Genomic DNA, 71,601 nt, shown 5'->3' on the forward strand with positions numbered 1-71,601 from the left:
ACCTGCTGACGTAAACGTGACGAGCTTGTGCCGTTCCAAAATGCCGCAGAATGTCGAACTCAACCACGATATGCTCCTCGACGCCCTAGATGACATCGAGGAAAAACACGACCAAGCACTACTTCGCATTCAGAACTATCAGAATCAGATCGAGAGCTACTATAACAAGAAGGTTAAATCTCGGCCTCTTGAACTAGGCAACCTCGTTATGCGGAAGGTGTTCGAGAATACAAAGGAATGGAAAGCTGGCAAACTCGGAGCCAATTGGAAGGGACCTTACAAGATCACCGAGATAGTCAAACCCGGGGTCTACCATCTCGAAACCTCAACCGGCGAACCAGTGCCACGAGCTTGGAACTCGAAACACCTCCGACGTTTACACAACTAGACAAGGCACCAAAAAGCGAGTTAATGACTCACGGTCACATTCACCAGCTCACTTTTACAGCCACTTTTACTCGAAAACCAAAGAACTACGAATGGCTTGATTCCCCACCAAGGGGGTACGTAGGCAGCCTTAACGGGTCCAGCTGTAACAAAAAACAACACGAACTTCTCCCTCGAGAAGTCGCACCATACATTCGATGCCCACAATAACTCGCCCCGGCCTCTCGAACGAACGTACCGGCACTCGCACCCCACTATCGAGTACGTCCTGATCAGACACATACTCGCGGGAACCTGGTCATATCACGGCATTAGCCGATATGTCCAAAATGATAACTCCTATCCATTTCATAATTTACTAAGTAAGGTTTGGCCGACCGAATGCTTAGGAATTACTTTGAGATCAAATTAAGAACCCTCGTCATTTAAAAATTTCTCTTGGTCCTAAGTTGCCCGCCTCCGACCCGTATCTAGTCGACGTGCGGATAATGGTACTAACAAGCGAAAAAACTTAACGACTAACGACTAGGCGACATACGGTCGCAAGTCCATTAAAGTCGCAATCTATACGAGACAACGACGATGATACCATTGTCTGGGTACAGCGCAAATCACGCGCTCTACATAACCGCCTTTGGTCAATATCTACCAAGTCTCTTAAACTCAATTCAAAGCCTATATTTTCTTATGATTCTTCGAAGACTCAAACTACAATTCTACGATTGGTTGAGAACTCGGAATCTGAGGAAGTAAGATAAATGAAACAGAATTCGTAAAGTCTTCAAATAAAGAAAAGGCAGTTAGAGTCTCAAGCAAACAAAAGGCCACTATGGGCCAAGTCAAAATACAAAATGAAAGATAGAGTTTAAAGTTCGAGAGGGACAAAAACGTCACTCCTCTGCATTTTTGGCGAGCTCCTGCGCGGCACCGTCATCGCCAACAGACGGCCCTGGGGGGTCCACATTCGTCGAATGATCCGCGCCGTCATCTTCAACGAGAGAAGTCGTCTCATGAACCCCAAGCGGATCATCAGGTGGGTTGGCCTGGGAAGCATCTGCCTCTCCGCTTTGACCCTTGTCAATCTCCTCATCGTCCTCACCCCTGCTTGATTCCTCATCCTGACCGCCCTCTTGGCCAGCAGCTGAGGAATCAGAGATCTCGAAGACAGCGGTCCCAGCATGTCCCAGCGCCAAAGTCGTCCCCTCGCCATCAGTTTGAGCGACGGAAGCCAGTACATTACCTTCTGAGGCCTCATGTCCCGAGGAACGAGAATGAGTAATCGAAGCCTCAGGATGAGTAGTAGGATTCTGAAGGGCAACGGCGGTCCTCGGATCGATCAAATGTGCATTGGATCCGTGCGGGTCGAGGCCTGCGAAGGCTCGCATGTCGACAAACTGCGAGCCGAGCCTAAGTGGAGACAGAGCCAAGTCACCCTCTGGAATCTCGCCGGGGTTTAGTTTCATGACCTTCCTCTCGAACTGCTCCTCCTGGGCAGCCAACATATCAATGGTCTCTTGAGGGATGTCGCGGCCACTAGCTTTCAAAGCTTCGAGGCATTTCTTGGTTCCGAATGCCTGACTCTGCAGCAGCCGCGCTGTGTCGAAAGGCGCGCAGCGAGCCCGCAAGTTGCGGAGGTTCCCAAAGTGTTTGTTGGATTTTGAGATCATCTCGGTTTTGACCTTCACCCTTTCCCTCTTAACCTCGTAGATGCGCGAGTCCCTGAGTCGGTCTAATTCTTTCTTATGCTATGCGGCCTTGACTCCCATTTCCTCCATAAGTTCGGCTTTTCGTAGCTCGAAAGCTTCGATTGTAGAGCGAGCAATGGAAAGCTCCTCCTTAGCTGCGTCAGCTCGCTTCTTCTGAGCCTTTCTCCGAGCGACCGCTCGATCTCTTTTCTCAGCAATTTTATCATACTCTGCTTGCCATTCTGCTCTTGGCCGCCATCGTCTTCTTCAACTTATCCGACTCTGCAAGCGCATCCTTCAGCACAGCGTCGTATTTCTCGATGACGAAGTTTGAAACCCCGTCACACTGCGAAACACGTAAGCCAAAAAACTTAAACAAATAAAATAAATATGACACAAGTGGAGAAGATGAAGGAGTCGAGGGGAAACTCTTACCAGCAACTTGGTACGAGCAGAATCGACGTACTCATCCTGGAAGATCAAGTCAGCAACCGGCGGAAGAGACTTCGGGCCACATTTGATCTGACTGACCAGTTCCGCGCATCTGTTCGGAGCATAGATAAGGGGAGTCGGCCCATCGTACTCAAACGAGACACGGTCAGGGAACTCAACCCTCAGAGTTTTCCTAACGACCGGAGCACCACAATTCGACGAACCAGGAGCCGACGCCCCAGGGTTCGGCGGAGCAGCAGCCAAAGGAACCTGGCGTCTGGTCGTTCCCGGCTTGCTTGCTTGCCTTGACTTTTTCTTCCGGAGCGGAACCTCGGGCGAGACATTCCAGGGCTCATCCGTTAGGGCCAAATTGAGAGGCGGCCCGACAATCGAGCCAGCTCTAGCGGCGGAATGGGCAACTTCGGTGCCGCGGTTTGCAGCGTTCTCCTCCGAAGATCGCTGTTTCTTCTTCTTTCTTTTCTTCATGGACGGCTCGACGGACTCAGAACGATCATTTCCCTCTGATCGAGTCTCGGGATCATCTACAATGGACGGATCGGCGTGAGACCTCTTCTTGCTATTCTTCTTCGAAGCAGCGGCGGCAATGCCGGGCGAGGGGTCGCGGCGCTGGAGAGACGCGTCGGTCGCATCAGTAACTGCCATCTCGCTAGAAGTTATCAACGGCTCAGCACTCGGCAGAACAAGCTGTGCCGTTGATCTTGTTCTGCTCTTCCTTGCTTCGTTAATCTTGTTCTGCTCTTCCTTGGTGAACAGCGAAATCCGCCTTTTAGTCTTGTTAGCCGAGGGAAGGTAACTCAAATTCATGTCCTCTGAAAAGGACATATATAAAAAAAAATCAGAAGAGAGCTCATTTACGAAAGCAAAAGCAAACGTTCGCGGAAGAACGAAGGAAAAGAGTGGACTTACTCCTGGAAGTACGATCGATGGAACGGTGAACCCTCTCCCAAGAAATATTCCCCCAATGTTCTTGAGCGAGTCTCGCAACAGCACGAGCGCTCGAAAGGAATTCTTCTGAATACTCACGAGAAGTCAGGTGATCGGCTGCAAAGGAAAAAGACAATGAGAATAAAAGACGGTTAGTATACGGAGAAATGACGCGAGTTAACGAGGGTATTCTACCAAGCAGAGTGTTCCAGAACACACTGTAGTCTTCATCCGGAGGATCCTAAAAGGCAGAGTCGTCGCACTTAACGTAGAAATAGGACCTCTGCCAATCGAACGTCTTATTAGGATGTCCCCCTATCACGTTATAGCTTGCTCGCATCTTTATCGACAAAAGGCCGTCATCGAATGAGCTGATGGATGTCAGCTCCTCGAAGACGCGAACACTCATAGAAACATCGATCTCTGCAGCCATAACCATCAAGGCAACCGCGATACGCCATGAGCCATTCAGAAACTGGCTTAGCGCTCCACCTCGACGCCTCACGTATGATGTAACTAATAGAGGGATCGGAAACCAGAGCTTCGTATCATCTTGAAAATAAGATTCGTAGACGCACTGGAACCCAATCGTTGGCGACCAAGGCCTCTGGCTTCTCGAAGGAATCAGAAAGGTCACCACCAATCCGCGACGTTCCCTCAAAAGCTTCTTCACGCTATCAGGGGTCGATTGTGTCTCGATAACGTTCTCCCAGGCTTGGCCACTCACGTCCGGGGAGCGTAGGAACTCAGGACCTACTGCCGGGAGTTCCTCAAAAATTTCTCCAGGGTAATAGCACGTCGGCACGTAGTTAACGAGGGAACCGTCCCTCGCACCACCCGAACCGTCCCTCTCGCAGGCCTGTGGCTCAGCTGGATTCCCTCCTACTTCTTGTCGATATGAGCGCACTGACTCGGAGACAAAAATTCTTTGAGACAGATCTAAATTCCGAGTGTCCATCATCGCTTCATGATGGACCTGTTTGAATTCTTCGAGCGCGACCCCGCTCGCGTCCCTCGCGGGACTGGATGCAGTCGCGACCTCTTTCCCATTCTGTTTACGAGATAACCTCCCACCAGATGACATATCGCTATCTATGCTACAACAACAACAATCTAGAGAGAGAAGCAGGGAGGAACAGAGAGAAAGTACCTGGATAACGCGGAGAAAAATGGAGAGAACGAAAAGTGGAAGAATATTTATAGAGGGGAAGCGGGGCATCTCCCCGAGGCGTTATCATTGAATCTACATGGGCCTACGTGGGCCTCAAAAATGTATCAAGCCCCCAAAGAAATTGACGCGTCGTTTCGACTTCTCGCGATAACCGGCCCAAACCAAGATCGAATCAACGGTCGAAATGAAAATTGGTTCTAACCAAACAAAACCAGTTCGACCAAGATTCGATTAAACCGTCTGATAAAATGAGAAGTATGTGGCGATGTCTCGCGATGTGTCGACCAAGCAACGTGCTTTCGCGACGATCCGTCTGTTCTTCCAAACCATTAACTCTCCAAATTCATCGAGTCCGACAGACGTCACTCACCGATGAACTGGGGGGACTTACTGTAGAGGATGGATTCGACCATCCCTCAAGGCCTGGAGAACAGACGGCCCGACCCGAACAGGACGTAACGACGGTTCGACGCGGCAGCTCGGGGCGCCGGTCTCTCGGTGCAGCGCGAGGGAACTTTCGGTCGGCTGCATTTCGACTAATTGACTCCGCGAAGCAACGTGGGCTTTTCGGCCCAGCGAGTTAAAAGCCCATGAAGACGACGCAAGCTAGGTCACAGGAAAACACCAAGTCGACTATAAAAGAGAGGAGGGGATGTAACGTAGAAGGGATCCAAAAATACTCATACATACTGGGCAGCTAGATTAGGGTTTTACCTTCGCTATCTCGCCGTACTGTATCTTTCCGGCATAGCTCCTCGAGCTCCGATCACTTTTCCTTTACACATTCCCTTTCCTTGTAACCGACGAAACGCTTTTCTGACCATCAATAAGATGTCTTTGCTAAACCCACGTTTAAAACCGAACGTTCTCTCGTTCAGTACCTTTCCCGTTCGAACATCACCCATGATTATATATGTTTGTAGAGTCTTTATATGCATTTGGAATCTTTTTAGAGTCTTTACAGGTTCAAATACTCATTGGACAATTGGACCATTTGAATCATTTTGGAGCTTCTGAGAAAAGCTCTGTTGAAACATGAAGTCAGAGTCGGCTAATGAAACCAAAATCGATCGACGAAGCATGAGAAGCGTTGATAGACATCTCATTCATCCGCAAGTTAATGATGATTTATAGAAATTATAAGTTTTGCCCAGAAGTTCCAAGATTTGCATCATAAGTCCATGACCGTCTGTTTGGCTATTCATTAGGGTTTTCTATTGTTTTAGAGAGAGACTTCTTTTACGCTTTGTTTTGGAGAGGCACATTTGATACCTAGAGGAGAGAGAGTTTAGGATTGGAGAAAGAGATCTGAACACCATCTCAGAGAAGATCTTGAACTCCCTTACTTTCTTTACTCTACTATGTTTACTTTCATTTTATTCTACTGCAGTATTATTGAGACCATCATGATTTCTCTTATGAATATGTCTGAGTAGTCTCACTGCTAGATATAGGGTTCTTCAAAGGATGATATATGGTTTGCTAATATGAATTGTTGTTAGTATAACTTAATAGTTATTCATCTAGTTGTCCTTACTGCTAAGTCTAAGATTGATCACCCTGAACTTAGATCTTAGGATTGATTGGCACAAGCAGAAGCTTGGTTTGTTTCCTGAAATAAAACTAGTATGACCTAATTAACTAGGCGCACACGGAAGTTGGTCTATGCGATTAGAGAACACATCAACCCATTCGCTAAAGCTTGCTAGATTTACACATGTCTTAAGCTATTCTCTAACTAATATACTCTGTCCACACATTCTTAATCCCAAAACAATACAAACACCCGTATACAAGTCTGAAACATCATACAACCTTTTTTTTTAGCAACGTATGAGTAGATCGAGGTGTTCACACATTACAATACAATATATATGTCTATATATGATATAGTTCATGTACCAAACCAATACGTGATGCTTATAGATAACACACAAGTATGAATGGTTTAGTTAAAAAATCCTACTATGAAGCGATGAAAGAAGGAAGAAGAGATCACATCAGTCCCCACCTTGGCCTTAGAAGATCTGCGGATAGAAAAGAGAGTAGAAGCATATCTACAGTTTACGGCTTCACACGAACCAGTACTAAAAGGAATATGATAAGTGCTACACCAAAAACTCGGGATGATATATATAAGATAAAAGAGAAAAAAGAAATGGAGAAAACGAGAACTAGGGTTTCTTACCTCACCGGTGATCAGATCTAAAAAGAATACAAGACATATCTAGACAAGAAGAGAGATCGGCTAGTTGTGGATCTCCAATGGCTTAACTTCGCCTCCATCAAGACAATAAAACTCGAAGGTGACAACTACACAACAGAAAACGAGAGCTACGTGCTTTCATGGCGTCCATATTGAGAAGAGAAAGAGGAAGAGAAGAAGAAGAAGAAGAAAAAGATTTAGAAGACGAAAGAGAAGGAGACGGTTAGACCAACAATCCGACAGAGCTCTGCTACGTTTTCTCTCTTGTGTGAAAACCTAAGGGACTGCCCCCTTTTTATAGGAGAGGAGATTAGTAAACCTTATGGTTTACTATTCAGGCCAAAAAAGAAGAGAAATGAATAATGGACTTTGGGCCAAAAAAAGTTAGAAAAAAAAAACCATCCCGGTTTAAGAGAAACTGGATGTGACAACTCTTCCCCACTCAATAGGGAATTACTTTCAAGTTCCATTTGGAACCCAGAATAACTCGACAGTTAAGAAAATGAACTTATTCAGGTCATATTGGTTTGAATCGAGACTGACACTCTAGGTAAGACTGGAGAGTCTTTCATTGGCTCTAATTCCACTTGTGACACTCCGAACCAACATAGCTAAAATGGTTGGCGATATCAGTACACTTGTCTTCTGCCACAAGGACCGAAACAATATGTCTTTCAACAAAGTAGATTCTCATGACGTCTTTGACAAACTCTCACTAATATGAACCGAACATGCAAAGGGAAAGAGAAGAAGGGTGAACAAGCGTGACTTTACTAAACAAGCAAGAAAAGTCCTTTCGCACGTTCCGGGCTGACCTCAGCTACAGTCTTTCCCTTTCGACAAAAGCTTAGTGAGGAAATATTTAGGAGTGATGAAATTATCACCTGACATTCACCACACACCATAACAAAAGCTCTACCTAGAAAATCCAATAAAACAAGAGCAATCAACAAGTAACGTAAACCGCGATGGTGCCAACATGAGACCACATCACCTAAATAGGTACACACGTTCCTCATGTTGCCACCGCAGGAGATATCACCAAGTTCAATACCTTTTCGAAATCATGTTATCGACACAGGTTCACGCATGATCCGTCACAACATTTTAAAATCCACACATATGCACGCCACCGACCCGCTCCGGTGATGAATCATGCCACCTCATTCGGTCCCCGCATTGTCCAACAAGAAATGATGCAATGCTCGAGAAATTTTACATGTTTCACCGGGACGCCCATGCCTTAAGCCCTTCTCTAACTCATATACTCTACCTAAACATGTTTAATCTCCACATAATGCAAACACTCTTATAAAAGTCTCAATCATCATACAACCATATTCTTTTAGCAACCTATGAATACATCTAGTTGTTCTCACATTACAATACATTATATAGGTATATATGTATGATATAGTTCATTTATCAAACAAATACGTGTATGCTAATAGATAACACACAAGTATAGATTTAGTTAGAAACTCCTACTACGAAACGATAATGAAATAAGGAAGAAGAAATCACATCAGTCCTCATCTTGGCCTTAAATATGCCAATAGGAAATAACATAGAACCATATCTACGGTTTAGATCTTCCACAAATTAGATTTACAAATAATATGATAGGTGCTACCATCAAAATATTAGATTTTTTTTTTGTGTGATAACGTAAGGAGATGTCTCTTTTTAAAATGTAACCCATTTTAATCGGGAGAATTGCCAAGTGTGACTCAAAACTTGGAGTCAAATCCAAAACAATACCCCAACTTGGGTCAAAGGCAAAAGTAACCTAAAAGGCTATTGAAATTACAACTATCCCCTTGTGACCAAACAAAAAAACGGAATTTTTTTTACGTTTCTACCCCTCACAAGTCGTCTGTTTAGACGACTTGAAAATAAGTGTAATTAACATATGTCTTAGGAGGTATAAATTAAGATATAACAAATTTCAATTGTTTTCATCATAGATGAGTGAAAGTAGTGAGTCATGATATTCTTAAGTTTATGTTTCATCAATATATGTTGTAGTATTGTATGTGTTCTTAGGGTTAGATTTTGGAAAGCATTAAAACCGTTTTTGAAAATTTTTAAAATTACTTATGCGTGTTCATTTCTGTGTATAGTAAACACTATTTAAGTATAATTTGATTTTATAACGTGGTTAGTTAGTTAATCTAGTCATTTTAGTTTAGGGGTTCATTTTAGGGTTTAGGACGACTTAATATTTTGTCGTCTGAAAACAGACGACTAAATATTAAGTCGTCTGTTGTACATTATCAGCCAGAATAAGTCGTCTAAACCGGATCAAACCTAAAAGTTTACCAATGTACTTTTAAAGCTAATCGGATTATTTACCCAATATATAAGGTGATTTTTATTTTTTTTGTTTCATTTTTCGCGAAATTCAGAAACCCTAACAGTTCTCTCTCAAAGGCGATTTCGAATTCCCACGATTTCCGAACAAACCATCGTTCTCAATGTCGGCTATCTATCTCACCGTTGTCGCCGCAGCTTCTTCTAACCCTAGCGCCGCCGATTCCTCTAAACCCTAGCGCCGCCGATTCCTCTAAACCCTAGCGCCGCCGCTTCCACTATTTCCGAACAAACCGTCGCCCTCGCCACCGTGGTCACCAACGTTCTCACCGCCGCTTCCTCTAAACACTAGCGCCGCCGCTTCTTCTAAACCCTAGCGCCGCCGCTTCTTCTCTGTAAACCTTAGCGCCGTTTCTCTGTAAACCCTAACGCCGCTAAGTCATCAATCTCGAGGAAAAGATGAACATAAAACGTTGTCTCTATCAATTTACTCATTCTCACCGTTTCACGTTTATTTTTTCAGATCTATAACCGCAATGACGAGTACTCCAACTCCTTCTGCGACTGGAAGACTTGTAAGTAATTTAAGTCGTCTGGAAAGTCTTCCAACTGGACGACTTAGTAGATGACTTAAATATAAGTCGTCCATTTGGAAGACTTTCCAGACGACTTAATTATAAGTCGTCTACTAAGTCGCCTGGACTTATATTGTTGTCTTTGATTATTTTGCAGACAAAAAAGATGGATATTCCAGAACTCCCCCGTAGGTTATACACATCAGGGGAAGAGCCAGAAGCCCACAATAGCATTTCGTATCATACGGATAACAGCAAGTTGCATACTGCTCTTAGGAAAGCTCTTACTGATGACGAATTTGAAGAGCTCAAGGAGTCGAGTTTGGGAGTTTTCATCAAGTTCAAGGAGCAGGGATTTGGTTGGGCTTCAAGGCTGGTTCACTACATGCTCAGTTTCAAGCTGGACATTAAGAAGAAGTATGAGATGTGGTCTCTCGTTGGTCCAGAACCTTTGAGGTTTTCACTGTTAGAGTTTGAAAACCTCACTGGTCTAAACTGCGAGTACATCGAGGACCTTGAGACACCAAAATGTGACGTTACCCCAGAGATGGTTTCTTTCTGGGGGATGCTGGGAGTTCATCTGGAAGCTGGGCCAACTACTGATCAGATAATAGCAGCACTGAAGAGATGCGGGGATTGGTCCAGGGAAGATCGCAAGCGGCTCGCGTACCTCTCCATCTTCACTGGATTCATTGAAGGGAGAAAGTTTTCAACCGCTACACGATCTACTCTGGCAAGGCTAGTGATGGATTTAGAACGGTTTGAGAATTATCCATGGGGGAGAGTCACGTTTAAGGTGCTGATGGACTCTTTGTGGAACAAAGAAATTGCTGGCTGTTACACCGTGGATGGGTTTATACAAGTTCTTCAGGTCTGGACGTACACAGCTATGCCGGAATTGGGTGCTAGTATTGGTGGTCCCAGAGCAGACAGTCCGTCTCCACCGATACTGGCTTACGAGGGCAGCAGAGGCCGCAGATCAATGAAAGCTGCTATCTTGAGTCATGTATTTACTTCAATCCAAAAGACTGCGCAGACGACTTATTATAAGTCGTCTGGAAGGTCGTCCAGCTGGATGACTTATCGGACGACTTATAATAAGTCGTCTGGAAAGTCTTCCCAGCTGGACGACTTATCGGACGACTTAATTAAGTCGTCTGGAAAGTCTTCCATCTGGACGACTTATTAGACGACGACGACTTATTAGACGACTTATTATAAGTCGTCTGGAAGGTCTTCCAGCTGGACGACTTAGTAGACGACTTATAATTAAGTCGTTTATTTAGTATTTTTTTTCAAATATCTAACTCGATTCTTCTATTTACTGCAGACCCGCGTGATCAACTTTGTTGAGAAGGACATTAGTGAAATGTGGCCAAAATGGGACTCTGAGGTTGAGGACCTGCCCGCGGAGAACATCATTAAAGTCATGTATGAGCGGAGACCGTGGAAGTGGACCATGGATTGCTGGGAAGTCACTGGTACTAAGGTCAATACAAAACCTAAGGTTGTGACTCCATCGAAGAAGGCCAAAGAGATGGTTGTGTTAGAGGAGGAGGAGGAGGAGGAGGAAGACAATCCAAGACCTCGGAAGAAAGCTCGTAAAGAGGCTCCTAAAGTGGCTAGTGAAGAGGCTAGAAAAGAGGCTAGAGAAGAGGCTAGAGGGGTGACCAGAGAGGAGTTGGAAATTATGTTCAAGGGCGTAGCTGACTGCATGAAAAAAGGGTTTAATAAGTGCATGAGGGAGTTTAGGAAGTTGTCCGATAGATTGGAAGCTGTGGAGAAGAAGGTTGGTGTCACCAATCAGGCTACCCCTCCACCTCTAACCAATCAGGCTACCCCTCAAGATAAACAGCCTACCCCTCTTGCCAAAGAAACTGGGGGTAGAAACAAACAGGCTACCCCTCATGCCAATGAAACCGTGGTTAGTAACCAGCCTCCTCCTCATCAAACCAAACAGCAGCCTCCTCCTCCTCAAAAGAAACAGCAGCAGCCTCCTCCTCCTCAAAAGAAACAGCCTCCTCCTCAAAAGAAACAGCCTCCTCCTCAAAAGAAACAGCCTCCTCAAATCAAAGAGGTTAGTATCAAATCCAGGGTAAACTAGTTGTCCAGACGGCTGTAAAAGTTGTCTGGACGACTAGTTGACCCTGGACGACTTAAACGTAAGTTGTCTGGACGACTAGTTGACCACGGAAGACTTAATTTTAAGTCGTCCAGGGTCAACTAGTCGTCCAGATAACTTTTATTTAAGTCGTCCAGAGTTAACTTGTGTGCAACTTTTATTGCAGAGATGGTTGCCGGAGGATACAACAACCGAGGCGAACTCGGTAAATAAGATCTTGCCGGAGGATAAAGCTTCCACCGAGCCAAGCGATCCAGTTTCAGAACCGAGCCTGGTTGTATTGGACAAGCGTGCAAAGAGTAAACGAGCGAAGAAACCTGCTCCCACTGTGAGATCTCCTTATACGGCAGAGAAAAAAAAAGATAAAGTGGCAGCCTATAATCCATTTCCGCCAGTAAACAAAGATAAGTTGAAGGAACTCGCTGATTGGTTGAAAACTGATCCGTAAGTGATTGCTTTACCCATAATAGCTTGATTTAGTCGTCCAAAACTGATTGCTTTTTTGTTTGCAGTCATTATTTAACTAAGACCGAGGACAAACCACGTACATCACCAACAAGGTGGTACCACTTCCTCCGGACAGCCAGAGGATGGCTGGAAGACTGCGTAAGTCTTCTGCACACTATTTAAGTCGTCTACAAAGTCGTCCAAGTAGACTACTTTCCAGACGACTTAAAGATAAATCGTCTGGAAAGTCGTCTACTTGGACGACCACGTAGACGACTTATATTTAAGTCGTCTGGTAACTTCTAACTTGTTATATTTAATATGCAGCATATAGATGCTTGGATTAATGTGCTAAGGCAGAGGTATCAGGAGAACCCACAAGCTTTCAGGAGCGAGCGAATGTGCTTCCTGGATCACAACTTTTCCCAGTCTTGGAGAGAGCAGTATCAGCTCTTCAAAACATCGGAACCTGATCACAAAGGTTTAGGAAGAGTTCTACCTGGTGGGGCGTCGAATTTTTATGACGGATCAATACCTTCATTTTGCCAATCAAACAAGAAGTGGGGGGAGGACATTGATGATATCTATGCGCCAGTGAACTTGGACGACAAGCATTGGGTTGCTATTTGGATATCGATCCCTAAGAGGCACATAGTCGTCTGGGACAGCATACCTTCATCTAGTGTACCAGACGCATGGGATGCGATAATGGAGCCTTTTCTCCAGATGGTCCCTTATCTGCTTGTTGAGTGCGCAGCCACCGACGAAATACGGGTCAAATACGGGTTGGAGCCATACACATATGAGAGACCGCTGAAAGGTGTACCCACGGCCAACAATGGTGATTGTGGCGTGTACGCTGTAAAGTACATTGAATGTCATGCTCTTGGCGTCTCCTTTGACCCTAAAGACTTTGCTAGGTGCAACGCGAAGAAAATGAGGGATAATATGGCGGTGGATATATGGAAGGAGCTTGTTGATCAGCATCTGAAAGAAAATGTGGATGGTGATAAGTTCGTGGGCATGTATGATTAGCATTTGAACATGATTTTTTAACAAGCGAAGTATTTGTATTTCAGCTTGTCTTTGTATAGATTTGTAAATATATAAGTTGTCTGGAAGAAATAAGTCGTCTTGAAGGTTTTCCAACTGGACGACTTACAAATAAGTCGTCTAGAAGGTTTGGACGACTTATTATAAGTTGTCTGGAAGGTTTTCCAACTAGACGACTTACAAATAAGTCGTCTAGAAGGTTTGGACGACTTGAAGGGATAGTAGAAGGTAGTCTAAAAATAAAATACACTTGAAGGGATAGTAGAAGGTCGTCTAAAAATAAAATACACTGGACGACTTAGTAGAAGGTCGTCTAAAAATAAAATACACTGGACGACTAAAAATTTAGTCGTCTGGACGGGTAATCAAGACTGGACGACTTAAATTTAGGTCGTCTGGACAACTAGTCAACTGGTTGTGTACATTGTGGTTTCGTATGGCCAGTTTCCTTGCAGTTTGAGCATCTCCGTGCCCTGTGTTTCTTCCTGGGTTTGTGTCCTCTCATCCTAGATAGCTCCAACCAAGATTGCCATCTTGATTTCTTCGGTCTCCCCCGACCACGCTTTAGTTCTGGAGGAAAGCATTCTCGTTCCTCAATATGTTGTGACACGATAGGATATATATTCTCTGAGTATCCTGCATACAAATAATTCTTTGAGTACAATGGACATACAAATGTGGAGATATGTAAACCAACATGTATTCCAGCAGCTATAGCATGAGAGCAAGGTATTTTCTCCACTCCATATACACCACAATCACACTTTGCATGTTCCAAATCAACCACACAGTCCATTTTGCCACCTTTGACAAAGAAATGCCATCCATCAATTGGTTCGACCGTCATCGTACCCGCTATCTCTTCTCGAACAGCAAGCAAGTATTCAACACCCCCGCTATGTTCAGTTGTGAGACTCAAAGCATCTTGTCTCCTTTTCCAATACCATTTTCCTAACTTCTGCCTTATGAACTCCAGCAGGAACGTAATCGGAAATCCTCTTGCTCGCTTCAGTGCGGAATTAATAGATTCAGCAATGTTGCTTGTTTTTATGTTGAACCTGTTGCCCTTACAATAAACCCTTGACCATAGCCTGACGTCGGCTTTCTCCAAATACGTTGCAAGTTCCGGGTTTGCACTCCGTATCTCAGCCATGTACCGGTCAAAATCGTAAACCGTGTGAGCATAAGCAGCCCCTTTCACCAAGTACATGAGATGTTTCCCTTTAAACTTTTTGACAATGTTATCTTGAAGGTGATAATAACATATTCCTCGGGTTGCCCAAGGAAACACCTTATCACACGCACTTTTAATGGCCTTGTGCCGGTCGGAGACTATCACCAGAGGCTTGTCATGAGATATACAACTAGCCAATTTTGTGAAAAACCATTCCCAAGAAGGTATATCTTCCTCATCCACGATCCCAAAAGCCAATGGGAATATCTGAAAATTGCCATCTTGTGCGGCTGCAACTAACATAGTTCCTCCATACTTTCCACTTAGGTGAGTTCCATCCACCACAATGACCCTTCTCTGATACTTAAAACCTTTGATAGAAGCTCCAAAAGAGAGAAATAGATACTTAAATCTTTTCATAGAATCAAGTTCTATCGCCGTGATAGAATCAGGATTTGCAATGGAGATTTGCTCGAGATATGATGCCAGACGCGAATACCCTTCTTCTGCTGATCCTCTCACCAATCTTTGTGCATATAACAGTGCTCTGTATGAAGTGGTGTAATCAAGCGCCATGCCAAACATGTTCCTCATTGCATCAGTGATATGCTGCGGAGTTATCCCATCAATGATTCCAACACGATCAATGAAAAGACTACCTACATACTTCGGAGTACAGTGTCTCCGCTGAGCGATTCGGTCTCCCGCTGAGCATAAATGTTTTTCCACATACTTTGTTACCCAAAACGTGTTTGTCCCATGTTTGACACTCACTCTGACCTTCCATCCACAATAGCTAACCGGACATGTTGCCACAACGAGAGTTTTCGTTGATTTGTATAATCTGAAAGAAAACTTACCCCTCACTGCTGCCAACCGCAGCTCTGAAAGCAGTGCACCCTTGCTAACAAAACTCTGGTTGACATAGATACTGGTACCATTCGATTTTCCTCCTTCAATAGCATTTGTCTTAGCATATGTCTTTTGGATTTCTTCAAAACAAATATTATCATCATCTTCCTCGTCCTCATCTGGAACCTTTCCATAAAGACTGTAATCCCCACCATTATGATCCGTTTCACCAACAATAGAATTATCAGCATCCTCCTCCCCATTTTCCTCCTCCCCATCTTGATTTTCATCTTCAACAAACTCATTATCACCAACATCTTCAAAACATTCATCAGCTTCATCATCATCACCAACATCTTCTTCCCATTCACCAGCTTCATCATTATCACCAACATCTTTTTCCCATTCACCAGCTTCCTCAATATCCCTTTTCTCTGAAACCGTTTCGACCTTGCTGCGGCTTGATACACAAAGACATACTCTATGGGTTTTGAGTATCTCCAGCAAGTTTCGAACTTGTCTATCACTTGTAACATTAATGGGAAGACTGCCTGGAGCCATCATCATTTCTGCTGGTAATGAGTAGCTAATCTCCACACTCACTGTTCTCATGTCCAGGTTATAATCTTCTTGAGCCATTGCAACAAGTTCAGCATGTGTTGAATCTTCATTCAATAAAAACAATCTTGCTCCTTTGAGATCATCAACCACAAAATCCCAACGGAAATCTCTCAACAACCATTCTCCATACACTGCATGTAACTGAAAAATCATCTGCAAATATTCAAAATAAAACACATTAGTAAACATAGAGAAAATGAAGAAGTTCAATAAACATTGCCGCACACGACTTAGCATTAAGTCGTCCAGAAGACTTAAAGGTAAGTCGTCTAAAGAGGTCACTTTTGCAATTGAAAATTAAAAGGGACGACTTAATTCTAAGTCGTCCGGCTTTGTTTGTTAAAAAAAAAACTTCAGACGACTTATATATAAGTCGTCTACGAGAAACGGGCTAGTTTTGCATTTGACCGAATCGTGTCAGATCTTTGACTATTTCTGGACGACTTATAATTCAGTCGTCTCTGGGAAAGTTAAAATTTCAATATTTTATGAAAACTTGACGACTTACGTGTAAGTCGTCCTAGGTTAGTTTTGTAATTGAAAAATAAAACTTGAAATTTAACTTTCTCCAGACGACTTAGATGAAAGTCGTCCAGCTAAACGACTTAATTTAAAGTCGTCCGGGATAAGCAAGGTTTGACCAGAAAATTGGGAAAAATTCTGGACGACTTTGCTTTCCCCGGACGACTTTAAATTAAGTCTTCTGGAGGGACGACTTTATATTAAGTCGTCTGGTTAAAGTTAAATTATGAAGTTTTATTTTTCAATTACAAAACTAACCTAGGACGACTTACACGTAAGTCGTCAAGTTTTCATAAAATATTGAAATTTTAACTTTCCCAGAGACGACTGAATTATAAGTCGTCCAGAAATAGTCAAAGATCTGACACGATTCGGTCAAATGCAAAACTAGCCCGTTTCTCGTAGACGACGTATATATAAGTCGTCTGGAGTGTTTTTTTTTTAACAAACAAAGCTGGACGACTTAATTTTTTTTAACACCCACTCTTTCGTTTGACACCTGATCACCAATGATTCCCCAGTACTTTTGAAAGAAGGCTCCGGTCATTCCATCCGGGCCAGGTGCACTGTCTCCGTTGATCGAGAAGATCACATTTCTCACTTCCTCTTTGGAGACCTTTCTTATCAGATGAGAGTTCATTGCAGCAGTGACTCTTGGAGTAAAACTCTCAAAGGCTGGATCATAGGGTCTTGGGTTAGACGATTTAAACAGCTCAGTGAAGTAGTCTATCGCAACCTCAGCCTTTGCTCCATCAGACCATTGATCTTGATTGGATTTATCCTTAAGTTTTGATATGTGATTCATGGATCTGTTGGTCTTGACTGACCCGTGAAAGAATTTTGAGCTATTGTCCCCAAAGACCAACCATTTGTAACGGCTTTTTTGTCTCCAAAAATAGTCTTCTTCTTTATACGCATGGAGAAGATTTTTTTTGATCATGTTGATCATGAAGCGGCAAGGATAGTCTCGCGACTGGAACCATTCTAACCTCTGTTGAAGTAATGTGATTTTATCTTTAGCATTGAAGTTCTTTTTCTTTTTCCATCGACTTAGAACCGCTCTGCATTTACCAATATTTGTCACCACTTTGTCATTTCCCTCTCGATGCCTTCCACTCCAAGCTTTGTCGATTTCTTTTAAGACCTCCGGCTGACGAAATAATCTCTTGTCAAAACGAAACTGGCCTTTAAAAGACTCACTCGAAGCATAAAATCTGAGTAAGACCGGCCTATGATCAGACCCTCTTTTCTCAAGGAACAATTGATTAGAACCCGAAAACATGACAGACCAAGCTTTATTGCCAAAGCTTCTATCCAAGCAACACTGAATCCACTTCTTCCAACGCCATCGCCCCCCATGTAAATCTGTCGCCTTTACTACTAAATTCCTCCATTTCGCAACACTGAAGCATCTCAGAGAACGGTTTGAATGATGCTTTAGATCTTCTAGGGCCTCCTGTCTTCTTTTTAAGTAACATTTTAAGCGAAAATCTTTTTTTTTTTACCGTTTAGTAAAGCTGAACGGTTGGTGGAGTCAATTAGTGCGGTACCAGACTGGCGAGGGGCCACTTTCCATAAGGCAAATTCGTCGTTTTGCTACACAAAAAAAGGATTTGAATAAGAGTTTCTAGTTACAAGAAAAAGGATTTGAAGACTGATTTTTCTTTTTACTGTTGTAACAATCACTACAAAAAACATAAGTTTAACGATTGCGGTTTTCCTCGTGAGTTTGTCGTAAAAGAGGTTTTACGAAGAATTAGCGAGGAAACACGTTTTCTCCTTAATCGTTCGTCGTAACACATATTTCCTCGCCAATTCGTCGTAACTTAGCGAGAAAAATATTTCATCGTAAAGACGAAGTACATTATTTCTTCGTAAAGACCACGTAAATATTCCACGTAAGGAGGTCGCTATATTTCCTCGTAAATAACTCGAATTGTGTTCCTCGTAAAGTAAACATAACTACCACGAAAGTATTTCCTCGTAAAATACTCGTTTATCTTTCCTCGTCATTTCCTCGTAAACATTTCCTAGTGAAATACTCGTTTATGTTTTCTCGTCATTTTCTTGTAAAGTTTCCACGTAAATAAGTCGTAAATTAGCTACGAATTTACTTCATTTTTTTATTTTATAGAATTTAAAAATATAATTAAAAAAATAATTAAAATTATTTAATTTATTAATAAAATTATAATTTAAAATAAAAATCAAATCAATACAAAAATATTTTATATATAAATAAGTTTTGAATTTATAATACAACAACCGGATAAAAAGAACTAAGGGTCGTTCATCGCCTGGTAGAATTCCTCACTCCTCCTCGCAACATCCGCCTCGTTATGTGTGTCGGATGACTCGCCTAGAATGGGATGTTGTTGTCGCATGTTCCTCAACATGGACTCCCATTCCGGATTTGTGGCCGCTATAACGTCCAAGAAACCCTCGACTCCACCCATACGAGCTTTTGTTGAGGCCAACTCGTTACGCAGCTCAGTGACTTCATCATCCCGTCACTGACCATAAGACGATGTCGCTCTCGGAACATCGTTGACGAAACCAATCCCCAACGTCCGTCCCTTTTTTTAGGGACAACCTTAAAAACAAAAAATAAATATTGTTAGTAAAAATTTAAAGTTAAATTAAATGAATAATAAAAAAATTAAAATTTTAGAAAATTTACCTCCTCGTAAATCTTATCCACTTCAAGTGTGGATAAGGTGACGGGTAATCCGTCGGTAGACTACTGGGTCAGCTGTGTCTGGCGGTCTTCAACCCGAGCAACCACGTCGTTGTAGATTTGTTCGGACTTGCCATCTACAAATACGTCCGCCTTGTTCTTGTGGGTCCTCTCGTAAAGTTCCATAAGAGACGGGAGATGTCCCGTCTCTTTGGCCTAAAAAACATTTAAGAAAGTTAGAATAAAAATATATATATTAAAAATTTTATTTAATAAAATATTTAATTACCATTTCCATACGGACACCGGCGTGGGGTTTTTGGCCCGTAGTGTGAAGCATCGGCCCTTTCCCGTGCTCATCGACCGTGTTATGGGAGTTAGAGCAAGACTGGGCAATTCTAATGGAATCAGGAAGACACCAATAACGGATGAGGCCATCCCACACATCCGTGGTGAGCTCAGCGGGTTTGCCACGCTAATATCCCTTCACGATCCAGTCACCCTTCCAGTTGGAGACCGTGTCTAACAAGCGAACTTTCGCTTTCGCGTAAAACGCTTTCCTCACCCTCTCCGTGACCCCCAAGGCCCAATGATATTTTTGTTGTGGAAAAAATTAAATAAATAATTAGTTTTTTAAAGAAATATATATAAATCATGAAAAAAATTAAAGTATATATAATTAATTAATAGAAACTTACAGCGTAAATTTTGAACCACCTCTTTCTGACGTAGTGAGGCGTCTTACTCCAGTTCGGATGTGGCATGGAGAAGTAACCTTTAATCGTGTCGGTTACGTCCGATGCAAGACATCCGTCAACCCCCCACCTGAAAAAAACAAATTTAAAATATTAAATTATTTTTTAATGTTATAAAAGAATTTTAAACGAATTAAAAAAAAATTAATGTAATATACCACAAAGTTCCGTCCGGTCTGTCGGGGTCGATGACTAGAGAATGTCCTTGACAGTGTACTGCGAGTAAGGAGCACTCGGAGGCACCATCAAATCGGGATGAACATCTGCGGGCATCGGAGGAGCCATCGAAGGAGGCACAGGAGGAGGCATCGTCGGAGGAGCCATCAGAGGAGGCACAGGAGGAACCGATGGTGCACTAGAAGAAGGCGACCGAGAGACTCTCTGAGAAGGCTGAGTCTCGGAGACAGTCTGCGGACTCGAAGAACCGGGAGCTGAAGAAGAACCGGGAGCTGAAGAAGACGACGGGTCTAAACGACTACCAGGCTGACCGAACATCTGTCTGTAATGGGGAGTAAGTCTGTTCCTTCGAATCGTCTGAAAAAAAAATTTAATTTTTAAAATTAACATCAACAGAATAATTCCCTACATTATCCGCCTAATCAACACTAATTAACATAAAGCCCATAAACCTATCTAAATTCCCTATACTAACAACCTAATCTATCCTAAACTAATCAAATTAGAGAAAAATTAGAGAGACTTACCATTGCTACGAAATAGAAAGGAAGTGGAGAGGAAGTAGAGAGGAAAGAAAGAGTGAGCGCTCGAGAGTATATATAAGATTACTTATCCTCGTTATTTCCTCGTAAAGTTACGAGGAATTACAAAGACCCGTGTTTAGCTTTACGAGGAATTACAAAGGCCCGTGTTTTATTGTACGAGGAAGTAGCGAGGAATTACAAAGGCCCGTGTTTAGGTTTACGAGTTTTTTACGACGATTAAGCTTACGTGGAATTTACGAGTCAACATTTTACGAGGAATTAGCGAGCCCCGCTTTTCTATAAATACCCTTAACTTTCCTTCTCAAACCACACACAAACTCACAAATCACACACAAACTCACAAATCACACCCTATCTCAAATCACACAACTCAGCAAAATTCTTTTCAAATTAGAAATATTTGAAAAATAAGGAAGAGAAGAAAGATATTGGAACACATGTCGGCTAGAATTACGTAAGTCTCGCCACATGTGATTCCAGTTTCTTTCTTCTCTTCTCTTCTTTTTTCTAATTTTTATTCTACGAGGAATTAGCAAGGCAACTTTTTTTTTTTTTGGTTACGAGGTATTTACGACGATTTGCGCTTACGTGGAATTAACGAGCCCCGCGTTCTTTATTTTATATTTCGTCATTATTTCCTCGTTGTCTTACGAGTGCTTTACGACGATTTCTTCTAACGTAGAATTAACGAGCCCCACGTTCTTTATTTTTATATTTCGTCGTAATATCCACGTTTATTTACGAGGAATTAATGAGTATTATGTTTAAATCCCTAAAATCCGAAACCCCAAACCCCATCTTCCTTATCTTCTACTTCATATATTTCAAACCCTAAACTTATCTACCCTTTAAACTCAATATATTCTTTCACCTCAATCTATTCTTTCCATTCCAAACCCCATTCCTTAACTTATTATCTCAATATCTTATTTATAAAACAAACTCCCACATTACCTTACACAAAATCAAATACATCAATCCGATACATCGACATTCTCGTCATCACTAGAAACATCATCATTTTCATTAAACTCGTCTTCAACAGCTTCCTGTGTGGCATCGTTGGTAAGATCTTCGTACTCATGATTATGCGAATCAATGAGAAGGATGTCATCAATTTCTTGTTCAGGTTCCTCGACTTCATTTATCTGTTCTTCTTGCAAAGGTGGTTCTTCTCCACTGATGATTCGTCCTCGAGGTGTAACTTTGATCACGGTTAACCTATTTATACCCGAATCTCTCATCCGAGGGTATGGAAGGAAGCTAACTTGGTCTGCTTTTGAAGCTAAGATGAAAGGCTCGAATTTGTTGTACCTTCGTCCACCGTTGACTGCAACTACACCGAATTTGTTAAACCGAACACCTCTGTTGACGACGGGGTCGAACCATTCACATTTGAAGATGACGCATTTCAGCTTCAATATCCCTGGGAATTTGACTTCAATAATCTGTGTCAAGATCCATAGAAATCTGTTTCCCCTTTCACACATATTCCATAGTTACTGGTCGCCCGCTGTCTATCATACTCATATGTGTGAAAAGTATAGCCTCATGTGAAATACATATGTGATGTGGTGACCTTTACAAGTGGAGATTGAATTACTTCGTGTAACCACTTAGGAAAATCTGCATCGTCGTCATAATAAACCTGCAAAAATAAAGAGAACGTTGAAATACATATCATGTATGAAAAAGAGTTTGAGTTAATTAATACCTGATTCCTCAACCACTTAATAAAGTGTTGATCTTTCCTTTTATCTACGTCACTTGTGGATATACCAGGAAATGTTTCTTCGATTTGAGAAACAAATAGGCTGTAAAATCACATTTTATATGAATGAATCTCTCGCAATTATATAATTTATTCTTATATGTGTTTAGAAGTGTCCATATATGTTACATTTCAAAATAAGGCATCAATGGATCCTCGCAATTGAGTAGAATATAGGTGTGTGCATTATGATCGTCTTGTTCACTCGACCACCAAACCTCGTTTGACTTCCCTCCGAGTCGCCCAATCTAGCTAAAGAGATCTGGAACACCAGCAACTGCATATGTTGGCGCAACACCACCATCATCATATTTTCTTGGAGCTCTTCTCCGGGTACGTACTTTTGACGCAAAGTAGTACGATGTGAAGTGAGAAATTTCTTCCGTTAAACTTCCAGCAATTATAGAACCTTCAACTTTGGCGAGGTTCCTTGTTTTTCCCTTCAAATATTTCATGGCTCGCTCATACTGATACATCCATCTGTAATGTACAGGTCCACGAAGCAACGCCTCATATGGGAGGTGGAAAGCTAGATGCTCCATGACGTCAAAAAATCCGGGAGGAAATATCTTCTTCAAGTTGCACAATAAGATGAGAATGTTCTCCTAAAGCTGTTCCACAACTTCTTCTTTAAGAGTGTGTGTGCTCAGATCCTTGAAAAATGCTCCAATGCCTTTTATATTCCAAAAAAATTAAACACATTGTTAATCATATATTATTTTGCAAACTAAACCATTATAAAATTATTGCGCTATAAAACGCTACACGCAAGTGCTTCGTGTACGTTTGTTGGAAGTAGCTCCGCAAATGCAAAAGGCAGTAGTCGTTGCATAAAGACATGACAATCATGACTCTTCATCCCAGAGAAATTTTGATCCTTTTCAACACATCTAGAGAGATTTGAAACATACCCATCGGGGAACTTCACTTCTGATGCCACTCAGTTGAACAACACCGACTTTTTTCCCGAAGACAATCTGAATATCGGAACTGGAACTTGTCCATTGCTTTTTATATGTAACTCGCTTCTTGAGCAAATATCCGGCAAGTCCAACCTTGATTTTATGTTGTCTTTTGTCTTCCCTGGGACATTCAATATTGTATTCATGATGTTCTCAAAGAAATTCTTCTCTATATGCATCACATCGAGGTTGTGGCGCAGAAGAAGATCCTTCCAATATGGCAACTCCCAAAATATACTCTTCTTGTGCCAGTTGTGATGAACACCGTAAGAATCATGCATATTACGAGGGACATGCCAATTACCACCCTAACGAACTGTTTCGTTAGCTCCGTAGTAGTCGATTTGCGCTTCAATTTGTTTTCCAGTTAGATATGGAGGAGGAGTGTCTCTCACAACCCTTTTGTGCTTAAACAAATTCTTGTTTCTTCGGTACGGATGGCCAATGGGAAGAAATCGACGGTGACAATCAAACCAACTTGTCTTCCTACCATTCTTCAGGTTAAACGCATTTGTCGTTCCATTACAATATGGACAAGCTAATCTCCGATGTGTAGTCCATCCAGACAACATCCCATAGGCAGGAAAGTCACTTATGGTCCACAAAAGCATCGCTCGCATCGTAAAATTTGTCTTCGTTGAACAATCATTTGTCCTCACCCCTGTTGACCACATATCCTTCAACTCTTTTATCAGTGGTGGTAGGAAAACATCCAAGGACCTTTTTGGACGGTTCGGACCAGGTATTAATATGGTCAAGAATAGCAACTCTCGTTGCATGCACATCTCCGGTGGTAGGTTGTATGGCGTAAGAAAGACTGGCCACAATGAATATTGTCTCCCTGACATTCCGAACGGACTAAATCCATCTGTGCATAATCCGAGATACACATTTCGGCTATTGCTAGCTAAATCCGGATGTACTTAGTTTAAATATTTTCAGGCTCTTGCATCTGATGGATGAGTCATCTCACCATCCGTCTGAGTATGCTCGGCATGCCATCACATCTTTCCAGCTGTCTGCTCTGATTGGTACAATGTTTTCAACCTGTCTGTAATTTGTAGGTACCACATCCTTTGGTACGGTACTCTATTACGTCCCCGTCCTTGCGGCTTGAATCGTGGCTTCTTGCAGAATCGACATTCTTCTAACTTCTCATTATCTCCCTAGTAGATCATGTAGTTGTCGATGCAAACATCTATCATCTCCGAAGGCAACCCAAGACTATAAACCAATTTATGAATCTCATAATAAGAATCAGCACACACATTGTCTTCCGGCAAATACTCTTTATAAAAGTCTGCCCATTCGTTCATGCAACTTTCAGATAGATTGTGATCAGTTTTAATATTCATCATTCTACCAGCCAACGACAAATTAGAGATACCTTCTCTACAACCACTGTAAAGTGGTTGATTTGCCGCGTTTAACATTTCGTAAAACTTTTTTGCATCTATATTAGGTTCTTCGTCTTCATCATGAGCTACGAATGCATCAGCTACCATATCATGAACCCTATCATAATCTACCATCTCCTCCTGATGGTAACTATGTTCATTATGCAAATGATGATCAATCGGTTCTTCATGAAAATTGCTATTACTACTATTAGCTTCATTCTGATCATAATTATAACCTTCTCCATGTTGAAACCAGATATAGTAATTTGTCATGAAACTTCTATTTATTAAATGCTTCCAAACATTTTCACGGTTTGCCAATTTCGAATTGTTGCATTTCCGACAAGGACATAACATCTTACCGCTTTCTTGGGCGAGCGGTGTTGAATCTGCTTGATGCATAAATGTCTCCAGCCCCGCAAGGTATTCTTTCGCCACTCTCCCGTTAGCATCTCTATGCATATACATCCACTTCCGCAACTCGAAAATATTCCCGGAGCCAGCCATTTTTTTTTCTTTCACGTTTTTTTTTGTTGGTGTGTTTAAAATGATGTTCAAACGTCCCTATTTATAGAAAGTTTTCGAATCTAGTAGTTGTAATTTTCCTACGAATTTATGACGAAAATTAGTTAGGTGGCCGAAAAAAAAACGTGTGACAAACAAAGTTGGTGGATTCAAAATTTAGTCGCTAAGTAGACATAAATTATTTCCTCGTAAAGACCACGCTAAGTTTACGTAGAATGTACGAGGACATACGATTTCCTCGTAAACGCCACGTCACTTTACATCGACTTTACGACGAAACTGTTTCGTCGTTACTTTACGAGGAAATAAAGCTGATTTTATTTTTCCGCGTAATTTCCTTGTAAAGTCGACGTAAATTAACGAAGAAAAATATTCCTTGTTAATTTTCCTCGTTAAGCTTTTGTTTTCTTGTAGTGAATATCATTTTTATAACGATATCATATTTACATATGTGATCGTAAATATACCATCTTTAGGCGGCTATCAGCAAACTCCATTAACAGCTTTGTAAGAGCATCGCTAACCCAAAAACCTACTTTGGATTTTTTAATGATTTTTAAATATTAAATGTTAGATTTTTTTTTTAACACTTTGTTTTGTTGAACTGATTTGAAGCATATTACATCATAGAAGAATAAGCCAAAACGATAATGAAAAACTAATGAATCTTCTGCAACAGAAGCTGGTGAGGATAATCATCATTGATGACACATTAGCCATATCAAACTAGCTTTTTATAGAATAAGGTAGATTAGGTGTTCTCGTTCCAGCAGTAGCAGACGGACTTCTAATACCTTATCAAAATAATGACAATCTCATAGTCTAGATAGGTCTTCATCTTCAATTGCCTTTATCAATTTTGTTTCGAATTCGCTTCAGATAAGCTACCATCAAAACATTTTGAATGCAAATACAAATCAAATAAATGTTACTTAAGGGACCTAGTTAAGAGACACCAACATTTTCGTGCTCCAATGAGAATATCTTATTTAGAAGTTCTTAAAAACAAAAAAATTATGGAGCGTAGCAGAAATAATGTTACCTCTAGGCTTGAATCCATTATCAATCTTCTGAGAGGTTTTTCCATACGAAGGAGCAGGAACTGGGACGGAGGAGCCATTGAAATAAGAACCATCATCGAGGTTTCTAGTAAACAAGAGGCTTTCAAAAATTATGTTTTCTGATAACAACTTTGATTCATGAAGAGGAATTCATTAGAACCTTTGTGAAGTAAACAAGAGGCTTTCAAAAATTATGTTTTCTGATAAGAACTTATCTAGTTCTTTGGAATCTGAGCCATGTATCGTCTTAATGGTATCGTCTTAATGGTATCAATGCAGCAGCTGAAACGTTAAAAATGACAATAATCAGTTTCTTCTCACATTTATCTTAGCAAGTTTATACAGCTGAACCTAAAAGATTCTTATAATATTCGGATATAAAGTTGAGTAAGCTTCAGCACTGTCAGTGTAGGAGCTTGTGAAAGAGAATAATAAGTTCTTGCAAGGGAAAATGATAAGACCAACCAAAGAGAAACATTGATGTCTGGTTACCTGCAAGCTTCCTTGTTGAATTTCTTTTCTTCGATCCCGTAGAAAGTCTTGAAAACCTCTGGCTCAACTCGGCAGAAATATGGTCGATCTGTACTCGGGAAGCGTTACAAATAATGAGGATTGTTTCACTCTCCAAATCAGAGAGAATAAGACAAATGATTTGCTAACAAAATTGCCAGGATAAATAGAGCACTTGCGTGTAACTTTGTCGTAGTTTATACACCAGCCATCATCACCAATCATGCTTCGAAACAGCTACAGATTAAAAGCATAACATCTCAACTTTCAAAAGCAATGAACAGAGGACTTTCGTCGAACAAGTGGTGTGTGTAAGCAAACAGACCTCAACGTCATCGGGATCGTCAAAGATTTCGTCAGGTGTGGCGAAAGCGAAGCCCTTTGCGAGCTTACAGCAAGCTCCACAGCTTTCTATGCATTGCCACGTCTGCTCGTTCGCAGTTCTTCCGTAGAAACCGCTCGTCGACGTCGCCATCGTTGCCCGCTTCTTTTCCGGTTTGGTTTTCTTTGCGTTAAGTTGCGTGACTTGGGACCGTCTTGTGGCAGAGATAATCGTCAAGGGCATTGGTGCAGTCGCTAAAGCAAGCGAAGGAAACATTTTATTGCCGCAAAATTAAACCGAACGTTGATAAGAACCTTTGTGAATATGTAAGAACTTGGGAGGAATTCCTGAAGAGGAGAATGGAGGAAGCAAGCTTGGGAGGAATTCATGAAGAGGAGAATGGAGGAAGCAACATGTTGGCTCAGCTTTGTTGTTGTTGCAGAGAGAAGAGGAGAAGGAGAAGGTCTAAGGGACGTCTCCTATTTAGGAGATAGAAGAACGTCTCTTTTTTTAATGGCTAATTTTTTTTAGTTCTAATTATGCTAAGAGACTCAACTAAAAAACTGGGTTAATGATGTTCTAAGGATATTCTATGTGATAATTTGTGGGATTATGAGAGCTTCTAAGTGTTTTAACCGTGATGAAGCACACGAACAAAGTAAAAAGGAGTGAAGTAACCGTAAGTATTTGAGAGAGAAGAGAAATTTGAGAATTTAAGAGAATGAGAGGATTTGTGAGATTGAGAGAATGAAAGAAATGTTTGTATTGAATTGTGTGTTTAATTGTGTAACATACATGGTGTATTTAAAGGAAACAAAAGCAATAAGCACTCAATGGTGGAAGAATAAATAACTAGTAGTGGACTAGCCACTCCTCCCCATTTGGTAAGTGATATGGCCACTCCTCCCACTTCCTCCACTAACTAGTAGTGGACTAGCCATTCCTCCCCATTTGGTAAGTGATATGGCCACTTCTCCCACTTCCTCCACTACTTCCCTTTGTTTAATTCTTCATGTCAACACTCCCCCTCAAGCTTGACAGTAGTGAGTGTCAAGCTTGGAAAGCCATGAAGTATTCCCTCATTAAAACCTTTTCTTGGAAAAACCACTTGGGATAAAAACCAAGCAAAGGAAAAAGAGTAGAATACTCCACGGTGAGGAGATCATTGACATGGAAGGTTTATGAGTCCAAGTCTTGGAAGAATGGACTCACAAACTTTGCTACTGGCCGCCTTGGTGAAGATGTCAGCCAGCTGATCCGCACTTCTTGTATAACATGGGAGAATCACTTGCTGCTCCACTGCTTGTCTGACCTTGTGGCAGTCTACTTCTATGTGCTTTGTCCTTTCATGAAAGACTGAGTTGGATGCAATGTGTATTGCGGCTTGGTTGTCACAGTGCATGGTCATGGGAGAGGTGATCTCAATTCCCAAGTCGCCTAAAAGCCCCTTTATCCAGATAAGCTCACTGGTTAGCTTCCTCATTGATCTGTACTCTGCTTCTGCGCTTGAACAAGATACTACTTTCTGTTTCTTGCTCTTCCAAGTGACAAGATTCCCTCCAATGAATGTACAATAACCGGTGGTTGACCTTCTGTCTACTCTATCTCCAGCCCAATCTGCATCACAGTATCCTATCACCTCAGTGTTCTTGTTGCAAGCCATCCATACACCTTGTCCTGGCGCTTCTCTTAAGTATCTTAGAATCCTCTCCACCATGTTCCAGTGATGAACCTTGGGAGTTTGCATGTGCTGGCTCACTTGATTAACTGCGAAACACACATCTGGCCGAGTGATGGTTAGATAGATCAGCTTCCCAACCATCCGTCTATACTGCTTGACATCTTCAAATGGAGTGTCTTCATACTCCCCCTCTCGCAATACCTTGTAACCTTCTTCAAGTGGTGTCTTGGCATGTCTTCCTCCAAGATCTCCTGCCTCCTTTAATATGTCCAGGGTATACTTTCTTTGGGACATGAATAATCCTTCCTTTGATCTGCACATCTCAATGCCAAGGAAGTACTTCAGTTCTCCCAGGTCTTTGATGTCAAATGCGGCCTTGAGAAATGTCTTGGTTAAACTGATCCCCTCCTTGTCACTACCCGTGATGATGATGTCATCCACATAGACTAGAATTACCGTAATTCCTTGCTTGCTGGTGAGAGTGAAGAGTGTGTGATCCGCTTGAGACTTCACAAATCCCCTTCCATTCAATGTAGTGCTTAGCTTGTGGTACCAAGCTCTTGGTGATTGCTTCAAGCCATAGATTGCCTTTCTGAGTCTAAGGACATTCCCTGGTTTCACCATTTCTTCCATCCCCGGAGGTGGTTTCATATACACTTCATCTTCTAGTTCTCCTTGCAGGAAAGCATTCTTCACATCCATTTGCCAAAGGTCCCATTCTAGGTTCACTGCTAATGAGAGTAGAATCCGGATTGTATGAAGCTTGGCCACTGGTGCAAAGGTGTCTAGATAGTCCTCTCCATACACTTGTGTGTATCCTCTTGCCACCAGTCTGGTCTTCTTTCTTTCTGGCTTCCCATTTGCAAGATACTTAATGGTATGTATGAGTCTGCTGGTCACGGCTTTCTTCCCTTTTGGAAGTTCTGTCTCATACCAGGTGTTGTTCTTCTCCATGGCCCTCATTTCATCATCCACCGATATCCTCCATTCATCATCTTCCATAGCTTCTGCATATGTTCTTGGTATCCATTCCAGGTCCAATGAACTCATAAAGACTTGATGTTCTTCTGGATAGTGAGCTAGGGAGCATAATCCACTTTCTGGATGTGCCACAGCTTGAGCATTGTAGTAAACAAAATCATTTTTAACCCAATCTGAGGCTGGTCTTCTGATCCTTGTACTTCTCCTTAGGACTTGTGTCTGCTCAGGTTCATTACTGCTGCTTGGTTCTCCTTCTTGAGCTTCAGTGTCTGGTTGTCCCATCTCATCTTGATCATGAGATAATACTGGGTTTTCTTCAGGTTGAGCTTGCGCCGGTTGATCTTCATTCCCCCCTTCATGGTCAGGATGAGAGTCTTCAGTGTTATGAACCATGGTCTCTTTATAAGGAGTAGTGTCCCGGCCTTTCTCTGGTTCCTTTTCTAGGTTAATGCCGAGTCTTTCCATAAGAATCTTCAGGTTGTTAGCTCTGTCCGAGGCAGAATGAGATAGATCTTTGAGTTCCTCCCAACTCTTCTCATCATAATAGGCCTTGGATTCCATGAACTTAACATCTCTGGATACTAGGACTCTCCTTGTCTCTGGTACATAGCATTTGTACCCCTTTTGGTGCGTAGAGTATCCAATGAACATTGCCTTTGTGCTCTTTGCCTCCAGTTTGTTTCTTAGTTCTCCTGGAATCAAAACAAAGCACACACACCCAAACACACGCAAATGATCAATTGATGGTCTAGATTTGTTTAGTACCTCATATGGGGTGGCATCAAAGAGGACTCTTGTAGGTGTGCGGTTGATTAGGTAGGTGGCTGTGACTACTGCATCCCCCCAAAACCGCTTGGGTACATTTGTATGGAACATCATACTCCTTGCCACTTCCATCAAGTGTCTATTCTTTCTTTCAGCCACACCATTTTGTTGGGGTGTGTAAGGACAGCTGGTTTGTTGAATGATTCCATGTGAGGCTAGATGTTGTTTGAAGGCTGTGCTAGTATATTCACCACCATTATCTGATCTAAGAATTTTAATCTTAACATTGAAATGGTTAGTAATATAGTTCTGAAAATTTTTAAATGCTTCTAGCACCCTATCCTTAGATTGCAACAAAGTGATCCATGTGTATTTAGATTTTTCATCAATGAATGTCACAAAATATTTATGTTGTTCTCTAGATACACATGGAGCAGTCCACACATCAGAGTGAATCAAATCAAAGCAGTTTTCATATTGGGTTTTTGATTTAGGAAACACAGTTCTGCAATGTTTTCCTAATATACACGCTTCACACTCATTTTTAAAAGAAATACTAGGCAACAGGATGTTCAAGGCACGAGAATGGGGATGTCCTAGTCTAGCATGCCAGATTTCATCTTTAGGGAATTCAGAAACAGAATGAAACACACACGATAATTGAGATACAGGTCTTGTGTCCTCAAGTAAGTACAAGTCTCCCTTGGTAACACCTTTGCCAAGCAACTTACTAGAATCAATATCCTGAAAGTATACACTGTTAGGCGTGAAAGTAACTTGACAATTGAGATCATTAGTTACTTTTTTAACAGACAGTAGGTTTGAGGCAAATGTAGGCATATAGAAAGCTTTAGATTCTTTATCAAACAATCTAAGTTCACCTACACCTTTTATTGGAATTTTATCTCCATTTGCTATCATCACATTTCCTAAAGCCGGTTCTATGTTCTTAATCAGTTCTAAATCACTTATCATGTGATGAGAAGCACCAGAGTCTATAACTAAGGGCTTAGCCGATTTAAAATTATTCATAGAACCATTTGCATTGTGAGAAGTATTAAGGGAGATACCAAGAGTTTTAGATATACCAGATTCCTTGAGAGCCTTGATGAGAGCGGTTAAGTCAGACTTCTTGATGGTCTCATCTAGATTGGCTCTTGGCGTGGCATAGCCTGATGTGGAGGCAGTAGCTCTTCCCACACCTAGGTTGCTTATACCCATGGTGATTGGTGTTGTTGGCTCAGCACCATCAGTTGAGAAATTGGCTCTTGCATCTTGGTATTGAGGGCGGTTGTCCCTAAATTTGTTGGGCTTGAGGTGCGGATGTAGTATCCAGCATTTGTCCTTCATGTGGCCCTTCTTCTTGCAGTGATCGCAGGTCAAGTTTTTCTTCTCATCTAGCTTGTAAGCTGCCTTGTTTGACACGGCTCGTTCAGCTTGATGTGCCATGTTTAAGTCTCCCTTGCCTCCAAATAAGCCCACAGAGCCTTCTTCCTTCTGAATTTGAGCGCATACTTCATCCAGGTCAGGTAACTTGTCAGCTCTCAGGATGTGCTTGATTAAGCTCCCATAAGATGGATTAAGCGTGAGCAGTAGTCCAAACACTCTGTCCTCTTCACGCCTGGTTAAGAGAGTGGCGGGGTCGGTAGTATGTGGTCTGAGTAGTTCCATCTCTGCCCAAAGAGACCGGAACTTGCCAAAGTGAGGCTGGAACTCCATATCTCCTTGGTTGAGGGTATTGATAGCTCTTTTTACTTCAAAGACCCTTGTAAGGTTGGAGGTATTTCCATACACTTTGTAGAGTGTATCCCACAGCTGCTTGGTAGTTTCACAGTAGGAGTAAGACTCCATGATGGCGGGTTCTAGGGAGCTAAGGAGCACTGTGAGAACCATGAGATCTTCCTGAGCCCATTTGTCTTCATCAGTAGCTACCACAATCTCCTGTCCATCTTCTCCTTGGGTGGTTTGTTTTGGAGCTGCTTCTGCTGAGACATGACTCCACAAACCCTTTCCTCCAAGGGCAATCTTCACCATCCTGGCCCACAAGAGGTAGTTAATCCCCTTCAGGGTCACAGGTATGCTGATGCGGTTGTTGTTATTGTTGTTGTTGTTCTCCATCTTGGGGATTTACTTGGTCAGAGGTAGAGTTTAAGAACTAGAAACAGAGTTTTGATTTTGCGGAATTTAGAAAGGTTTCAAGATTGTTGCTGCTCTGATACCATGATAATTTGTGGGATTATGAGAGCTTCTAAGTGTTTTAACCGTGATGAAGCACACGAACAAAGTAAAAAGGAGTGAAGTAACCGTAAGTATTTGAGAGAGAAGAGAAATTTGAGAATTTAAGAGAATGAGAGGATTTGTGAGATTGAGAGAATGAAAGAAATGTTTGTATTGAATTGTGTGTTTAATTGTGTAACATACATGGTGTATTTAAAGGAAACAAAAGCAATAAGCACTCAATTGTGGAAGAATAAATAACTAGTAGTGGACTAGCCACTCCTCCCCATTTGGTAAGTGATATGGCCACTCCTCCCACTTCCTCCACTAACTAGTAGTGGACTAGCCATTCCTCCCCATTTGGTAAGTGATATGGCCACTTCTCCCATTTCCTCCACTACTTCCCTTTGTTTAATTCTTCATGTCAACTATATGTCTGTATCAAGACCACAATTGTTAAATGTTAACTACCAACTCATCTGCATTTACATTAGTCACTTCAAGATTTGACTAATTGTAACGAAGACAATAATGATTGCGGCGGAGGGAAATTCGAGGTTAAATGTCAGTTACAAAGAAAGAAAAAAAAAACTACGAACTCATCGTCTCAACTTTCCCTCCTCCACAATCATTATCGTTTTTGTTACAATTTGTGACGAAATGACTAATGAAAATGCAGATGAAAAGTGCATAAATAGTAGGGAAATTACTTAGAATAACACACATTTTATGAGTAATGACTAGAATAACATACCAAAACAAAGAAAGAAGAAAAAAGTGAGTTAATGTCCAAAATACCCAATCAAGAAATATATTTAAACATAATATAACTTTTTAATACAGAAAATGAAAGACTCTAGATAAAGTAGAAGCTTTGGTTGAACAAAAAAGGTAAAAAAAAAAAACATTTTCTCCCCCACGACACTTTCTCTTTCCCGTGACCCTCCTCCCCAAGAACCCTAAATCCCCAAATTGTGTAATCCTCAAAATTTCGATTCACTTTCTTATTAAGATGATTCCTCATCGATTGGGTCATGTCGACACTCTACTCTACCACTAAAAGCCTTCGATTCCTCATCCACTCGGCCGACGAACCCTAAATCCCCTTTCTAAAGTTCAAAGTTTCGTCGAAGGTCGTAGCTTTATTTACGTTTTCTCAGTTGTTTCTTTAGATACAACCTCATCTCCTCTTGAAGCTATTCAATTGACCAAGAAATCGTGGCATCAAGGTTTAGTCTCTTTCTTAGTTTTTTGGGTTTTTTATAATTGGATTTCTTGAAATATAAAACTTGTGTGTCCCTTACTTCATTGTTCATTATTTACAGAGATATGACTACATCAAGCACCCACAAAAAATATCCAGAAAGACTTTATGAAGAGGGAAAATGTCCACTGCAATATCGATCAATGAATCATAACTGTCACTTGGCTGGTTTGCAGATGGTGGAGGAATCTGTTGGTTTGGATGCGTGGGAATCCATTAAGGCATCTTCTGTTGGAGTTATTATAAGGTTGAAAGAGATGGATTATACATGGTCAGCCCAAGTCGTTCACCATTTGCTGGCAAACCAACTGGTCGTGGATAATCTTCATGAGCTATGGTCTGCAATAGAAGGACAGCCAATCAGGTTTTCGCTATATGAGTTTGGTGAAATAACAGGTTTGAATTGCGACCCTTTCGACATTAATGATAAGGTGGAGGTTGATCATAAGGCGTTTTGGGAAGAGATGGGTGTGTCTCCTTCACATGGTCCAATGTTATCTGAGTTGCGCGAATTGTTTCCTCGCATTAGGAATTGGTCATTTGAGAAGAGAAGAATGATTGGCTGGCTTTGTGTCTTATCGATTGGCATATTAGGCATCTCTCCTGGTAGCAGAATTCCTTTAGAAGAAGCGAAGAGAGTCCTAGACGCAGAAGCTTTTGAAAGATATCCTTGGGGGCGTGTCGGATTTTCCAGCCTCGTTAATTCAGTTAAGCTTGTTTCATATGAAGGAAAGAAGAAATATACACTTCGTGGATGTGTTCATGCTCTTCTCATCTGGGTGTATGAATCAATACCTGGCATTGGGCATGAATATGGGAACCATATTGAGGGTAACCAAGTTCCTCTTCTCTCTTGGTCTGCATCCCGTCCCCGTATACAGTGGGATTTGTTTTATAAAAAAGAGAAAAAAGCTCACCAGAAGGTAGTTTCTTACATTATTGTTAACTCTTATTAAAAGATATCACTTGTAAATGTATTCATACTAATGTTTTTTACATGACTTGATTGGTAGGTGCGTGTCAGACATCTCATTGTTAAGGCAGAATCGGACATATATCCTCAATGGGATGATGACAAGGTTGATGATGATCTTCATAACTTGATTTTAGACATTCTACATGACCAGCTTGATGATAAGTACTGGAGCTTGAAGGCAACTAATGAACCAGTAGCAATCAAAAAGCAAAGGAATTTAGTGACTGAAGAAGATCATTGCATGAAGAAAAAAAATTCAGCGAAGAGGAAAATCACAGTGAGTATGCTTGATTGTTTACTTGTAAGATTGTTTACTTGTATGTATTGATTAGTCTAGTTTGTGAAGCCGTGCTGAAAGTACTTTGTTTTTTACTTGAGTTTATTGTTGAGTTCGTTTACTGTTTTATGGCAGGACTGTGGATCCAGCCTTAACTCAGGTGGAGATGATGGATTCAGGCATGATCTAATGGAAGCAGTGAAGACATTGACTGCAACGGTTCAAAATGTGGACACAGTTGTTGCTGAGAAGGTGTTGACTACATTAGACACAAAGATTGAAGCAAAAGTAAATGCAAGAGTTGCTCAAGCCGAGCAGGTACTTGGCAGTCAAATCTTAGCATTACAAGAACAAGTTGCTAAAATTACAGAGCAGATGCAAGAAACTGCCCCCAAAAATGATGGACACATTGTAAACCAAGAAGATGAAGTCAACAGCAATGATCCGGTTAGTCTTTTGCTTCACTTATGAGTATGTCTATTTTAGGTTAAAGTAACTTTAGATTCGAAATTAACTTGAAATTGGTTTTGACATACTCAAATAGTCATGGATGGTCCAAGACAAGACACCATTTGATGTAGATGCGGCAGTGCAGTGTGTGGTTAGAAAGAAAGCCAAGAAATCCGAGGTCAAGCTAACGTCTCCTATTCTACTTGACACTGTTGGAGGGAAGGTTACTAGAAAAAATCAAGTAAAAGAACCTGCTGGAGGTTTGATAAACGTTAAGAAGGAGAAGAATGCAGTTCCACAACTTAGAGATTCTGCTGAAACATGGTCTGATTTAGAAGATAAGCAAAAATATGACATCCTAGGTACCACGTTAGACCAGTTAGCGGCATCACTTTTAGAAGGACCTTTGCATAAACGCAAGCCACAACTGACTAAGACTCAAGTGTATCCATATGTTGGTAACTCAACTGTGAAGAGGATCATAACAGGCGATTCTGAGAGTATAGCCGACTGTGATCCCTTAACTAAAGTTGAGGAGGCAAAATTTCAGAAGCTAATGGATTATCTACGAAGTATTGCGTAAGTGTAATAAGTAACATGTCTTATTTTTTTTTTCATAATTCAAACTGTTAGACTAACTTGAGCTTGTTTTTCATTCATTTCAGTGGTGATAACGATGTAGACACTCACTTCTACATGAAGCTAATAACGCCAAGAAAACTCTGGAAAACAGATGAGTGTGGGTGGCTAACAGATTCTGTAAGTTTTTCATTTTTTTCTTGTATCAACATGATTCCGAGTAGCTAACATACACTCTATTTTTTTGGTTGACAGCATATGGCATCTGCAATGCTTATGTTTCATAAAAGATCTATGAGGAACCCTTCACCATACTCATCAAGGATAGCTTTTCTTGACCACTGGTTTGTCAATACGTGGGTCAGAGACTACAAGAAATACGATCCTAAGACATGGAAGTTCTCAGATACGTACAAGAAGGTCTTCAATGGCAATTATCCTGAAGAGTTTTCCAACAACAGAAAGTGGCTGAAGGATGTTGATCGGTTGTTTCTTTGCCACTTGATCAATGGTAACCACTGGGTCGCTTTAGAAGTGGATCTTGACAAGAAAATAATTCATGTCTACGACAGCATACAGACAGTTGTCCCGAGCATCACAGATCTTCTAGAAGAGTGTCGTCCTTTCACGAAGATGATTCCGTTATTGCTGAATGAAATGGTTCCAGAAAGAAAGAAGAGTTCACAACAGTTCAGGATTTCAAGACCTAAAAGTGTGCCTAAGAATGAAGCCCCTGGGGATTGTGGTGTTTACGCTCTGAAGTATATAGAGTGTAAGGCAGTTGGCTGTGGTTTTGAAGGACTTTCTGACCAGTGCATTCCGGCAATGCGTATTAAGTTAGCTGCTGAGATCTATGATGAGGTCTCGGGTCTGTAGTATTTTCATGTTTTCGGATTAGTTATCTACTTACAACCGGCAAGTTTCCCTGTGAAAGTATGTTTGCAACATTAGTTTCGTGTTCATAAAATATTCATGTGTTATAGGAACTCAAGTGTACCTCTAAAAGCTTCTCAACTCCACGAGTTAGAATTGTTTTCATCAAATATGCATCATTCTTCCGTGCCGAAAACCATCGTGTCATCATTAGCCTTATTGCTTCTAAAAGTCTTACAACCGGCAAGTTTCTTGCTTCTGAAAGCACTTTGTTTATAGATTCAGCTATGTTGGTTGTAGTCAAGTTGTACCTATCACCAGGGAAATGAGCTCGTGCCCACTTCCTTACATCTGCTTTCTGCAAATAGCGATGCAGAGCCGGGTGCATTGCTTTGATCTCATCAAATATGGTCTCAAAATCTGAAAGCCTGAATGAATTAGCTGCCTTTTTAACCAAACCAAACAACTCGCGACCTCTAAACTTTAACAAGACATTCTTATACAAGTGGTAAGTACAAACTCCACGGCTAGCAGATGGATAGACCTCGGATATTGCATTGCCAATTGATTTGTGTCTATCAGAAATAATAGCAAGTCTTTCGTCATCTGGTATCACACAGCTGAGTTGCTTGAAAAACCATTTCCATGATTCATCGTTTTCAGTATCGACTATCGCAAATGCAATTGGAAATATCTGGAAGTTGCCATCTTGTGATGACGCAATTAGTAGAGTTCCTTTGTACTTGCCTTGCAAGAATGTGCCATCGACCACAACAACCTTCCTCATGAATGGAAAGCCCTTGATGCTAGCACCAAATGCAATGAAAAGGTACTTAAATCTGTCACTAGAATCTACTACAAGGCGAGTGAATGTCCCAGGATTGGCTTCTCTAATCATGTGCAGATACACAGGTAACTCATGGTAGCCACTCTCAGGTGTTGCTTGTCTGCAACGAGCTGATCGTTCTGTAACTGAACAAGTATGTTCAGAAACATAGATGCGTACGGTAAAGCGAGGACTATCACTTGTTGGTGATGCTCTTAACTTCCAACTACAGCCTTCAATCCAACACTTTACGATTAGAAGAGTCGGCGTTGAGTACTCAACATCATAATCAAATTTTTGCACTATCGTCAAGATCTTAAGTCGTGTTGTTAATGAAGACTTGGAGTCAAAACTTTGGCCAACAACTATATCTATAGAATCCAGTTGTTGCCTAACATGAGTGACTACCTTAGCCTTTTTCGATTTTGTTGCTGACCCAATCTTTGGCTTATACTCCTTCTTCATCTCTATATCTAATTTTGGAGTTAATCCGTACCCTATAAAGTCCTCGTCATCTGATGTAGCACCATCTGAATCATCGCAATAGTCAAATCGTTCTCCGTCAGTGTCTGTGTCTTCATCATGATTATAATCAGATTGGTTTTCCATCAGTGTCTGTGTCTTTTTCGTTTTCTTGTTGCTTCTTAGAGAGACTTCCACACATAGACGGACTTGGTCAGACTTTCGGAGACGGATGAAACCTTGAAATTGTCGAAAATTCCCAATTTTAACTGGAGGTGTGTCATGAGTTAGCTTCATCAAGCTTTTCCTGCTAAGCATGTAACTCAATTCGAGATTAACATGGCCTCTGTCTAAGTCGTAGTCCTCATAAACCATGTTAATCATATCTTCCAAGTTTGTGTCGTCATTCACTGGAATTACTTTGCTTCCTCTTCTGCTATCAACGTGAAACATCCATTTATCATTCTCGAATAACCACTGGCCACAAACAACTATAACATCCATCATTGAATTTCTTGGGATTAACATGAAAGAATCTATTGTCAAAAACAAGACATCGTTACTTGGAGAAGAAAGAACTGACTACGGCTAAACCTAGGTTTTCATAACTGTTCCGGTTAGTGGTCGAATTTTTTGGTTTAATTAGTAACCCAGAATTGATCTAAATCTAATTAGTAAACCGATTTTCGCGAATAAGTCTGCTATAACATATAACTCCTTCAAAGTCTGCCATAACGTATGTTAAAGTCTGCCATCACATAAAAGTTACTTTTGTTAGTTTATAAGTCTGCAGCTTAGCATACATAAAATATAAGTCTGCGATCTCATGAACACAAAAATCTGCCAAATTATAAAAAGTATGTGAGAAAAATATGTGTGCGATTATGAAAGTCTTCGAAATATTATAAAGCTGCCATCAAAAGACAAAAATCTGCTATAAAAACCTGGCATTTAAAAACAAATTTGCTATTGAAATTAAATCTACCATAATGTGTGGTAGACTTTTTCAGAAAGTCTTTAACGATATAAAATCTGCCACAATAAGTTTGTTGAAAAATATTAATCTGTCACGTACTAATAAAACTGCCATTACATGTCACAGAGTTTTAATAGTAGACTTATTTATATATTTCGAAAATATTTTTTTTCTGTAAATTTTTTTTTTGTAAATTTTCTTTTTTGTTAACAAAGAAAACAAGGACATTCTGGGCATAAAAAATAGTCTAGTAATTAAAAAAAAAAGTATGTTATTCTAGTCATTACTCATAAAATGTGTGTTATTTTAGTAATCTTCCCTAAATAGTAAGACATAATTTTTTTTTTAATTCATTAGAATGAAAGGAACAGAAACAACTTTCCTGTAATACGCTATTTTCTATTGTTAGACGTTTTTAGAATTAACTAATTCCTATGCTAAAATTCCAATTAGAGCCTAGACTTCAATCTTTCCAAACACGAAGGTATTTCAACAAATACTTTAACACTCATATCACAACACTAATTCCAAATGATTGATCACACAAGCACGAACACAATACCCTCAGTTTTCTTATTTTTTTAGAGCTTATGTTCGTCATGATGGATGCCATGCTTTCGTAGCAAGCACGAACTTACACGCCAATTTTTTTCTAGGCAAGTTTTTTTTTCTCTCCAAATATAACTCCTTTTCTTTTTCTGCTCAAATAATATTATTGACAATTAATGTAAACTTTTCAATGAAAATATTACTATTTTTTTTAAGCTTAACAAATTCACAGACATCACAAAACACGAACTCCAACACATCAATCTTCCTGATACACACATGCACTAACTCATGTAATACTTTGTGTACTAATACATAATATACATCTTCAATTTCTTCTTCTTTGGCTATGCATGTGAAATCATCACGTCAAGATGGAAAACAACATATCTTCCTTATGAGTCATATCATGGTGAAAAACTAATGAGAAGATCGCCACTCTCCAAAATGAGGATGAAATCACATTGCATCATCTCCATAATTGTTGAATTCCCCTTTCCAAACATGAGAATGTATTACGGAAGCGATGACCCAAATAATCATGTGGCTCAATATAAACAATGAATTCTTACTATATCTATCGAGAAATCACTTCGAGAAGCTACCATGTGCAAGGGTTTTGGCTCAACTTTGACCAAACATGCCCTACAATGGTACATCTACATGCCTAGCAGATCAATACACTCCTTTGCAATTCTAACCACCAGTTTGTAGAGCAGTTTGCGAGAAATGGGAACCTAGAAAAAATGTTTTACGATCTATAAGATATCTGACATCATCGAGCTGAACCACTGGGAAGCTACACAGTGCGCTTCAACCAGGAAAATGTATCCATCCCTATATGTACCACCTCGACTGCTATCTCCACCATCAAGAGAGGCATGCTTCCTGATGGGGGCATGTACAAGGAACTGGCCAAATACAAGTGTAGAACCATGAAAGACGTATTGTCCCCGGCGTGGGACAGGTAAAATGGGAAGAAGATTCGAGGTATCGATCCAGACGCTCCCATAAAAAGAAGACCCGAGTAGATACAACAACCGACCTATAGATCATGAGAAATAATCACGAGGTATGAATCGTGCAAGATTCCACAACTGACCAATAGGAAAAGCTGATGGAATGACAATGTCAACCTGACAGACACCTCCAATCCCTCCTTATCGAAACCGGAATTTTTCAACGTTATAAGGCAAATGGGCTCGCATGTCAAGTGGCCTCAGAAGATAAAATCACCAGAAACACTCTGAAATTCGAATCTATGGTATGAATTCCGCAATGACCAAGGTCAAAAAACACAAGACTGAATCTGACTGAAGATGAAAGTCAACAAGCTACTAAATAAAAGATCAATTTTGGAATTTGTTTCCAACATAGCCAATAATCTCCTCAACAACATGGAGGAGAACGACCAACTGGCCAGTTGCCCTCCTGCTCACCACCTCGACAAGATAAGGTAATCTACATAATACATCATGCATGCAGCTGCAAAGAAAAGCACCAGAGACGCCAAGAATGGCAAGGAACCGGGAATGTGAAACACATGCTCGTGGGAACCAACGAAATAAGCTTCATAGCAAAGGAGCAGGAGAAATTCAGGGCTCCTCACCATGACGCCATGGTCGTGTCTCTTACGATGGTAAATTGTTGGTGAAGAGAATTGATGTTAGGAGTTTTCAAGGTTCCTAAGACAAATGTTGTAGTATAAGTGAATGTCGAACCAATTCTAAGGGATTCAAAGCACTGAGAATGCAAGTACGTGCTTAATCTAAGTGCAACCGATAATTTGGATGGTTTTAAACTACTACTAATAATAGAATGCAATAACAGAACAATAAAACAATAAAAGAAGTGAATTTCTTTGGTTATGATAAAAGAGAACTCATGGGTATAGGAATTAGACCTTGGGTGATCAAGTTTCGAATTAAGTATGGCAACTGATCAATCAAACTATCAACCTTAAGCTTAGACACAATCTTAAACAAACTCTATGTCTAGATGAATGTTCATTTACTAACATATTTCAAACATCAAATGTCTTTGGTTGAATAATATGAAAGCAATCATTACTAACAAGTCTATTGGCTATCTTAACACCTTTAACAACAAATGTCTTTGGTAAAGTATGTTAAAAGCTTAGGAGAGTTGTCTCAGGCATTTCATCAAACACCTTGTGGGTGGAAAATGCCTAAAGATCAACTTTTGAGAGGCCAACTCAGAAGATGCATTATGAATACTCTACTAGCAAGGAATAAGAAGGATCTACACTATAACATCCTAGATCTAGCCTAATCACCCTTAATCTCCCTAACCCATGAATTCAAGAGTGGATTACTCACTACTCTTCATGATTCCTCTTAAACTCATATTGGATTTCAGATTCATCATGTAGAGTAATATAGATAATAGATTAGAAATCAGCAGGATAATATACGATCAAATGAATCAAAGAGATGAACTTTTTCCAGAGGTTTTTGGTGGTTTTGTTTCCAAGATAAATGATAATCTGCCTCCTTCGCTTACAAAAGGTACTTAAACTTAGGTTTAGAAAGTAAAAACGTGCATAATGAAATGACCAAAAGGCCCTTGAGTAAACATGAATTCGAGCAAACAAGAGGCGCGCAGCGACCTCCAGTAGTCGCTCCGAGAGGTCGCTCCAGGCTTCGGGAGCGACCTGGAGGGGTCGCTGCGAGACGTCGCTCCGGGCCCGTTTTCGTGTCTCCGAGCGATGAAAACACGAGCGACTTCTCCGCGTCGCTCTGGTAGGGTCGCTTTAATAAGGCATGTGAGAGCGACTTGACGGTGTCGCTCCGGGAGGTCGCTCCGGGCCCGTTTTCGTGTCTTCGAGGGATGAAAACGCGAGCGACTTCTCCGTGTCGCTCTGGTAAGGTCGCTCTGATAAGGCAGGTCAGAGCGACTTGACGGTGTCGCTCCGGGAGGGTCTCTCCCAACGCTCTGCTCGTCCAATGATCACCTTTACACCTTTGTTGAGCTCCAAATACACCCAAATATCTCCGAGAACTCCATGCGGTACTCCAATACCTAATAAAAACTTATGTATGCAAAATGCAACCTAAACATGGCTAATTCCTAGTCTATATGATTAAAATGCACATGGGTGAGTGAATAACACAATGAAAATATGCAAGATATCAACTCCCCCAAACTTGTTCTTTTATTTGTCCACAAGTGAACTTTCTAGAACTTATAGGGAGAGAGGTTTGAAGGTGGGAGCTCATGGCCAAAAGAAACACATCTAGCACTCAATTCAACATTTAAATCCAACATGAGCATACTCTCTTATTATACTCTAGCTTCTCTAGGCCTATCTCAACTCTTTTTGCCCTTACAATCATCATCAAGCATCCACACATTCAAATCAACCAACTCTCACATTCATTAAGCATAAAACATCAAGTGAATTCTTGCAAATGGTCAATTGGTCCAAATCATTTGGTTGGGTAAAGGGAAGACTTTTATTCAAGTGAGTCAAGAGGTTCAAGATACATGATCTTTTAAGGTGGTTTACTCTCAAGACAAGTAGCCTTGACATTGCACATAATATATCTAAGAAAGGGACCAACTAATGCATACAATGCTCAATCTCCATTGTTCTACCCTTTTCCCAAACATCCAAGTTACACAATCACTTCCCAATGTCAAACCCAACTCACATCTCTCACCAAAAGAACCCAAGAACACTTTGCACATAAAACTCTTTTTCTTTGAAATCTATAAAGGATTTTCCTCAACTTCAAAACAATCTTAGCTCCTAACAACTTTGCTAGCCCCTTTTTTTTTTTTTTTCGGGGGCCAAGACTTTTCATAAACTCGAGCTAGATGTTTATCTACTAATTCCAATAAGATTATCCATTTAAACACAAAGATTCTATTCTTTTCCTTCGAACTTTTCATGCTTCCAAATTATAATCACAATGCCCACCCCCACCTATAGCTAGACACTAGAGTGTCTAATCTAGCAGGAATGAAGATCAAGCATTGTCGTTCCCGATACTCTCAACATTATGCACATGTAAGACTTTCCGAAAAAGATCTCACTCATCAAACAATGAAAGCTTAAAAGGAGGAAAGGGTTCTGGGAGTGGTGTACCACTCGAGTTTGTCAAAAAGATTGGCATAAAGGATGTGACAACTCAAGTGTGTATATCCATGACTCAGTACACAAGGGACCATGAGCAAGAAGCATTAAGTTCGTTCAGTTCAAATAAGGTTGTAGTTGGCTTCAAAGATTGAGTTTCAGCAACTAATGAGATTCAGGAAGAGTTTTCAAGGCTCGAAACATACAAGGCTTTTTGAGAGATGCAATAGCTACTCGAGTGTGAGATAGTGTTCTTTACAAGGCATCTTAAATCATTGCTCCCAATGCAAGTGAATGCAACATATATGCTCTAGACTCTCCTAAAAATGCAAGTGATGCAATCTATATGTTTTTTTTATGCAAAAAGGTATGTGTGCAAGACTCAATGCAAATTCATGAAAGCAAACATGATCAAATACTTGGTACCTCCCCCAAACTTAGTTCACACAGTCTCTGTGTTAGTAAGTTGAAAGAGATACCTAAAAGAGAGATAAATGCAAAGAAAAAACTGGTATATACAATGGAAAGGTGGTGGAGTGGTACCTCAAGTGGAAAGTGGAGAAGGAGGATCCTTCCCACCTTCAAGAGTGATGGTGAGAACCTGAGAGAGAGGCTCTTGAAGCTTGATTGGATCATCTTGGAGTTGATGAGTCCATGTGGCCTTCTTTTCATGAGCAGCCTTTGTGGCTCGACTCACCTCCTCCTTTTTAGCACTTTTCAAGTGCACATCACATATCTCTTTAGAGGACTTTCCATCAAGACTTTCTTTCTTACTAACAACCACTGCATCCTTGATCTTCTCAATGGAGGGGTCTCCATAAGTGATGGTTCCACAATACTCAACATCCAGTGGAGACTGAATTGGGTAAGAGACAGCTTTGTTCACATTGAGGAGTGTGACCTTCTTGTTGGCAAAATCGATGCAAGCACCCACAGTAGTAAGGAATGGTGTGCCCAGGATCAATGGAATTCTGTTTTCAGTTGCCATCTTCAAGACAGTGAGGTCTATAGGGATGGTGCAAGATCCAATCTTCAAAGGGAAGTCCTTGATGAGACCAATAGGGGTAGTAGAAGAAGAATCCCCAAACGTGAGAGAGGAAGTATCTGGCTCCATGTGTTCAATCTCAAGACTCTGCACCATCTCCATTGAGATCACATTCACACTTACACCAGGATCAACAAGAGCATCATCAAAGGTGAGCTTACCAAGGGAGCAAGACAAGGTGAACTTCCCTTGGGATTCTAGTTTAGGGAGAAACTTTGGTGTGACTGGTGGATCAAGTTTCAAAGTTGAGATGTTGAGAAGCTCTGCTACTTCTGCTTGGTGGTCTACAATGTCCTTAATGAGCATCATTTGGACATGAGCCTCACGCATACCCGAAATCGCTGGAAACTTAAGTCCAATATCACTTAGGTCTTTTCTGAACTTGGAAATCACCTTCTTTTGAGCTTTGGTGATGACCCTTTGTGGAAATGGGGGCTTGTCATAGGGTGACTGCTCAACCTCAGTGGTGTCCTCTAGCTTGACCTCTTTCATCTTCTGGTCAGCTCTCTTCGCAACTGGTTTCTCAGCCCTGGGTTCATCTCCCTTAAAAATCTTTGCTTCAACAATTTTGCCGGCTTCCTCCACAATATTTGCCTCAGTTGTTGCTACAATTAGATGCTCAACCTGTTCAATCTCTGTTCCAAACACCAATCGAACAATTTCATCTACCTCTTTCTTGTGGTTACTCAATTCAATCCCTAAATAAGTAGTAGAGAGGGCAACATTGCAATACTCCTTGGAATTTTGCTCAGATTTTCCAGGTAGAGACCCTTGCTGGCGATTATGGTGAGTGGTCATGGAAGCAAACTTGTTTTCCAAAGCCTTGAACTTGTTGTTGAGCTCATTGTAACTTCCATCAATCTTGGAGTGAAGGTTCTTCAACTCATATCCAACCTGCTTCTCACTTCTAGTCTGAGATTCCAAGATCTGTTTCAGTAGAACATCAGTGCTGCTTTCCTGAGGAGTAGAGGTAGAAGGATTAGCTTGTTGTTGAGAAGACTGGTTCCCTTTGTTGGAGAAACCAAGAGGAGGGTTTTGCTGAGGCTGATAGTTGCCTTGCTGGTTGTTCCTAGGCTGATAACCACAATGTTGGTTGTTAGGATAGGATTTCTGTTGGTAGTTGTTGTACTGAAAGTTGGGCTCTTTCTTGTGCCAACTGCCATTGTTGTTGATGAAACACAGCTCTCCTTGACCTTCCAAACCCTCAACCTCATTGACAACAGGTGGTGTCTCTTGGTTTGGGTTACCAACAAAGTTCAGCTGCTCTTGGGTGGATTTATCAGCAATGAGTATGTCTATCTTATCCTGTAGAGCCTTTAACTCCTTCCTCGTTTGCTTGTCATCTGTTCTACTGCCTCTGTCGTGGTCTCCACTGTAGACTGCGTCACTCTTTACCATGTTGTCTGCCAGCTCCTCTGCATCTTCCTCAGTTCTTCCTTAGAAGAACCCATTGCTAGTTGTATCTAATCTGGCTCTGTACTTAGGAAGAACACCCCTGTAGAATGTGCTCAGCAAGCTTTCCTTAGAGAAACCATGGTGTGGGCATTGAGCTTGGTAGCCCTTGAATCTCTCCCAGGCTTCACTGAATCCTTCCAAGTTCTTCTGTTGAAAGCTGGAAATCTCATTTCTCAGCTTAGCAGTTCTTGAAGTAGAGAAGAACTTCTCCAAAAATGCTTTCTTGCAGTCATCCCAGGTGGTGATAGAGTCGCTGGGTAGAGACTTCTCCCACTAATGTGCCTTATCCCCCAAAGAGAAAGAGAATAACTTGAGCTTTAAGGCGTCCTCTGACACACCATTGGTTTTTGACAACCTACAGTAGCTGTCGAACCTGTCCAAGTGATCAAATGGGTCCTTTAAAGCCAAGCCATGATACCTGTTGTTCTCGATCACGTTGAGGAGTCCTGATTTGATCTCAAAGTTGTTAGCTGCCACGGCCGGTGCTCGGATTCCCAGTCTATGACCATGAATGTTGGGGCGGTCATAAGTGTCAATGGGTCGAGCTGCTCGTTGTGGGTGTTCTAGCCCTTGCGGTTGATCTGCCATATCAATATCCAATCTCTGCAAGTGAGCCTGTTTGTCTTCTTCTATTCTCGCTCTAGCACACTCTCTCTCTAAAGTTCTGATGTCTGCAACTCTTGGAACTAGGTTTGATGGACCCATGCTCCTCAAGTTCATACACCTGAAAGTTAAAGGAAGGTGAAGAAGGAGAATCAGTAACAAAATAAAATAAAAATGACTTAGTCTTAAGCAAGTGACTAAATCTCAATGTTGAAATCTACTCAGAATTTGGCAACGGCGCCAATTTGATGTTAAGAGTTTTCAAGGCTCCTAAGACAAATGTTGTAGTATAAGTGAATGTCGAACCAATTCTAAGGGATTCAAAGCACCGAGAATGCAAGTACGTGCTTAATCTAAGTGCAACAGATAATTTGGATGGTTTTAAACTACTACTAATAATAGAATGCAATAACAGAACAATAAAACAATAAAAGAAGTGACTTTCTTTGGTTATGATAAAAGAGAACTCATGGGTATAGGAATTAGACCTTGGGTGATCAAGTTTCGAATTAAGGATGGCAAATGATCAATCAAACTATCAACCTTAAGCCTAGACACAATCTTAAATAAACTCTATGTCTAGATGAATGTTCATCTACTAACATATTTCAAACATCAAATGTCTTTGTTTGAATAATATGAAAGCAATCACTACTAACAAGTCTATTGGCTATCTTAACACTTTTAACAATAAATGTCTTTGGTAAAGTATGTTAAAAGCTTAGGAGAGTTGTCTCAGGCATTTCATCAAACACCTTGTGGGTGGGAAATGCCTAAAGATCAACTTTTGAGAGGCCAACTCAGAAGATACATTATGAATACTCTACTAGCAAGGAATAAGAAGGATCTACACTATAACATCCTAGATGTAGCCTAATCACCCTTAATCTCCCTAACCCATGAATTCAAGAGTGGATTACTCACTACTCTTCATGATTCCTCTTAAACCCATATTGGATTTCAGATTCATCATGTAGAGAAATATAGATAATAGATTAGAAATCAACAGGATAACATATGATCAAATGAATCAAAGAGATGAACTATTTCCAGAGGTTTTTGGTGGTTTTTTTCCAAGATAAAAGATAATCTGCCTCCTTCGCTTACAAAAGGTACTTAAACTTAGGTTTAGAAAGTAAAAACGTGCATAATGAAATGACTAAAAGGCCCTTGAGTAAACATGAATTCGAACAAACAAGAGGGGCGCAGCGACCTCCAGTAGTCGCTCCGAGAGGTCGCTCCAGGCTTCAGGAGCGACCTGGAGGGGTCGCTGCGAGACGTCGCTCCGGGCCCGTTTTCGTGTCTCCGAGCGATGAAAACGCGAGCGACTTCTCTGCGTCGCTCTGGTAAGGTCGCTCTGATTAGGCAGGTCAGAGCGACTTGACGGTGTCGCTCCGGGCCCGTTTTCGTGTCTCCGAGCGATGAAAACGCGAGCGACTTCTCCGCGTCGCTCTGGTAAGGTCGCTCTGATAAGGCAGGTCAGAGAGCGACCTGACGGTGTCGCTCCGGGAGGGTCGCTCCGGGAGGGTCGCTCCCAACGCTCTGCTCGTCCAATGATCACCTTTACACCTCTTTTGAGCTCCAAATTCACTCAAATGTCTCCGAGAACTCCATGCGGTGCTCCAATACCTAATAAAGACTTATGTATGCAAAATGAAACCTAAACATGGCTAATTCCTAGTCTATATGATCAAAATGCACATGGGCGAGTGAATAACACAATGAAAATATGAAAGATATCAAGGATACTAGTGGATAACGGAAGCTCCACTAACATCATTTTCATGCAGCATACAAACGACTTAGAACTCGAAAAGGAAGCTCTGACCCGGAATGGCACTCCATTTATAGGGTTCAACAAAAAGGTTAAACAAATATTAGGAGGAGTTGTACTCCTTGTTTACGAAGAAGGAGAGAACATGCCTACAAAATTCATGGTAATCCACTACACCTCCTCATGCAACATGATAATGGGATGCTCCTGAATCCACGACATGGGAGTCTTGCCTTCTACTCTCCACCAGGTAGTAAAAGTTCTTACTCCCTAGAGCATCAAAGAAATCAAAGGAGATGAGGAAAACTCTTGCTCGTGCTACCAGACAACCCTCAAAGGCACAACCAATGTCTTATAAAAATTACAACAAAAACCTCTAGCTATACTCACAGAAGAGCCAAAGGTTGAGGAACTCGACGAGAAACCTTCAATCAAGGGAGATTCCAGAAGGAATCACAAAATAGGTTTCAAACTACCAACGAGCATTAGGCATAGGCATAGATTGATAGATTTTATTCGGCCTAACTCCGACTGCTTAGCTTGACCCAAAAGTAATTATGCACAAGCTGGAAGTTGACTCTCTATACCAACCAATGAGGAAAAAAAGGAAATTCACTCTTGAACGGAATGCCATCATCAACAATGAAGTCAAATATTTATTTGCTGTCAGGTTCAAACGATAGTTGCAATACCCGTATTGGCTGGCCAACATTTTAGTGGTCAGCAAGCATAATAGAAAATGTTGAGTCTGTATAGACTTTACCGACCTCAACAATTCTTGCCAAAAAGATTTTTTCCCTTTACCTCATATTGATAAGCTAGTTGACGAGCTTCATGGATACTTTCTCCGGGTAAAACCATATTCTCATGCATCCAGACGACCAAGAGAAAAATTCATTCATGACGTCTAGGGACATATACCAAGGTTATGCTTTTGGCCTGAAAAATAAATGCTTTACCTACAAAAGGCTGATAAATATGATGTTTGCTGAATATTTAGGCCCAAACATGAAGATTTACATAAACGATATCCTCATCAAATAACTAGAGGCAGAAGATCAAATATGACATTTACGGTAGGCATTCTCCACACTAAGGAAATACATCATGAAGCTCAACCCTTCCAAGTGCTCATTCGAGGTAAATTCCAGGAAATTCATGGGGTACATAGTCACGCACCGTGATATCGAGGCTAATCCGAAGCAAATATAAACAACCCATGCGGTTCCTTCACCAAGAGGCCATAAGAAAATACAGAAATTGACAGGAAGAATGGCAGCCCTGAGAAGGTTTATTTCACGACTAATACTCGGAATCACATCTCCAACTTCTCTTTGGACCCTCACCATTGATAATCATCACATATTTTCATGTTTAACAAAATCGTTTAGTTCATTACATGCATCTATTACCCTATCTTTTCTTAATTCTTCTAACAACCTAACTCATACAAATTACAATCACAACAACCAATACGTCAATAAAATCAAAAATCTCTTGTATCAAGAAAAGGAAATCCATTAAGTCTTCTAACAGTTCAAGCATTCTTATGCAACAGTTAACATGTATCTAACAACCTATCAGCCATTACAATCAATCAACCTTCCAGAAAACAAGCTAACCAATCATAATTCAGCATCAGGTCATATAGAAGATGAAGATAAGAAACTGGTTTCAAAACCACCTCACCTGGATTCGACGATATGCTCATCAAATCATTAGATACGTAAGATCAGATAGGACATTTACGGTAGGCAATCTCTATATTGAGGAAATACAACATAAAGCTCAACCCTTCCAAGTTCTCATTCGAGGTAAGTTCCAAGAAATTCATAGGGTACATAGTCACGCACTGTGGGAACCGAAATTCACACTGTAGATTTCCGTGAAAATAAGAAAAGTTAAGAAACCCTAACTTTCCCAGAGGTCTCGGATTTCTGCTAAACCAACGTTAAGCAATCAGATAATGAAAACAGACGAAATTGTGAATTGATAAAAATGAAAAGAGAGCAAGAAGATCTTATTCTGAATTTGCGTATAAGGGATTACAATAGGTAAAGCCTCGGCTGCAAGAGCTATTGGCGGGTTCCCTAGTTCTAAGTACCTAAGACTTCTAAACCTAATTGAGTGTAGTCCGATAATAAAAACGGAAAATGCCTAAATTGCTCTAAGTGCTGAATTTTCTGTGTGTATCCAGAAGTTCTCTTTTGCGGCACTCACCTCAGCACCCTTTATATACTCTTCCTTAGGTCGGTTCTTCCTTTTCTTTTCTCCCCCAAGTCGAGTTTATCATCTTGTGGAAATATTCCATTTCCTTCGATCTTCATGATTATCTTCGGAAACTTAACATTTATCTTCAAACTTGACATTTATTTTCTCCTGCGAGTAATAGTTAAACCGTCATAGTACTTTTTGATTAGTTTCATTAAAAAATCGTAACTGGGCTCTAAGTCGCGTTTTAGACCCCTTGGGCCATTTTTTGATTTCAGACGTTTTGCGATCTTATCGGTAGACAACCTTCGATGCAAAGTAAAATTTTTTTTTAAAATAACTCAAATTGATCGTAACAAGGATATGACCTAGGTGTTTAGTTAACTGTCGTCGTTTGATACGATCAATTTGATCTTTTACGAGAAAACATGTCTTTGCGGTTTTTGTCGTAAGTTTCCAACGGTAACTCCAATTGAGACGAAACAGGAGACAATTCAGTCTAGGCTCGAAGGAGGAAGCTACGAGGGTTTAAAGATGAGGCGGATTTGATCAATCCAATTCGCCCAATGGCGAGTTGGTTTCGGATTCTCCAACTGGCCCAATGGCGAATTGGTTTGTTGACCCAACTCGCCATTGGGCGAGTTTGATGAGGGTCGCCCAACTCGCCCAATGGGCAGTTGGATTGTATGATCCAAATCACCATTGGGCGAGTTGGACGGGGCTTCTCCAACTCGCCCAATGGTGAGTTGGATTAATCAGTTCAACTTGCCATTGGGGGAGCTGGATGAACCTTCTCCAACTCGCCAGATGGCGAGTCGGCTGGCTTCCCGGTGGGTATGACAATGCTCGCTTAGTTGCTTCGATGCTCGAGAATCGTTTGTTCTAAAGATTGAGTAATCTTTCTCGAGAACTCTTCGTATAATTCTTTTTTTGAATTTTTAACAAGTTCTTATTTTGATTTTTCCGCCAATTGTTTCTTCGATACTTTCAGATGTTAATTCCGTCGCAACTGATTTTGATCCCAACAGTTATAGCCCCCCCCCCCCCCCCCCACCAGCTTGTTAGTGTCGTGTTTTGACCTTGCGAGCGGTTAGGCAAGTTAGGCAAGCTAGGTAAGTTTGGCAGGATTGATGGCTGAAAGTCCGAAGGTGAATAGTAAAAATTTTCTTTCCTATAAGTATGAAAAAGAAAGTTTCCAAGATGTTCACTTCCTTACTTCCACAAGAACTTCTAAAGTATAAGAAATTTCTCTCTTCCTTCTTTTTCTCTTGTTGTTTTTATTTTGATCATGTCTTTAGAGAAAAAAGCTTTAAATAGAGTTTTGCCTTCCAACTTTGATCCTGATATTCTCCAAACTCAACAAGGTGAAATTGTCCCGAAGGTTGAGTTTGTAGCACATTCTGTGGATCCTGATGAGGCCGACACATACTGGTCGCCTACGTGTGATATGAAGGATCCACCTACGGAGTTGTGGTACCATCCCAAAGGTCGTTATCATCAAGTTGAAGGCTGTCCGAGCAAGAGCTGTCCTGTGTACCTTGATATCATTAGACGTTTTTACCATGTTCCCAACACGGTAAGAGTTTCGACTTCCAAAGTCTGGGGATCATTACGACAAACCTCCGAGTGGCTACTTCACATGCTACGATGCCTAATTGTTGCGATGCCATTTATGGTTCCCTATTCCGGAGGTCATCGTTCAGACGTTGGATCGATTCGGGGTGTCGATAAGCAAATTCACCCTCTGCGGCTTGCACACCTCATTGGGATTCTAGTACTGGGCTACGAGCGGGGCATGACTCTCGATGCTAATTACCTTGAGGACTTGTTGAAACCGATGGGGTCTTCAACATCGCTCATGTGCCGCTTGATTCCTCATAATGAGATGGCGATAATCAAGGGATTTGCTTCTAATGCACACAATTTCAAGAAGAGCTACTTCTTCTTGCGTCTAGATAGTGCGTCTGTTGTGGAGAGCTGCATTCCTATCTTTAGGCGTAGATGGAATCAAAAGGGTATCTTGATCGGATATCTGTCAAAAGATTTTTTGAAAACGTCTAACCCTGTATTTATTTCCTTTGTTTTGCAGTGACTAACCCTCTTCCTCAGTCTACTGAGTATTTGCTCGTCGTTAGGAATCTCCTACGGGGCGGACCATATTTTTGGGGTTATTTTCCCTAAAAAGAGTTCGTCTTGCGGTAGCATATCATCGTTCTTTACTTCAACCCGATTTGGTAGCAGAGGAGGAATTGGAGCCGAGCATGAATGACTTTTTTCCTAATGCCGAGAGAGAGAGGTCAATATCTCCGAATGACAAGCACGTTGCCATAGATGTTGGGCAATGGTGTTGCTGACGGGTTGCAGTATCGAACAGATGAGTTGTTCCGCAACTTTCTCGACAGCCAGGGTAGCGGGAGTAGCCCCGATCAGGTTAACTTGCCGGGGTTTGACACTTTGGATCCCAACATGGATGATTTCTTTGACTTCGGGCTGCCCTCGGCTGCGGGCAAATCTACTGAGTTGTCATAGTTTCGAAAAGCGTCAAGGATGTGCAACGGGGCTAGTCTTTATTTCTGGATTTTTTTTTGGGAAAGTTAATAAATTTTTTACTAACTCTGAAAGTTTCGCAGGGTCTCCTCATCATGAATGATGTTCTCAACGCGAGTCGTTCAGAGGCGCGTATAGCTCAGTTTATGGCTGAGAAGGCCGAGAGATTGATTTCTCGTTTGAAGGATGAGACTGCGATGAACTCTTGTCGCAAGAAGGAATTGTCTGCGAAGGAGGTTCGCCGAGCATTTAGGAAGGGAAAGAAGGAGGTTGCAGAGATTGTGAAAAATCGCTTTGCATAGTTTACAAACGAGTTTGGAGAGCTGAAGAGATCCTATCAGTCTATGGGCGAATATCGCTCATGTCGCGGCACTGTTGGCGGGTTATACCTCATGATGGGCTCTAAAATACTCTTTCGAGTCGGAGATGGCCAAGCAGTCGAGGCACATGAAAAACTACGCGAACATGGGTCAATGATCCCACAGATTGAAGAAAGGATTTGGGAACAATGGGCTCAGATTCCCGTGTCGCTCGATTCGGAGGAAGTCGGAGCGGGGCCTCCTTGTGATTTTGGCGAAGTGAACCAGCATGTTGCTCCTCCGGAGGCTGACAGCCATTTGCTTTGAAGGTCGTTATTTGGGAATTATGTGTCTGATCCATGAGCGGCTGTTGCCTAATGGCGTTGATGTTTGAAGGTATCCTCAAATTTATATCTAATGTTTAGATTCGTATCTGTTTAGGCCGAGTGTTGCTGTTTTATCTATGGTTTGACTGAGTGTGGCCTTGTTTTTATGTTTATTGGGACTGGCCGTGTGTGGCTTTGAATCCCCGTTGCTTTGCGGCTTTATCTAAATGAACTATGCTTTTATTTTCATCTCGTACCTAACTCTTTGTGAATCGTTCTATTCGTTACTTGCAAGTGTTCAATTTTTTATATTTGCGAAGTGTTTGCGAGAGTTTAGATATGAACGAAGAGACATGTTTTAGGATCTCGTATCGGTTAGATATCATGACTTGAGATGTTTAAGACCAGTGTGCTGGGTTTAGTGCAAGACCTAGGCTTACTTTCGGTTTAAGGTTATGCGATGACTAATCGGCTTTTGGGTACAATTTTAACCTGATTCGTACCAATTTAAAGCCCACGATAGGTTCTCGGCTTAAATGACTTGTGTGGTAAGAATCGAGCATCTTTCCAAGGACAATTTCTAAGTCTCCTGAAAGTGCTGACCAAAATTTTGGATTTATTTTATAGTGCGCTATTTATCCTAGTCGGATGTATGAGGACCAATCGAAGGAGAGGTCACGATGCGTTTGTTTAAGACGGCTAATGTATTCATCGGGCCAATCGACGAATGTTTTTTCTAAGAGTAATTGGATGTTTATGAATGAGTTGTTTTTAGTCGCGGACAAACTGTTTGTCGAGAATATATTTTCGAAGATTTTGCGACGTCTCCCAATTTTCCGAGAATATGTTTCTTTTATCGAAAGATGTTTACGCGTTTTGGTGACATGGTTGTTTTTACGTTTTTTGTTGAGAGTCGGATTTGACTTCTCGGTTAAAATGTCGTACCAGTTTTTCGGATGATAGATTTGCGGATCTTGGGTTTTGGACAATGCCGAAAATAACTTCTAAAGTACTTAGGATTTTAATGGGTTAGTTTTACATAAGATTTCCGTTATCCGGGTTATACGATAATGGTTGGTTTGTTCTTGGGCGTTTTTGAGCGATCGTGAGTTGCTGATGTAACCATCTTATTGCCTTTTCTTATAATCTCCACGATACGTATACTCGTATACTCCCACATTTTGTTTAGTTCATTACATGCATCTATTACCCTATCTTGTTAAATTCTTCTAACAACCTAACTCATACAAATTACAATCACAACAACCAATGCGTCAATAAAATTAATCAATCTCTCGCACAAGAAAAGGAAATCCATTAAGTCTTCTAACAGTTCAAGCATTCCTATGCAACAGTTAGCATGTATCTAACAACCTATCAGCCATTACAATCAGTCAACCTAACAGAAAACAAGTTAACCAACACTACAGGAAATGTGGTTAGTAATAGCGGACGAAAAGCGCTATCATTTTGGTTTAATAGCGTTTCCTTGGACGCTCTGACATCACCCGTTATAAAAAGTCCGACCCATTTAATCGCGATTTTCCTCTGTGCTATTACTAAGTGTATAACAATAGCGCTTTTGTGTTCGCAATTGTTAGTATTTATAATAACGTTTAATAAATGTTATTAGAACCAAATAATTTGATTTTTCCTAGTAGCAAAGATAGCAAATGTTTCGTGTTATTAATTAGTTTTATAATTATCCCAAAATTAATTAATAATAATTATTGAATTGATTTTTAAATAATTAATTCAAAAATATGAAATAAAAACAATATAAATTATTAAAATTCCAAAAATCAATATAATTATTCAAATCCCATAACACAATATTATCACATTCATACAAACCATCACACAAGCATACAACATATCATCAATCTACCACTAATAAACCTTCACAATCATCCCTAACATATACACTATCATCATCTATATCATCACCCATATCATCAACTTCTTGGACAGGTAATTAACCTAAACCTAATCTAAGCCTCTACCTGTCGACAAAAACGCTATGAGTCATATATAATAGCGCTTCCTTATCTGTCCAAACGCTAAACCTAATCTAAGCCTCTACCTGTCGACAAAAAAAAATCTAAGCCTCTGCCTACAACCCTAATTCCTCCGCCTCTAGCCTCCAGCCTCCAGCCTCTAGCCTCCAGAGCATCCGCCTTCAGCCTCCAGAGTGCTGTCGTCGCATCACCACAGAAAAAACAGAGCACGAGTTATGTTCTGTTCTTGAATCACCAGCCCTTTGTCATCTTGTCTCGAGCCATGCTTCTTCTGATATGGAGTCGGTGGCGAGACCACCACCACCAAGCTTCTTCAGCCTCCTCCACTTTATTTAACTAAGAACACAAACGCAAAACCAGAATCAGAACACTAGGATAGAGAGAGAGAGAGAGAGAGACAGAGAGTGCAAGAGAAGTTACCGGTAGAAGATAAAAACTTTGTCACAAATAAATAAAACACGTACACCCGCAGAGCTGTGGTTGCAACGACGATGAACCGGGGTGGAGACGAAGACGAGGTTTGGTGGTGACATGGCTTAGTGGTGATGAAGATAGAGATTACAGAGACAAGATCTGTGAGATTAGGAACTGTGGTTGTAACAACGAACTGTGGTGGAGACGAAGATGAGGTTTGAATCTTGTTGTTCTTTGTTTCAGAGAGAGAGAGAGAGAGAGAAGAAGAAAAAAGGTTAAGAAGCGTGAGAGAGAGAGAAACAAACACAAAAACATTTAATCTGAACCCTTCAAAATATCTAATCTATGGTTAAGATTATCAATCCACACACAAATTTTTTTAACCAATAGGAAAAAATGGTGAGGATAGATACAAGAGTGATTTTGGGCCTTTGATTCAAATCAATCAATGGTTTAAAAAAAAAATACAAATTGTCTTCTTATCTATTTATAGCTATTATAAAAATTATTCAAGTTTAAAATAATTTGGTATAATAATTAAAATTTCGAAATCTAAATTTTTTATTTGGAATTTTAATTTATTTACAGAAATATAATTCATTTAAAAATTAAGATTTAATGTTTTAAGATATATGTTAAAATGAGATATGTGGTTTAGGGGTTAGGGTTAAGATTTAGGATTAAGTATGTGATTTGAGTTTTAGAATATACTTGGAGTTTAAATTTAAAGTTTCTATTATAAGTTTGTAAATATTGGATTTATGATTTTCTATGTAGAGATTAAGGTTGGGGTTTAAGGTATTAAATATAGAGTGTAGATTTTAAGATTTAGTGTTTGAAGTTTAGGATTTAAATTTAAGATTAGATTTTTAAAATGAATAAATTTTGGACCTTTGAAACTGTGTTAGAGTTTTAATGAAGATTAGAGTTTCAAATTTATTAGTTAGAGTTTATGATATATGATTAATTTAGGGTATGATATATATATGTATGTCTATAGATTAGGTTTGGGGGCTTAGATTTAATTTTTGAAATAATTTTTTAAGAGTGAATTGTGAAAAAATAAAATTTTGAGTTTAGAGTTTAAAGTTTAAAGTACGATATAAGTTTTGGAGTTTAGGGTTTTAAGTACACCAAACTCCATAAAGTAATATTACACTAAATATATAAACCCATAAACTATTATATAAATATATTATAACGAAACTTTAATTATCATTTTTATCCTTTAGTTTTACATTTATATATCTTGAGGTTATAAATATTAGGGTTGGGGTTTAAGGCATGTTTAGGGTTTAGATCTTGAGGTAAAAAATATTATTTTTGTTTTTTTTCTAATTTGTTTTTAGTATTAGATTTTTCTTTTTTTATCATATTAGTTGTTGTGTTATCTTGTGATTTTGTGATGAAATATTTAAACTGCAAATTGATTTATAACCAAAATATACATTGCATTAAATTCATAAAACATACATTTTACATAGAATCTACACTAACAACATTAAATTCTTATACTAACAACATAAGTCTTATACTCATCAGCTTCTCCATCTTCATTTTCCTCACCACGACCAGCGACCATCATCTCTTCCAATTTTCTCTGCAAAGCTAGCTAAGTTAACAATATCACAAATCAGAACTAAAGGAACACGTGCTATAGAGGTAAGAGCTTACAGGTTCTTAACTATGGTAAAGATTAATCGCCATTCTGTTTTTAGAATGTTTATGTATTCTTCCTCTTCTCCTTCTGCGCTTATAACAGGCTTAGTTATGCATCAGTACACATGATAAAACATAGTAAGGAGAAAAGGGTTTAAACTGAGTTAATAGACATTGTTTAATCTATAGAGCTGCCTGGCTTTCTTGTTCCATACTCTGAACATAAAGCAAAAAAACTTCTCAGTTTCTGGAATTTACCTTAAGGCGCTGAAAAATATCTTTGAAACTTTGCACAAGCTCAGGCCACAGGCGCTCTCTTTCTGTTGAACCTATGCCTTCAAGTTTGCTCATGCCCTCTGCAAACATTATCTACCACAAAAAAAAATATACTTTAGAGAGAAATCAATTAGAAACAAAGAAACTGGTTAATAACCTTTAATTAAACAAAAGAAAACTGCACATGAGAAATCTAATCTGAATCTGGACTTTCTTCATAGCATAAAGACAGAAATTTACCAAGGAGAGAGCAGCTAGGTTGATTGAATAATGATGAAACATGGATCTCCACCCGCACCAATTCCAATTGCTCCTTGTTCTGGATCTGGACTTTCTTCATAGCATAAGGTCCCATCAGCTAAGAAAGAAATCACAATTCAGTAATTGAATTCCAATTGCCACCGTCTCCAGCATCACAGCAGTTTAGAACAGTTGTAAAAACAGTCTAGAACAAACCTGCTGCTTAGACAGATTCTTCAAAGTTTTCTCCTTGATATAAGCACTAGACAATACTTCATCGTTTGCAGAAACCTATAACCATGGAAACACAAAGTGAGTAAAGCATTCATCTTTTTATCTAATCACTCGTCAAATCACAAATCAAGCACCATTCAAAAATCTGTAATCGGAGTTGCTTTCGCAAAGTCAGAGTCTTTTCCAGTTAAATCATTTCAGAGTTCTTGTTTTAAGCAAATATCGGATCTTTACTTGATAACGCCTATAAATATACAAACCCAACCTCGTACGAGATACCAAATCAAAACTGAGACAAGCAGCTCTTTAATACTGGTTCAAGATCAAACAAATCATATCGAAAAAACTTGTTAAAGCTATGAATACAGCATCAAAATCAGACCCAAAATCAGTAAGAAACAACCTGTCTGACGATTGATCTACAAGTACTCACCGGAATTGAGTCACTAACACCGGCAGGAGCTGAGGAGATGTTAGAGGCTGCGACAATTGTTAACAAAATCGTAACCCTGTACCCAGAAACAGATAATCAAGACAAATCAAAACCCAAACCTAAAAACCCCCAAATCGAAACCCTAAGAAAGAATTAAGAAGAGAAAGTGAACGACCAATATTGGAGGTTTGTCCGATGGAAGCCATGAAGAAACTGACCGGCAAACACGACGCAGTAGAGACGGAGACGATGAGTTCGAGAGAGAGGTGAAGAAAGAGACTCCAATTTAGGATTCTGACAAACAATACAAAGCCATCTCAGTGAATGTGATAAGTGTTTTGGGGGTAAATTTTTTTTTTTCTAATTGTTGGAACCTACATTCAGCAAATTAAGGCGGTTAAAATTTATTATTTTCCAGCGATAATAAATATAGCTTTTTAAATTGACAAACGCTACTAAAAAATCAAGTTTTAGTATACGATAGCAGAATTGTCAAAAACGCTATAATATGATGCTATCAATACTCACATTTCCTGCAGTGCAATCATAATTCAGCATCATGTCATATAGAATATCAAGATAAGAAAGTGGTTTCAAAACCACCTCACATGGATTGGACGATTCGTCATCAAATCATTAGAGGTAGAGGATCTGATAGGACATTTACGGTACGCATTCTCTATACTGAGGAAATACAACATGAAGCTCAACCCTTCCAAGTGCTCATTCGAGGAAAGTTCCAGAAAATTCATGGGGTACATAGCAATGCACTGTGGTATCGAGCCTAATCCAAAGCAAATAAAAGCTATCCATGCGATTCCTTCACCAAGAAGCCCAAAAAAAATACGACTATCAGATTCTCAGCATCACATCTCCAACTTCTCTTTGGCCCTTCACCATTCACAATCACCTAACATAAAATAAGCTAACCATTCATCATTCATATAGAAGATCAAGATAAGAAACTGGTTTCAAAACCACCTCACCTTGATTGGATGATATGCTCATCAAATCATTTGAGGCAGAAGATTACTTAGGACATTTACTGTAGAAACCCATAAAAAAAAAGAAGAGAATGGTCGAGTATCTTTTGGGTGGTCGAGTCGCGGATGATCATATTGTTCTTGTCTGAACCATGAATCAAGTATGTCACTAGACAATGGTTAGACAATGTGGTAGATTTATTCAAAGGACGTTTGAAGCATGACACTTTTGGAAGCACAACAGGAAGACCGGAAATTGGGCGAAAAACCCTAAATTTCGGTATTATGGAATTTTTCGAAGAAGCCGGAAACTCGGGAAATATTTTTCCTCAGGTCAGGATTCATTTGGAGTTTATTAAAAATACTCAGACCATCAGAACGGGCGTAGAAAAATATTTGAGATTGATCGCGGGACGAAAATTCACTGGGAGGCCGATATCGGACAATTGATCGAGAAGCTCGAGGTGGCTAGATGTGTGTGTGTTCAGGACGTGGTGGCAAGCTCCTGGGAGTATGTGTGTCAAGGAAAGCATGAGGTGTTTCAGTACATGAAACTTGTACATGCAAGTAGACATGTGGAGCACGAGGTGGATCGGCCGTTAACCCGTCATGTAGCGCTCCCGATCCTTGGTAGACGGTCGGCCCGTCGGTCATGTTCTTGTTTGATTGTTGGCCGGTGGTTTGACCTATGCCTAGAATGGTTCAGGGGTGTTACATTTACGGTAGGCATTCTCTACAATGAGGAAATACAACATGAAGCTCAACCCTTACAAGTACTCATTCGAGGTAAGTTCCAAGAAATTCATAGGGTACATAGTAACGCACCGTGTTATAGAGACTAATCCAGAGCGAATAAAAACTATCCATGCGATTCCTTCACCAAGAAGCCCGAAGAAAATACAGAAATTGACAGGAAGAATGGCAGCTCTGAGAAGATTCATTTCACGACTATTAGATATTCGGCATCACATCTCCAACTTCTCTCTGGCCCATCACCATTCATAATCATCACATATTTTCATGCTTAACAACATCGGTTAGTTCATTACATGCATCTATTACCCTATCTTGTTAAATTCTTCATACAAATTACAATCACAACAACTAATGCGTCAATTAAATCAATCAATCTCTCGCATCAAGAAAAAGGTAAATTCATTATGTCTTTAGACAGTTCAAGCGTTCTTATGCAACAATTAACTTGTATCTAACAACCTATCAACCATTACAATCAATCAACCTACCAGAAAACAAGCTAACCAATCATAATTCACCATCATGTCATATATAAAATCAAGAAAAGAAACTGGTGTCAAAACCACCTCTCTTGGATTAGATGATATGCTCATCAAATCATTAGAGGTAGAAGATCAGATATGATATTTACGGTAGGCATTCTCTATACTCAGAAAATACATCATGAAGCTCAACCCTTCCAAGTGCTCATTCGAGGTAAGTTCCAGGAAATTCATGGGGTAAATAGTCACGCATCGTGGTATCGAGACTAATCCGGAGCAAATAAAAGCTATCTATGCGATTCCTTCACCAAGAAGCCCGAAGAAAATACAAAAAATGACAGTAAGAATGGCTGCCCTGAGCGACTATCAGATACTCAGCACTATATCTCCAACTTGTCTCTGGCCCCTCACCACTCACAATCACCTAACAGAAAACAAGCTAACCAATATAGAAGATCAAGATAAGAAACTGGTTTCAAAACCACCTCACCTGGATTGGACGATATGCTGATCAAATCATTAGAGGGAAAATATTAGATATGACATTTACGGTAGGCATTCTCTAAGCTGAGGAAATACAGCATGAACCCCAACCCTTCCAAGTGCTCATTCGAGGTAAGTTCCAGGATATTCATGGGGTACATAGTAACGCACCATGGTATCAAGACTAATCCAGAGCAAATAAAAGATATCCATGTGATTCCTTCACCAAGAAGCCTGAAAAAATAAAGAAATTGACAAGAAGAATGACAACCCTAAGAAGATTCATTTCACGACTATCAGATACTCAACATCACATCTCCAACTTCTCTCTGGCCCCTCACCATTCAAAATCATCACATATTTTCATGCTTAACAACATCTTTTAGTTCATTACATGCATCTATTACTTTGTCTTGTTACATTCTTCTAACAACCTAACTCATACAAATTACAATCACAACAACCAATGTGTCAATAAAATCAGTCAATCTCTCGCATCAAGAAAAGGAAATTCATTGAGTCTTTTAACAGTTCAAGTGTATCTAACAACTTATCAGCCATTACAATTTATCAACCTAACAGAAAACAAGCTAACAAATCATAATTCAGCATCAAGTCGTATAAAAGATAAAGATACGAAACTAGTTTCAAAACCATCGCACCTGGATTGGATGATATGCTCATCAAATCATTAGAGGCAGAAGATCAGATAGGACATTTACGGTAGGCATTCTCTATACTGAGGAAATACAACATGGAGCTCTGATATCACTCAAATTACCCTAAGGTGTGATTTACTGTCTCAAATAAGAGATCGAGTTGTAGTACTTAGGGATCAAATTCACAGGGAGGTAAGACACACAATAGATCTATCTAGTTATGTAGTTAAGCTAGGCAAATAGGTTTAAAGAAGTAAAAAGCAGGGGTGAACAATTTAATTGTTTGATTGATTGATTGGGGTTTTATAAAAGATATGGAAAGCGTTATACTTAGGGTTTCTATTCAAACAATCATGATTATAGAGATATAGATACTAAGTATATAATGGATATTCTAGAACTGAAACAATAAGAATAGTCAATCAATTTTCGTATTTTTAGACTATCTATCGCCGGATCTAGGACCTCAGCTGTCGCTTGTTGGTCCTAAGAAAGTGTTCATCGATTTCAACAATGGGGTGTCGATCGATACATCTTTCATCCCGTCGATCGATTAACCTTCCAGGGAGCGTTATCGCATGGGTTTGACGTGTTCACTAGGTTTAAATAAATCAGCTTCCGCTTGTTTATAACAATCCTAGCACAATGTAAAATTCATACAGAGAACCAAGCTTCCGCTTGCGCCCTAATTGATAGACCATGGATTTGACCCATTTTCATCCATGATTTATAGGTGTTTTTACTAATAGTTATTATATTATAGTCTATTTATTATATTTATAAGATCAGGAGTGATTTGGAGATAAGTGATGATTTTGGAGCATTTTGGAGATATTTGGAGCAAGCACCCGAGATGATCATCGAGCTCGACTATCGGTTGATATTGGAGAGGGATAATCGATCGATGTTCATATCATGACATCGATCGACAGCGAAGCGCGCAGAAAGCCCGTTTGGTCACAGCCGACTTGAAACCCAAGTTTTCACCAATTTACAAGATTGCCCCTGACGAGTTTTAACCTAATTATATAAGCTTTGCCACCATGTTAGAGGCAAAGTGTGCTTTTCTAGTTTTATTATTTTCACAGCAAGGTTTTCTAGGATTTTGATAGATTGGAGAGAAGATCCAAAGTTATAATTTGTGATTGGAACTCCATTAATATCTATTTACGATTCTAATGAAGTTTTCTTACCTAATTGATGTTATGAATTGCTTAGCCATGTCTGAGTAGTTTCATTGTTCGATTTTAGGGTTTAAATAGGTTAGGAGGGATTAGCCCCAACTATAGATTGCTGAGTTGTGGTAATTGTCATTAATGCATATCTCTAGATTAGCTACGTAGAACCTGCCATAGGATTGATAGATAAAAGCGAGAGCTTCATTCTCATCCTGAAAACATTCTAACTGAGCTAAGTTCCTTGATATGAGTAAGGCGAGAGCTGATCTAGTGAGCTTAGTAAGCATTCATTCAACCCGCGCATAAAGCTTAACTAGAAGTGCGTCGATCGATATCATTATTGAATAATCGATCGACAGAGCGAAAGGTGTATCGATCGATATCCCTATAGGATCATCGATCGACACTTTCTATTGATCGACATACGATAGTTGAGATCATTAGATCTAGTTAACAAACAAGTCCAAACATTGTGAACGCTGATGGACTTGTTGACTAAGTAGTTGAGCTTTACATTATCATGTATGCAACTCATTAGGCATCTGTAGGATTATAATCTCAAGTTTCCTGAATAAAAACCCTAAGTCTAACTATTTCCTTTTTAAGCACCGAAACCTTAATCAATCTATTGAACAAACACTTGTTCAATATAAAACTGTAATTTACATTTAAATCTTTGAAACCATCTAGCTTAACAAATCATATTAGATTTCTTAGGTTTCCTAGCTCCCTGTGAATTCGATCCCTAAGTACTACAACTCGACCTCTTATTTGAGAGAGTATAAATTACTCCTTAAGGTAATTTGAGTGGTATCATTAATATCTATAGGCAAGGTCGTAGTTAACTACTCTAGAACACATTCATTAAGAAAAGTTTAATTGATTCATATCCTAACACTTAGCAATTCTATATTTTGGGCTAATCCCTCATGAATATCTGAACCCTAAATCTAACAAAGAGAACTACTCAGACATAGATAAGCAATTCATAACAATAAGATATGAAAACTACATAAATAGAATAGAGTAGAAAACAAGAGTTCCAATCACAAAACTCTGAAGGAGTTCTTGGATCTTCTCTCCAAACCTAAGACTCTAAGTATTTGATGTATGAAAGTAAGAAAGCGTGTGTTGCCTAGAACAATGGCAGAGAACATAAATATTAGATTAAAACTCTTCAGGGGTAATCTGGTAATTCTTATGGGACTTGGGCTTTTATGGGACTTGGGCTTTAAGCCGGCTGGAACCCAATCTGGCTTCCGTGCGCTTCGCTGTCAATCGACAAAACAGAGTGTGTGTCGATCGATTATTGCCTTCGGCCATTGATCGATAGTCTGGTCGATGGTCAGCTATGGTTCTTTGTCATTTTATCTCCAAAATGCACCGAAATCACCACTTTCCTCCAAATAACTCCAAAACCTGAAAACATACTAAAAAGACTACAAAATAATTATAATATATTTAAAAAGACCTGTGTACCATGGGTAAAAATGAGTGAAATCCATGGTATATTAACACCCCAGACTTACTGTTTTGCTTGTCTAACTATTTCCTTCTTAAGCACCAAAACCTAAATCAATCTATTGAACAAACACTTGTTCAATATAAAACTGCAATTTACATTTAAATCTCTGAAACAATCTAGCTTAACAAATCATATTAGATTTCTTAGGCTCCATAGCTCCTTGTGAATTTGATCCCTACGTACTACAACTCGACCTCTTATTTGGGAGAGTATAAATCACTCCTTAGGGTAATTTGAGTGGTATCAAATTTGGCGCCATTGCCGGGGAGCTTTGATTGCCTAATCGATCTAATTTTTTTAAAGTTTCTGACACAAAATTTTTCTTGGATTTTCAGGTACATGCCTAGCAGTACTAGAAGCAACAAGGAAACCCAACTACTATTCTCACCAGATCCTGCAATTTTGGAGCGTTCAATCCGCAAAGAAGCGCGCTCCTCATCGATCGACAACAACACCTGTTCGTCGCTCGATTACGTTCAACCTCCGTCGACCCAGACACTAGTCCCGTCGACCGATACTCGCCCAACACCGTCGACCGAAGACACTCATCTTCCATCCACCGACATCGTCCATCCAACATCGATCGATACTTTATCCCAGACATCGATCGATACTGAACCGCCGGACATGGTTGCGACTTTGATACTTGTGCGAGATGATAATGGTGACCTGCATAACCAGGAGGGTCATCTGCGTAATGCAGCAGGTCAGAGGATAGATGCTCAGGGAGCTGCAATCACTGAGTCTGATGCTAATGCTACAGGTACTACTCTACCTGTAGATGAGGCTGCGCGACCCAAGACGTTGGCTGACTACAACCATCCAGATCAGTTCTACACCAACAGATCAGCCATTCGTCCTCCCACTATTCAGAGGGATTTTGAGTTGAAAGCGCAGTACTACACACTCGTGGGACAGATACCCTACCATGGATTGTCTCACGAGCATCCTATGGACCATCTGGAGAGGTTCGAGGATCTGATATCTGCTATTAAAGTCAAAGGAGTCTCAGAGGATTATCTCATATGCAAGCTCTTCAAGTTCTCTCTTGCTGGAGAAGCTTCGCATTGGCTTAAGCAGCTACCACCAGGATCTCTCACATCCTGGAGCGACATCATGAATGCATTCTTATGCAATTTCTTTGATGAAGCACGCGCTGAAGACTTGAGGAGCAAGATCGCTACCTTCTCTCAGGGGCCTGCAGAATCATATAGAGGCTCTTGGATCAGATTAAAGTCTTATCAGAGAGACTGTCCACACCATGGATTCAATAAAGTACAACTACTCAGTACTTTTTACACAGGCATCGTGGTGCAGTACCAGATGGCTCTTGATGCTTCCAGCAATGGGAACTTCAACACCAGGAATCCAGAAGAGGCAGTGAAGGTGATTGAAAACCTAGCATCTAGCAACAGCACCAAGAACACTGATTTTTAGAGGAAAAAGTGTGTCACCATCCTTGGGAATGATCAGATGGATGAGGGGAAGGCAAAGCTGGATAGTTTTCACAAGCTTCTCAGGAAGCAGGTTTGCTTGGTTGAAGATGCAACAGTTGTAGACACAGAGGGTAGAGCAGAGGAAGAAGAAGAAGTGAACTTCATTGGTGGAACTGGATTCCAAGGTTCTAGAAACCAGGGTGGAAACAGAAATTCCAATGGAAATAGGGGAAATTTCAACCAGAGTTCGCAGTACCAGAAACCCTACAACGGCAACTACAGCAGCAACATGAATTATGGAAGGTCCTACTACCAGAAGCCACCGCCGCCTACTCAAGAGAGCAAAATTGAAGAGATGCTTGATAGAGTTCGTGAGACACAGCAGCGAATGACAGTGGACTTCAATGGGAAGATTGACTCTGTCTACACCAACCTGAACACAAAGTTTGAGACTTTGAGCACTCATGTGAAGAAGCTGGAGATGCAGGTTGTGCTGACAGGAGATGTTGTCAAGAGGCAAGAAGCCTCGACAAGAGCGGTAGGGGATGATGTAATGAAACACCACGTGAATGCCATCATTGAGGATGATTTTTGGCAAGTGGTAAAAGAAGAGAAGCTGCAAGAATGAGATTTTGAAGTAGAAAGTTTGATGAGTTTCGGCGGATCGCATTGGTGTCGATCGACGCCAGACTTCGAACATCGATCGACGTCAGCTAGTCCAAATCGATCGACAGGATCTCTAGAGCATCGACCGATGACACCAACGCAGTCAACTGCATCTTGCAATGCAGTGAGAATCCTGACTCACGAGGAGTTCGCAGCGAAACACCCACATCCGCCCAGCCCTGATAAAGTAAGAATCGCTCGATGAGCTTATACCTCCGTCGATCGACATGGAGAATCTAATATCGCTCGCCAAACAAAGGCCGGCATTGATCGACAACCTCCAGCGCCTATCCATCGACGAGCACCTAATACCTACCGAGTGCAGATGCCAAAGATAGATGTTGCACGTCTTAATGTACTCAGGCCCAAACCCAAACCTTCAGAAACCCCACTAGAGACCGTCAGGACACCTTCAGATGATGGAGAAGATCCTATGGAAGATGATAGGGTTCCTACTGGAAGAACCCTACGGAGAAGAAAGGAAAAAGAGGCGAAACATCTGAAGAGGGGGGTAATGAAAAGGAAAAGAAAAAAATTCGAAAGAGAGTCTTTAGGATTCCTATAGATAAGCCATTCGAGGAAGCTTATTATACTCACAGATTGTGGATGTTCTTCAGAGAAACTAGAGAGAAAGAAGAAGACATCAAGAGAATGTTCTGTGAAGCAAGAGAAAAGATGAGAATGAGGATTACATTGAAGAAGAAGAGTGATCCTGGGCAATTTGTAATACCATGCACGGTGAAGGGTATTGAATTTCTACATCCCTTGTGTGACTGATATCTTGCATATTTGCATTGTTTTAAGTCTCAATTTTGCACATAATGATCATATAGATTGGGAATTTAGCATCTTTAGGATCCATATTGCATTCATATGTCTTTATCAGGTATTCGAGTGTCCTATGGAGTGATTGGAGGTGTTTGGAAACAATTTGGTTAAAAAGGAGTGAAGAATGAACATTGTTCCGGATCAGACGAGTTCAACTCTGGTTAAGCCAACGCGGGTTCACTCACCCGCGTCGCCGAGTCGTGAGGACACAACATGAGCTCCAACACAGGTCGAACGATGCGGATCCATTACCCGCGCGCATGAAGAAGCAGCATCATCGACGATCCAACGCGGCTTGGATCACGCGGGATGGCCTACCTGCACGCACGAGAATGGAGCTGCTCGACGTCTTGACGCGGGTTGAGCTCACGCGGGTTCCCTTACCCGCGTCACGAAGAGAAGGAACCGATAGAGTCACGCGGGACGGAGCCACGCGGGATCGCCTACCCGCGCGCATGACGGAAAAGCCTCGACGACGATCCGACGCGGGTTGGCTGATGCGGGTTGTGCCCGTCCATTTTTACCCGAGTCGAAACTTATCTTTAGTCGGATTTTAATGTTTTTAAGGGGCTTTTTAGACTTTTTAATGGAAACCATTAGGTTTACCAAAGACATATAAATACTCTTGTAATCCCTAAGTTGGGACTTATCCTGTTTTCTATCAAATAAAAAAGGAACCTTTAGGTAAAAAGATCTAATCTTGATCATTATCCTTTGTGATTGCTTTGTTAATTTTATCACTAATCATGATTAACACCAAATCATCATCGATTCTTGGGTTTATCATGAAGATTAGTGAGTAGTCATATTTGGATTCATGGGTTAGGGAGACTAAGGGTGATTAGGCTAGATCTAAGGTGTTGTAGCACAGATCCATCTTGTTCCTTGCTAGTAAAGTGCTTTTAATGCAGTTTTAGAGTTGGTCTCTCTAAAGTTGAGCCTTAGGCATTTCACAGCCGATAGGTGTTCGATGAAATGCCTGAACCAACTCTACTATTCCTTTAACACTCTTTACCAAAGAGATTTGATGTTAAAAGTGTTAAGATGGCTAATGGACTTGAAATTAATGATTGCTTAGATAATATTTAACCAAAGAGATTTGATGCTTGAGTTATCTTAGTGAATGAGCATTCATCTAGAGATAGAATTTGTTTAGGATTGTTTCTAGGTCTAAGGTTAATAGATTGATTGAAAGATACCACCTTTAGATTGAAACTTGATCACCCAAGGTCAATTCCCTTAGCACATGAATTCTCCCATTCCATAAGAAAGGAAAGCTTTGTTCTTTATTTCATTTTAGTAGTATTCTAGTTCAAAATCATCTTGCCAATTGATAGCATTTAGATTAAGCATGGTCTTGCATTCCCTTTGCTTTGGAATCACTTAGAACTGGTTTGACATCCTTTGTAATATAACATTTGATTAGGAGCCTTGAAAACTCCTAACATCAAATTGGCGTCGTTGCCAAATTCTAAGTTGATTGTGACATTGGGATTTAGTCACTTGCTTGAGACTAAGTCAATTTTTGTTTAATTGTGTTATTGCTTCTCTTTCTTTTTCTTCCTTTGCATTTCAGGTGTATGATCACAAGAAGCAGAGGTGCAACAAACCTAGTTCCAAGAGTAGAAGACATTAGAGCCCTTGAGAGGGAGATTGCAATACAGAGAAGAGAAGTAGAGCAACAGGCTCACTTGCAAAGGTTAGGATTTGATATGGAGAATCTGCCTCAAGATGGTGATGCCCTAGGGGGCATTGATCCAAGAGCTGATCACCTTCGACCACAGCGCCAGCCACAACATCCACTGCGCCAAGCTCGTGCCATTGGAGCCTATGATCAACCTCACATTAATGGTCATAGGTTGGGAATCAGAGCACCACCAGTGGAGAACAACAACTTTGAGATCAAGTCAGGGCTGCTCAACACCATAGAGAACAACAAGTATCATGGCCTTGCTGCTTAAGACCCTTTTGATCACTTGTACAAGTTTGATAAATTTTGTGGCTTGTCCAAGACAAATGGTGTTTCTGAAGATGCTTTGATGTTAAATTGGAGCCGTTGATAAATATTGTTTTGATCACTTGTACAAGTTCCCTTTCTCTTTGGGAGACAAGGCACACCAGTGGGAGAAGACTCTCCCAAGTGACACTGTCACTACTTGGGAAGAGTGTAAGAGAGCTTTCCTAGACAAGTTCTTCTCTACTTCAAGAACAACTAAGATCAGGAATGAAATCTCTGGGTTTCAACAGAAAGGTCTAGAGAGCTTCAGTGAAGCATGGGAGAGGTTCAAGGGCTACTGTTCTTAATGCCCTCATCATGGTTTCAGCAAGGAGAGTTTGCTTAGCACCTTCTATAGAGGAGCTCTACCACAGTGCAGAAACAGGCTTGATACTGCCAGCAATGGTTTCTTCTTGGGAAGAACTGAGGAAGAGGCAGAAGAGCTGGTAGAGAACATGACCAAGAGTGACTCGGTCTACAGTGAGGAGCATGATAGGGTCAACATAAGTGATGATCAACAGACAAAGAAAGAGATCAAGTCCTTGCAAGAGAAGATCGATTTGCTTCTTTCCAACCAAGCTAAACAGGAACAAATGAACTTTGTGGGTGGTCCTAGTCAAGAGGTTCCTCCTAAGGTCAATGAGGTCGATGGTTTGGAAGGCCAAGAAGAGCTATTCTTCATCAACAACAATGGTACTTGGTACAGGAAGGAACCGAACTTTCAGTACAACAACTACCAGCAAAGGTCTTACTCCAACAACCAACAAGGAGGATACCAACCAAAGCAGAACACTCAGCAAGGGAGCTATCAGCCGAGGCAAAACATCTCTCCTGGTTTCAACAATGACAGCACTCAGTCTACTCAAGCTCAAGGAAGTTCTTCACAAGCT

The 71,601-nt window shown here is 40.6% G+C and overlaps 4 protein-coding genes and 2 non-coding genes across 8 annotated transcripts; 2 read left to right on the forward strand and 4 right to left on the reverse strand.

Moving 5' to 3' along the window:
• Positions 1-20,150: 20,150 nt before the first annotated feature.
• On the reverse strand, positions 20,151-27,806 carry LOC106394824. Of its 3 annotated transcripts, none has more exons than XM_048747779.1 (6): positions 27,214-27,806; positions 27,068-27,125; positions 26,871-26,958; positions 26,539-26,660; positions 26,360-26,463; positions 20,151-20,471 (listed from the first exon to the last, which is right to left on the reverse strand). In XM_048747779.1, the coding sequence occupies exons 1-4, from the start codon at positions 27,484-27,486 to the stop codon at positions 26,594-26,596; spliced, it is 486 nt and encodes a 161-aa protein (XP_048603736.1). In that variant the 5' UTR covers positions 27,487-27,806; the 3' UTR covers positions 20,151-20,471; positions 26,360-26,463; positions 26,539-26,593. The 3 variants fall into 3 exon arrangements, with proteins under 3 accessions (XP_048603736.1, XP_022552647.1, XP_013690832.1); XM_022696926.2 differs by lacking the exon at positions 20,151-20,471 and adding an exon at positions 25,326-26,201; XM_013835378.3 differs by lacking the exon at positions 20,151-20,471 and adding an exon at positions 25,326-26,201 and having other exon boundaries at positions 26,360-26,660.
• Positions 27,807-33,427: 5,621 nt separating this feature from the next.
• Positions 33,428-37,445, forward strand: LOC106366452. Its single transcript, XM_048747778.1, has 7 exons — positions 33,428-34,083; positions 34,180-35,041; positions 35,132-35,371; positions 35,507-35,818; positions 35,916-36,400; positions 36,487-36,580; positions 36,656-37,445. Exons 2-7 carry the CDS (start codon positions 34,184-34,186, stop codon positions 37,274-37,276), a joined length of 2,610 nt encoding a protein of 869 aa, XP_048603735.1. The 5' UTR covers positions 33,428-34,083; positions 34,180-34,183; the 3' UTR covers positions 37,277-37,445.
• Positions 37,371-39,065, reverse strand: LOC106363866. Its single transcript, XM_013803540.1, has one exon. The coding sequence runs from the start codon at positions 39,063-39,065 to the stop codon at positions 37,371-37,373; it is 1,695 nt and encodes a 564-aa protein (XP_013658994.1).
• A 7,693-nt stretch (positions 39,066-46,758) lies between these two features.
• On the forward strand, positions 46,759-46,865 carry LOC125582624. The gene has a single exon (XR_007320081.1). It is a non-coding gene; the product is annotated as a small nucleolar RNA R71 (small nucleolar RNA).
• Positions 46,866-58,288: 11,423 nt separating this feature from the next.
• On the reverse strand, positions 58,289-60,471 carry LOC106393392. The gene is made up of 8 exons (XM_013834093.3): positions 60,328-60,471; positions 59,895-60,079; positions 59,720-59,795; positions 59,269-59,343; positions 59,053-59,170; positions 58,795-58,905; positions 58,552-58,624; positions 58,289-58,477 (listed from the first exon to the last, which is right to left on the reverse strand). Exons 1-6 carry the CDS (start codon positions 60,469-60,471, stop codon positions 58,874-58,876), a joined length of 630 nt encoding a protein of 209 aa, XP_013689547.2. The 3' UTR covers positions 58,289-58,477; positions 58,552-58,624; positions 58,795-58,873.
• A 10,458-nt stretch (positions 60,472-70,929) lies between these two features.
• Positions 70,930-71,036, reverse strand: LOC125582869. The gene has a single exon (XR_007320310.1). It is a non-coding gene; the product is annotated as a small nucleolar RNA R71 (small nucleolar RNA).
• Positions 71,037-71,601: the final 565 nt, after the last annotated feature.

The sequence above is a fragment of the Brassica napus genome, chromosome C2 (genome assembly GCF_020379485.1).
Source record: "Brassica napus cultivar Da-Ae chromosome C2, Da-Ae, whole genome shotgun sequence".
In the NCBI taxonomy this organism is placed as follows: domain Eukaryota; kingdom Viridiplantae; phylum Streptophyta; class Magnoliopsida; order Brassicales; family Brassicaceae; genus Brassica; species Brassica napus.

What these genes read in the sequence shown, in the direction of transcription:
- LOC106394824 (XM_048747779.1), bottom strand. Translation starts at nt 27,486, where the DNA reads ATGTTTCCTTCGCTTGCTTTAGCGACTGCACCAATGCCCTTGACGATT. An exon ending in ACGATCCCGATGACGTTGAG is followed by an intron (nt 27,126 to 27,213) that starts GTCTGTTTGCTT and finishes TTTAATCTGTAG; the next exon opens with CTGTTTCGAAGCATGATTGG. An exon ending in TTCAACAAGGAAGCTTGCAG is followed by an intron (nt 26,661 to 26,870) that starts GTAACCAGACAT and finishes TTAACGTTTCAG; the next exon opens with CTGCTGCATTGATACCATTA.
- LOC106366452 (XM_048747778.1), top strand. Translation starts at nt 34,184, where the DNA reads ATGACTACATCAAGCACCCACAAAAAATATCCAGAAAGACTTTATGAA. An exon ending in GATTATCTACGAAGTATTGC is followed by an intron (nt 36,401 to 36,486) that starts GTAAGTGTAATA and finishes CATTCATTTCAG; the next exon opens with TGGTGATAACGATGTAGACA. An exon ending in GTGGGTGGCTAACAGATTCT is followed by an intron (nt 36,581 to 36,655) that starts GTAAGTTTTTCA and finishes TTTGGTTGACAG; the next exon opens with CATATGGCATCTGCAATGCT.
- LOC106363866 (XM_013803540.1), bottom strand. Translation starts at nt 39,065, where the DNA reads ATGGATGTTATAGTTGTTTGTGGCCAGTGGTTATTCGAGAATGATAAA.
- LOC106393392 (XM_013834093.3), bottom strand. Translation starts at nt 60,471, where the DNA reads ATGAATTTTCTGGAACTTTCCTCGAATGAGCACTTGGAAGGGTTGAGC. An exon ending in TGACGAATCGTCCAATCCAT is followed by an intron (nt 60,080 to 60,327) that starts GTGAGGTGGTTT and finishes TCCAACAATTAG; the next exon opens with AAAAAAAAAAATTTACCCCC. An exon ending in AGAATCTGTCTAAGCAGCAG is followed by an intron (nt 59,171 to 59,268) that starts GTTTGTTCTAGA and finishes TTTCTTTCTTAG; the next exon opens with CTGATGGGACCTTATGCTAT.